This window comes from Salmo salar, chromosome 14, assembly GCF_965601325.2.
Source record: "Salmo salar chromosome 14, fSalSal1, whole genome shotgun sequence".
Taxonomy (NCBI): domain Eukaryota; kingdom Metazoa; phylum Chordata; class Actinopteri; order Salmoniformes; family Salmonidae; genus Salmo; species Salmo salar.
The window spans coordinates 35,674,399-35,746,487 of record NC_138304.1 but is presented as its reverse complement, the minus strand read 5'-3'; the positions used below and the strand labels follow the sequence as shown (position 1 = coordinate 35,746,487).

Here is a 72,089-nt window from a genome sequence, read left to right as displayed (position 1 = left end):
ACAGAAACATTTGTATGTCTTAGATGTAAGGCTTTTTGTCCTCACGCAAGGCAAGTTCACAGTATTGATGTCACTGTTCATATCACATTCTGATTACTCCTAATATTGTCCCTCTCTGCTCTCTGATCTGTCTCACCTGCTTTACTTCTGTGATTTACTGAATTCCAAGTGTGTATTAGATGTCTGATACTCTATCATACGGTATAGTTAGGAAATGAATACGCGGTTCAGTTTTGTTGACATAGGAAAAGTGTCTTCATAACTACTATGGAACAGAGAACATACAGTAATTGTATGCTATACTAGCAGTCATTTGACTGCCCCAGGTCTACAGCAGCCATCTTTGTGGATGACCTGACTGATGAGCCATATATACATGCAGAGTTCTGTGTATTTCTGTATCCTCTCCTTGATCCCTCCTGTCAGATCATCATTGGTGAGAGATAAAGTCATGTAATCTACAAAGATGGCCGCCGTAGACTCCGGGTCCATTAATGACCATTTCACTGCCACAGCGGCCATCTTGTACTGTCGATTACATGACCATATCCTCTCCTTGTTCCTTCCCCATCAGATCATCATTGGGGAGAGCTATAGGATTCACTACCTGAACGAGGGCTCCAAGTCCTTCATAGGGAACCCCTACATCTCCGCCCTCTACAAGCAGGTGGGCGTGTTCATCTTTGGCTGCGCAGTCAGCCAATCGTTCACGGACATCGCCAAGGTGTCGGTGGGCCGTATGCGACCCCACTTCCTGGACGTGTGCAAACCCGATTGGTCCACCATTAACTGTTCCCTGGGCTACATCACAGACTACCAGTGTCATGGGCCTGAGAGCAAAGTCCAGGAGGCCAGGTACATTATTCTGACATGACTCCATTGTGATTGTGAAACGTCTATGTAGTGCTTATGAAGACTTTATGAATGCTCTATAAAGAAACGTATAAGTTATGCTTAGTTTAAAGTGATACTGGTTATATTTCATGGAAAGTGAATGCTTAGTTCAACACCCAGGAGAAAGGCATACCTGGATAGCAACAACAACACTGTATTAACATGTTTATTCTCTCCTTTTCAGGAAGTCGTTTTTCTCTGGCCATGCATCCTTTTCCATGTACACCATGCTGTATCTGGTGGTGAGTTACTGTTATGTGTCTTAGCCAAATGCACAGACACACACGTGGTTAACGGACGTCACGCTGCTTCATTAGCGAGTACCGCTTCCTCGTAATTCGACTCACACTGAGACTCGAACCCAGGACCTCTGCTTTGCTAACATACATGGCGCCCTCCCGAAGCGTCTGACCAGTCGCGCTACACGAAAAGCTAGCTAGGCTGAGGAATACATTTCACACATCCCCATGTGCCACACGCGCGCGCGCGCGACACACACACACACACACACACACACACACACACACACACACACACACACACACACACACACACACACACACACACACACACACACACACACACACACACACACACACACACACACACACACACACACACACACACACACACACACACACACACACACACCTCTACTTGTCACCCTGTGTTGATTCATTTCCCCTCTGTCTGGTCCTCCCAGTTCTACCTGCAGTCCAGGTTCACCTGGCGTGGAGCCCGTCTCCTGCGCCCCCTGAGCCAGTTCACCCTCATCATGATGTCTTTCTACACCGGCCTGTCCCGCGTCTCCGACCACAAGCACCACCCCACAGACGTCCTGGCTGGCTTCGCACAGGGAGCCTTGGTGTCCTACTGCATAGTAAGTTCTATAACTATGACTTACTGCATAGGATGATATGGTACTGCATATACAAATTACTGTATACATAATGCAGTTATGCAGTCTGTATCAATAACACGCCTGACCTGTTTTTACTGTATCATTTATTATTGACAATATTCCAAAATAAATCTTGTTTTTTCCTATCCCCCAGGTGTTTTTCGTATCTGACCTGTTCAAGCCCAGAGGCAGGAATTCAGCTCTACCAGTGACCCCAGTAAAGAACCCCACCAACCCAATGACAGACATCAGAGAGAGGAGCAACCACCTCACCATGGCATAGTAAAGACCACTAGAGTACAGCTACCTACCGCTCTAGGTTTTAAAGATCACTTACTTCATCTACTGGTCTGTACTGGATACATTCAACAACCAGCCAAAGCAACAAGACTGAAAACTGACATGTCTGTAAGGCACAGAGAAATAATAAACTGGAAAACATTTGAAAAAAGAGGAGAGTTGTACACACACACACACACACACACGTTGTGCCTTTTGAACAGCCAGCAACACCCATGTTGCTCACCATCTCATCTGACATGTGAATGTGGAAGAACGTGGGGAGCACGGCTCTCAATTGTTATGCGGAGGACTCTGTTTCTCGATCGTGCTTTCATTAGTGAAGGTCTCCATGGAACCTGCTGCTCTACAGATTGACTTGGTCTGGTAACTTCAGGAAACATGGATTCAGGCTCATAATTCTGCCTATGACAGAAACACATGAACAGAAACAAATTCCTTGATTACAGGAAGGATGTTTATTTTATGAATAATCTTTGTTATATAGACGAGCTATAGCACTATATCCAAACTCGATATTTGATTTGATTGTCACCACTTGAATAAACTGAAGTGAAGCTTTTTTGTAAAGCTTTGTATTAAAATCAGCTTTTAGGTCTCCTGAAATGTAGTTTGTATAGAAGTGTAGTTATAGGTAATGGAGGTGTAGTAGTGTATACAGTAGATAGACAGGTGGGTCTCTTTCTGCTGGTTGGGACGAGCCTCCACTGAGCCCTGTAATGAAATAACTGTGTGTGCCAGATGGCTACTCACAAGTGTGAGGACAGAGTGACTGTGAGTGTGTGAGTGTGTGTGCGCGTGCACTGCCATGAGTGTGTGTATGTGCGTGTCTGTCATGTGCCAGTATCTGAATGTCATGTCTATATTTGAGTGAGTTGGTGTGTCTTGTCATAAATGCTTCAGGTTGAAGACCGGGAACATGAGGCTGCTTCAACAGACGTTTATATTAAAAACAGGAAAACTGTGGAATTATACTTTCTTATAGCTTTGTGATACATTGTGTAATGATTCACAGATACTGTGCCAACGGCACCAACAACAAAAAGAACCCCATCTCTGTGACTACGTAGTATATCCTGTCCTTTCATGTCATTTCAACCACACAGCAATATCTGTTTTATTTTTTTAGATAATTTATGTATCAGAGAATTATGTACAATATCATTTATCTACCTTTTCATGAAATATCCACTATGAATTTTGACGTGTCGATGCCTGTGTAATTGTGCTGCTTCAACAAGCAATGATTGCCAGAAGTAATTTAGTGAAATTACAACTTTTGTGAGTATTCAAACTTTGTAAAATAGCTTTTTTTTAAAGACAGCTTCAATACATGTATATTAAAATAACCTTTTAATATTTTTGCATTGTCCTTTTTGTATTTTCTTCAATAAAAATACAAGCCATATGTGTGAATGGAATATGTGCAGTGTAATAAAAAAAAAAAACATTATGTTAAGAGTTTTTGTGCTATCTTTTCATGTCTTTCTTCACTTTGACTGCGACAAAGGCATAAAAAAAACTTACAGGAGGGTTGATAGTGAAGCGGAGCAGCTCTCTCCAACTGCGTGCGAGGGTGAGATCTGGGCGTAGGTTCCAGAGTCTATGGTAGATTTCCGTTCTGTGCTTCACTTCCTGAAGGGGAAATAGTGTGCATTCCAGCTTTTAACCCATGTCCCCAGTGGTAAACTGTAATAATATAGACCATGCGGATGAGTATGCCACAGTGGTACACTGTAATAATATAGACCATGATGGTGAGTATGCCACAGTGATACACTGTAATAATATAGACCATGATGGTGAGTATGCCACAGTGTTACACTGTAATAATATAGACCATGCTGGTGAGTATGCCACAGTGATACACTGTAATAATATAGACCATGATGGTGAGTATGCCACAGTGATACACTGTAATAATATAGACCATGATGGTGAGTATGCCACAGTTATACACTGTAATAATATAGACCATGCGGATGAGTATGCCACAGTGGTACACTGTAATAATATAGACCATGATGGTGAGTATGCCACAGTGATACACTGTAATAATATAGACCATGATGGTGAGTATGCCACAGTTATACACTGTAATAATATAGACCATGCTGCTGAGTATGCCACAGTGATACACTGTAATAATATAGACCATGATGGTGAGTATGACAGTGTTACACTGTAATAATATAGACCATGATGGTGAGTATGCCACAGTGGTACACTGTAATAATATAGACCATGATGATGAGTATGCCACAGTTATATACTGTAATAATATAGACCATGATGGTGAGTATGCCACAGTTATACACTGTAATAATATAGACCATGATGATGAGTATGCCACAGTGATACACTGTAATAATATAGACCATGATGGTGAGTATGACAGTGATACACTGTAATAATATAGACCATGATGGTGAGTATGCCACAGTTATACACTGTAATAATATAGACCATGATGATGAGTATGCCACAGTGATACACTGTAATAATATAGACCATGATGGTGAGTATGCCAGTGTTACACTGTAATAATATAGACCATGATGGTGAGTATGCCACAGTGATACACTGTAATAAAATAGACCATGATGGTGAGAATTACACAGTTATACACTGTAATAGTATAAACCATGATGGTGAGTATGCCAGTGTTACACTGTAATAATATAGACCATGATGGTGAGTATGCCACAGTGTTACACTGTAATAATATAGACCATGCGGATGAGTATGTTGCAGTGATACACTGTAATGATATAGACCATGATGGTGAGTATGCCACAGTGATAAATTGTAATAAAATAGACCATGATGGTGAGAATTACACAGTTATACACTGTAATAGTATAGACCATGATGGTGAGTATGCCACAGTGTTACACTGTAATAAGATAGACCATGATGGTGAGTATGCCACAGTGATAAATTGTAATAAAATAGACCATGATGGTGAGAATTACACAGTGATACACTGTAATAATATAGACCATGCTGGTGAGTATGCCACAGTGATACACTGTAATAATATAGACCATGATGGACCATGATGGTGAGTATGCCAGTGTTACACTGTAATAATATAGACCATGATGGTGAGTATGCCACAGTGATACACTGTAATAAAATAGACCATGATGGTGAGAATTACACAGTTATACACTGTAATAGTATAAACCATGATGGTGAGTATGCCAGTGTTACACTGTAATAATATAGACCATGATGGTGAGTATGCCACAGTGTTACACTGTAATAATATAGACCATGCGGATGAGTATGTTGCAGTGATACACTGTAATGATATAGACCATGATGGTGAGTATGCCACAGTGATAAATTGTAATAAAATAGACCATGATGGTGAGAATTACACAGTTATACACTGTAATAGTATAGACCATGATGGTGAGTATGCCACAGTGTTACACTGTAATAAGATAGACCATGATGGTGAGTATGCCACAGTGATAAATTGTAATAAAATAGACCATGATGGTGAGAATTACACAGTGATACACTGTAATAATATAGACCATGATGGTGAGTATGCCACAGTTATACACTGTAATAATATAGACCATGCTGGTGAGTATGCCACAGTGATACACTGTAATAATATAGACCATGATGGTGAGTATGCCACAGTGGTAAACTGTAATAATATAGACCATGCGGATGAGTATGCCACAGTGATACACTGTAATAATATAGACCATGATGGTGAGTATGCCAAAGTGATACACTGTAATAATATAGACCATGCTGGTGAGTATGCCACAGTTATACACTGTAATAATATAGACCATGATGGTGAGTATGCCACAGTGATACACTGTAATAACATAGACCATGCTGGTGAGTATGCCACAGTTATACACTGTAATAATATAGACCATGATGGTGAGTATGCCACAGTGATACACTGTAATAATATAGACCATGATGGTGAGTATGCCACAGTTATACACTGTAATAATATAGACCATGATGATGAGTATGCCACAGTGATACACTGTAATAATATAGACCATGATGGTGAGTATGCCAGTGTTACACTGTAATAATATAGACCATGATGGTGAGTATGCCACAGTGTTACACTGTAATAATATAGACCATGCGGATGAGTATGTTGCAGTGATACACTGTAATGATATAGACCATGATGGTGAGTATGCCACAGTGGTACACTGTAATAATATAGACCATGCTGGTGAGTATGCCACAGTGATACACTGTAATAATATAGACCATGATGGTGAGTATGCCACAGTTATACACTGTAATAATATAGACCATGCTGGTGAGTATGCCACAGTGATACACTGTAATAATATAGACCATGATGGTGAGTATGCCACAGTTATACACTGTAATAATATAGACCATGCTGGTGAGTATGCCACAGTGATACACTGTAATAATATAGACCATGATGGTGAGTATGCCACAGTTATACACTGTAATAATATAGACCATGCTGGTGAGTATGCCACAGTGATACACTGTAATAATATAGACCATGATGGTGAGTATGCCAGTGTTACACTGTAATAATATAGACCATGATGGTGAGTATGCCACAGTGTTACACTGTAATAATATAGACCATGCGGATGAGTATGTTGCAGTGATACACTGTAATGATATAGACCATGATGGTGAGTATGCCACAGTGATACACTGTAATAATATAGACCATGATGGTGAGAATTACACAGTTATACACTGTAATAGTATAGACCATGATGGTGAGTATGCCACAGTGTTACACTGTAATAAGATAGACCATGATGGTGAGTATGCCACAGTGATAAATTGTAATAAAATAGACCATGATGGTGAGAATTACACAGTTATACACTGTAATAATATAAACCATGATGGTGAGTATGCAACAGTGTTACACTGTAATAAGATAGACCATGCGGATGAGAATGTCAAAACTATACAATGTAATAATATAGACCATGATGGAGAGTATGCCACAGTGACACACTGTATTAATAAAGACCATGATGGTGAGTACGACACAGTGATACACTCTAATAATATAGACCATGATGATGAGTATGCCACAGTGATACACTCTAATAATATAGACCATGCGGATGAGAATATCACAGGGATAAACTGTAATAATATACACCATGATGGTGAGTATGCCACAATGATACACTGTAATGATATAGACCATGATGGTGATATGCCACAGTGTTAAACTGTAATAATATAGACCATGATGATGAGAATGTAAAAAATATACAATGTAATAATATACACCATGACCGTGAGCATGCCACAGTGATACACTGTAATAATATAGACCAAGATGGTGAGTATGCCACAGTGATACACTGTAATAATATAGACCATGATGATGAGTATGCCACAGTGATACACTGTAATAATATAGACCATGATGGTGAGTATGCCACAGTGGTACACTGTAATAATATAGACAATGCGATAAGTATGTCACAGTGATACACTGTAATAATAAAGACCATGATGGTGAGATTGCCACAGTTATACACTGTAATAGTATAGACCATAATGGTGAGTATGCCACAGTGTAAGAATGTAATAATACAAACCATGCGGATGAGTATGCCACAGTGATACACTGTAATAATGTGGACCATGATGGTGAGTATGCCACAGTGGTACACTGTAATAATATAGACCATGCGGAAGAGAATGTCAAAATTCTGCAATGTAATAATATAGACTATGATGGTGAGTATGCCAAAGTGATACACTGTAATAGTATAGACCATGCATGGTGAGTATGCCACAGTGATACACTGTAATAGTATAGACCATGATGGTGAGTATGCCACAGTGATACACTGTAATAATATAGACCATGATGGTGAGTATGCCACAGTTATACACTGTAATAATATAGACCATGCTGGCGGATGAGTATGTTGCAGTGATACACTGTAATGATATAGACCATGATGGTGAGTATGCCACAGTGGTACACTGTAATAATATAGACCATGCTGGTGAGTATGCCACAGTGATACACTGTAATAATATAGACCATGATGGTGAGTATGCCACAGTGGTACACTGTAATAATATAGACAATGCGATAAGTATGTCACAGTGATACACTGTAATAATAAAGACCATGATGGTGAGATTGCCACAGTTATACACTGTAATAGTATAGACCATAATGGTGAGTATGCCACAGTGTAAGAATGTAATAATACAAACCATGCGGATGAGTATGCCACAGTGATACACTGTAATAATGTGGACCATGATGGTGAGTATGCCACAGTGGTACACTGTAATAATATAGACCATGCGGAAGAGAATGTCAAAATTCTGCAATGTAATAATATAGACTATGATGGTGAGTATGCCAAAGTGATACACTGTAATAGTATAGACCATGATGGTGAGTATGCCACAGTGGTACACTGTAATAGTATAGACCATGCTGGTGAGTATGCCACAGTGATACACTGTAATAATATAGACCATGATGGTGAGTATGCCACAGTTATACACTGTAATAATATAGACCATGATGATGAGTATGCCACAGTGATACACTGTAATAATATAGACCATGATGGTGAGTATGCCAGTGTTACACTGTAATAATATAGACCATGATGGTGAGTATGCCACAGTGTTACACTGTAATAATATAGACCATGCGGATGAGTATGTTGCAGTGATACACTGTAATGATATAGACCATGATGGTGAGTATGCCACAGTGATAAATTGTAATAAAATAGACCATGATGGTGAGAATTACACAGTTATACACTGTAATAGTATAGACCATGATGGTGAGTATGCCACAGTGTTACACTGTAATAAGATAGACCATGATGGTGAGTATGCCACAGTGATAAATTGTAATAAAATAGACCATGATGGTGAGAATTACACAGTTATACACTGTAATAATATAAACCATGATGGTGAGTATGCAACAGTGTTACACTGTAATAAGATAGACCATGCGGATGAGAATGTCAAAACTATACAATGTAATAATATAGACCATGATGGAGAGTATGCCACAGTGACACACTGTATTAATAAAGACCATGATGGTGAGTACGACACAGTGATACACTCTAATAATATAGACCATGATGATGAGTATGCCACAGTGATACACTCTAATAATATAGACCATGCGGATGAGAATATCACAGGGATAAACTGTAATAATATACACCATGATGGTGAGTATGCCACAATGATACACTGTAATGATATAGACCATGATGGTGATATGCCACAGTGTTAAACTGTAATAATATAGACCATGATGATGAGAATGTAAAAAATATACAATGTAATAATATACACCATGACCGTGAGCATGCCACAGTGATACACTGTAATAATATAGACCATGATGGTGAGTATGCCACAGTGATACACTGTAATAATATAGACCATGATGATGAGTATGCCACAGTGATACACTGTAATAATATAGACCATGATGGTGAGTATGCCACAGTGGTACACTGTAATAATATAGACAATGCGATAAGTATGTCACAGTGATACACTGTAATAATAAAGACCATGATGGTGAGATTGCCACAGTTATACACTGTAATAGTATAGACCATAATGGTGAGTATGCCACAGTGTAAGAATGTAATAATACAAACCATGCGGATGAGTATGCCACAGTGATACACTGTAATAATGTGGACCATGATGGTGAGTATGCCACAGTGGTACACTGTAATAATATAGACCATGCGGAAGAGAATGTCAAAATTCTGCAATGTAATAATATAGACTATGATGGTGAGTATGCCAAAGTGATACACTGTAATAGTATAGACCATGCAGGTAAGTATGCAACAGTGATACACTTTAATAACAGACCATGATGGTGAGTATGACACAGTGATACACTGTAATAGTATAGACCATGATGGTGAGTATGCCACAGTGATACACTGTAATAGTATAGACCATGATGGTGAGTATGCAACAGTGATACACTGTAATAATATAGACCATGCAGGGAAGTATGCCATAGTGATACACTGTAATAACATAGACCATGATGGTGAGTATGCAACAGGTGTACACTGTAATAATATAGACCATGCTGGTGAGTATTACACAGGGTTACACTGTAATAATATAGACCATGCTGGTGAGTATTACACAGGGTTACACTGTAATAATATAGACCATGATGGTGAGTATGCCACAGTATTACTGTAATAATATACACCATGCAGGTGAGTATGCCACAGTGGTACACTGTAATAATATACACCATGCAGGTGAGTATAACACAGTGGTACACTGTAATAATATACATTTACATTACATTTAAGTCATTTAGCAGACGCTCTTATCCAGAGCGACTTACAAATTGGTGCATTCACCTTATGATATCCAGTGGAACAACCACTTTACAATAGTGCATCTAAATCTTTTAAGGGGGGGGGGGTTAGAATGAGTTCCTTTATCCTATCCTAGGTATTCCTTAAAGAGGTGGGGTTTCAGGTGTCTCCGGAAGGTGGTGATTGACTCCGCTGTCCTGGCGTCGTGAGGGAGCTTGTTCCACCATTGGGGTGTCGGAGCAGCGAACAGTTTTGACTGGGCTGAGCGGGAACTGTGCTTCCTCAAAGGTAGGGGGGCCAGCAGGTCAGAGGTGGATGAACGCAGTGCCCTTGTTTGGGTGTAGGGCCTGATCAGAGCCTGAAGGTATGGAGGTGCCGTTCCCTTCACAGCTCCGTAGGCAATCACCATGGTCTTGTAGCGGATGCGAGCTTCAACTGGAAGCCAGTGGAGAGAGCGGAGAAGCGGGGTGACGTGAGAGAACTTGGGAAGGTTGAACACCAGACGGGCTGCGGCGTTCTGGATGAGTTGTAGGGGTTTAATGGCACAGGCAGGGAGCCCAGCCAACAGCGAGTTGCAGTAATCCAGACGGGAGATGACAAGTGCCTGGATTAGGACCTGCGCCGCTTCCTGTGTGAGGCAGAGTCGTACTCTGCAAATGTTGTAGAGCATGAACCTACAGGATCGGGTCACCGCCTTGATGTTAGTGGAGAACGACAGGGTGTTGTCCAGGATCACGCCAAGGTTCTTAGCACTCTGGGAGGAGGACACAAGGGAGTTGTCAACCGTGATGGCGAGATCATGGAACGGGCAGTCCTTCCCCGGGAGGAAGAGCAGCTCCGTCTTGCCACCATGATACACTGTAAAAATATAGACCATGATGGTGAGTATGCAACAGTGATACACTGTAATAATATAGACCATGATGGTGAGTATGCAACAGTGATACACTGTAATAATATAGACCATGATGGTGAGTATGCCACCATGATACACTGTAAAAATATAAACCATGATGGTGAGTATGCCACAGTGGTACACTGTAATAATATAGACCATGCAGATGACTATGTTACAGTGATACTCTCCAATAATATAGACCATGATGGTGAGTATGCCAAAGTGATACACTGTAATATTATAGACCATGATGGTGAGTATGCCACAGTGGTACACTGTAATAATATAGACCATGATGGTGAGTATGCCACAGTGTTACACTACAATAATATAGACCATGCGGATGAGAATGTCAAAATTCTGCAATGTAATAATATAGACTATGATGGTGAGTATGCCAAAGTGATACACTGTAATAGTATAGACCATGCAGGGAAGTATGCCATAGTAATACACTGTAATAACATAGACCATGATGGTGAGTATTACACAGGGTTACACTGTAATAATATAGACCATGCTGGTGAGTATTACACAGGGTTACACTGTAATAATATAGACCATGATGGTGAGTATTACACAGGGTTACACTGTAATAATATAGACCATGCTGGCGAGTATTACACAGGGTTACACTGTAATAATATAGACCATGCAAGTGAGTATGCTACAGTGTTACTGTAATAACATAGACCATGCATGTGAGTATAACACAGTGGTACACTGTAATAATATAGACCAAGATTGTGAGTATGCAACAGTGATACACTGTAATAATATAGACCATGATGGTGAGTATGCCACAGTGTTACACTGTAATAATATAGACCATGCGGATGAGTATGTTGCAGTGATACACTGTAATGATATAGACCATGATGGTGAGTATGCCACAGTGATAAATTGTAATAAAATAGACCATGATGGTGAGAATTACACAGTTATACACTGTAATAGTATAGACCATGATGGTGAGTATGCCACAGTGTTACACTGTAATAAGATAGACCATGATGGTGAGTATGCCACAGTGATAAATTGTAATAAAATAGACCATGATGGTGAGAATTACACAGTTATACACTGTAATAATATAAACCATGATGGTGAGTATGCAACAGTGTTACACTGTAATAAGATAGACCATGCGGATGAGAATGTCAAAACTATACAATGTAATAATATAGACCATGATGGTGAGTATGCCACAGTGACACACTGTATTAATAAAGACCATGATGGTGAGTACGACACAGTGATACACTCTAATAATATAGACCATGATGATGAGTATGCCACAGTGATACACTCTAATAATATAGACCATGCGGATGAGAATATCACAGGGATAAACTGTAATAATATACACCATGATGGTGAGTATGCCACAATGATACACTGTAATGATATAGACCATGATGGTGATATGCCACAGTGTTAAACTGTAATAATATAGACCATGATGATGAGAATGTAAAAAATATACAATGTAATAATATACACCATGACCGTGAGCATGCCACAGTGATACACTGTAATAATATAGACCATGATGGTGAGTATGCAACAGTGATACACTGTAATAATATAGACCATGATGGTGAGTATGCCACCATGATACACTGTAAAAATATAAACCATGATGGTGAGTATGCCACAGTGGTACACTGTAATAATATAGACCATGCAGATGACTATGTTACAGTGATACTCTCCAATAATATAGACCATGATGGTGAGTATGCCAAAGTGATACACTGTAATATTATAGACCATGATGGTGAGTATGCCACAGTGGTACACTGTAATAATATAGACAATGCGATAAGTATGTCACAGTGATACACTGTAATAATATAGACCATGATGGTGAGTATGACACAGTGGTACATTGTAATAATATAGACCATGATGGTGAGTATGCCACAGTGGTACACTGTAATAATATAGACCATGATGGTGAGTATGCCACAGTGTTACACTACAATAATATAGACCATGCGGATGAGAATGTCAAAATTCTGCAATGTAATAATATAGACTATGATGGTGAGTATGCCAAAGTGATACACTGTAATAGTATAGACCATGCAGGTAAGTATGCAACAGTGATACACTTTAATAACAGACCATGATGGTGAGTATGCCAAAGTGATACACTGTAATAGTATAGACCATGATGGTGAGTATGCCATAGTGATACACTGTAATAGTATAGACCATGCAGGGAAGTATGCCATAGTAATACACTGTAATAACATAGACCATGATGGTGAGTATTACACAGGGTTACACTGTAATAATATAGACCATGCTGGTGAGTATTACACAGGGTTACACTGTAATAATATAGACCATGATGGTGAGTATTACACAGGGTTACACTGTAATAATATAGACCATGCTGGCGAGTATTACACAGGGTTACACTGTAATAATATAGACCATGCAGGTGAGTATGCCACAGTGTTACTGTAATAACATAGACCATGCATGTGAGTATAACACAGTGGTACACTGTAATAATATAGACCAAGATTGTGAGTATGCAACAGTGATACACTGTAATAATATAGACCATGATGGTGAGTATGCCACAATGATACACTGTAATACTATCGACCAAGATTGTGAGTATGCAACAGTGATACACTGTAATAATATAGACCATGATGGTGAGTATGCCACAGTGGTACACTGTAATAATATAGACCATGCAGATGACTATGTTACAGTGATACTCTCCAATAATATAGACCATGATGGTGAGTATGCCAAAGTGATACACTGTAATATTATAGACCATGATGGTGAGTATGTCAGAGTGTTACACTGTAATAATATAGACCATGATGGTGAGTATGCCACCATGATACACTGTAATAATATAGACCATGATGGTGAGTATGCCACAATGATACACTGTAATACTATCGACCAAGATTGTGAGTATGCAACAGTGATACACTGTAATAATATAGACCATGATGGTGAGTATGCCACCATGATACACTGTAAAAATATAAACCATGATGGTGAGTATGCCACAGTGGTACACTGTAATAATATAGACCATGCAGATGACTATGTTACAGTGATACTCTCCAATAATATAGACCATGATGGTGAGTATGCCAAAGTGATACACTGTAATAATATAGACCATGATGGTGAGTATGCCAAAGTGATACACTGTAATATTATAGACCATGATGGTGAGTATGCCACAGTGGTACACTGTAATAATATAGACCATGATGGTGAGTATGTAACAGTGTTACACTGTAATAATATAGACCATGATGGTGAGTATGCCACCATGATACACTGTATTAGTATAGACCATGATGGTGAGTATGCCACAGTGGTACACTGTAATAATATAGACCATGATGGTGAGTATGTCACAGTGGTACACTGTAATAGTATAGACCATGATGGTGAGTATGTCACAGTGTTACACTGTAATAATATAGACCAGGATGGTGAGTATGCCACCATGATACACTGTAATAGTATAGACCATGATGGTGAGTATGTCACAGTGTTACACTGTAATAGTATAGACCATGATGGTGAGTATGCCACCATGATACACTGTAATAGTATAGACCATGATGGTGAGTATGTCACAGTGTTACACTGTAATAGTATAGACCATGATGGTGAGTATGCCACCATGATACACTGTAATAGTATAGACCATGATGGTGAGTATGTCACAGTGTTACACTGTAATAGTATAGACCATGATGGTGAGTATGCCACAGTGGAAAATGTGTACATTCCCATAAGAGAATGTGACTCTTGGAAGACGAGAGCTGAAAGAGATCCTAATAACGTACATTAATAGTATTGTTACGACTACAATCCCTATTGGAAAATGCATTCCCTTTAGGTCATTCCATAGGCTACTATTCAATTTCTGAAGAATCCATTCTCAAATGTATGAGCAACATAACTATACTGTAGATCTGGCAGTGTCAGCAAGGAGCTTATATGTGATTATGGCTATAAGTTGGAAAGCTTGCTTACTCTAGTTATGACTCAGTCACAACCATTTCCTGATGTCCCTAAAGAAGTGTGTTCTTCATAGTTATGGCTATTTATACTCTTGCCAGTTATGGTATTTGCCCACCATCGTTTTCCTGAGTAGATACTTGGCACAATTTAGGACTGAGAGGCCTGAGCAGTAACAGTGCCTTAAAACCTCAGTCAGTTTTGTCTCTTTCTGTTTCTATAAACAACGCTAGTGAAAGTTACATAAAGGGAACATGGAGCTTTTTTTCTGAGAGGTGAAACGCTATTGACGCACAACTTTTTATTGCTACCAAACATGGCTGTCTCTTTAATCTATATTTTTGAACTACTGCCATAGAAGTCATAATAGTTAGAGGAAGATTAAGAATGCATTTACAGTGTCTGAACTCTATTTCTCCATGAAATAAATGTCCTTGTCTGATGAAGACAGTGGCCAAGAGTCTAATAGATATTCAGAAATGTGATGTGAAGCCTTCTTGAACCCCTTGGTTATGCTCAGACGGTAAAGGTTTATCACTAGTCCGAGGGAACTACAGGTTCAATGAAGGCTTCATAAACCCTTCATAAGGCCTTTATAGATGCTTCAGAAATCACTCTGTGTGCCAGTTCGACCAATATGTGTTGCAATGATTTGGAGTGAAATGTTTTACTTCAAGTTTTTCCTCTTTGTTTTGACCAAACGTGTTTTATTGTTTCAGTTAGGGTCACTAAAAGGCTTTTTTGGTGGTTTTCTTATAAACATTTATGTGTTGCAATTATTGGGAATGAAATGTTTGGCTTGAGGTTGTATACACAGTACTTTTTAAACATTCATATGGCCACAACAGACAAGCCATTTCTGGGAATTCTCCTCATGTTTTTAGTTTTTTTCATCGAGAGAAAGAACAATTTCTTCATCAACAGTCCTAAGCATACTAATAATGGAATCTCTTAGATGTGGTCTTTAAACAAAGAGGCTAATTTGTTGTTCGCGTTTTCCCACAGTCAAACGCCTATTATGTGTGCAGTCGCATTTTTGTGTTGAGTGTTGCCCTGACTGCATTCCTCACATGCAGTTAGCTCTGTGGAACTGTTGTGGTCACCTCTGAAGTCACATTTGAAGATTTTATTTTTCTTGTTTGGTTATTCAAAAGGGCCCCCTTCTGCTCTTGAAATGCGAAACTTGAAGCGAAGCACAAATGTTATCAATTAAAACGACTGAAGCGGTTTGTTTCTATCACACAAACAAATTAGGAGATTTGCTGAGAGGGCTCTGCTACATTCTCTGAGCTGCGTTTTACAATGTGTGAGCTGTTATTTTGATGTGAGGTCTTATAAATGTGGAAAGTGGAACAACATACACCAACCATTAGAAGTAACATGTCATATTAAAGTCCACTGATAGCGAGCATAACAAACGAGCTAAAGGGATAAGAGAAGAAGAACAACAGCAGCCAGTGTACATCGTTTGAAGAGTGCAGACCTAAGTGAGGAAGATAATTTTCTCCATTCGAGATCTCTCATATGGTCTGTCAGTTGTTGATGTTGCTGAGATCCTCCCTCCCTCCATCCCTCTGACAGATTGGGGGTTGATAGGAAATAAAGCACACCCACAACGCGCCCATTGCCCCCCCCCCCACGTATGCACACAGCTGATAGGTGACCTCATTACGTGGGTCTCTACTCAACATGCTCTGCACAAATCATAGGCCTTCACCCATGAGACACCAACCAGCACCAGACTACGAGAGGATAGTCAGTGTGCGTCATCGCACACATAAACACACCCACGAGCAAGGACACACACACACACTTTATACCTCTTTCCATCACCCTACATAACCTTCCTGTTTAACCAGAGTATTTGTTGCCTATTAATGTTTTATGTGAAAGGTCTGGAATAAACGCTGGGCACTTGGGTGAGGAGAAAGAGTCAAGTATCAAAGACTTATGTACAAGGAGAGTTATCATTAACATGCATGTCAATCTCTCCTGGCTCAAAGTAGAGGAGAGATTGACTGCACCACTACTTGTCTTTGAGAGAGGTATTGACATGTTGAAAGCACCAAACTGTCTGTTCAAACAACTAGCACACAGCTCGAACACCCATGCATACCCCCACAAGTCATGATGTCTTTTCACAGACCCTGACGCCAGAACAGACTATGGGAAGCGCACAGTACTACATAGAGCCATGACTACATGAAACTCTATTCCTCATCAAGTAACTCAAGCAATCAGATAAAACGACAACTTACTGAACAACACGGACCGTGAAGAGACATAAACAGGCACACACACATGCTAACACACACATGCTAACACACACACACACACACACACACACACACACACACACACACACACACACGCTCTACACAGTATATTGTAATGTGATATTATTGTATTGGGATATTATACATTTTGTATTACAGATATCTAGTGGAAGAGTAATGGTGTAATAATGTGTTGTATGATGTACTGTTTCAGAAAAATAAATGGTGATGTAATTGTCTTAATCTTGTTTGGACCCCAGGAGGAGTAGCTGCTCCCTTGGCAAGAACTATTGGGGATCTAAAAACTAATACAAATACATGGGCAGTGAAGTGAAATATTCTGAATGTTGCAGATAGATATGTAATAAATAGAGTTGACACAATTCCCTATTCTACATGACAGACAATCACATCTGTTCTACACCATACACAACCGTTCAAAAATCTTTGGGGTCAATAAGAAATGTCCTTGTTTTTGAAAGATAAGCACATTTTTTGTCCATTAAAATAACATCAAATTGATCAGAAATAAAGTGTAGACATTGTTAATGTTGTAAATGAATGACTATTGTAGCTGGAAACGGCTGATTTTTAATGGAATATCTACATAGGCGTACAGAGGCACATTATCAGCAACCATCACTCCTGTGTTCCAATGGCATGTTGTGTTAGCAAATCCAAGTTTATCATTTTAAAAGGCCAATTGATCATTAGAAAACCCTTTTGCAATTATGTTAGCACAGCTGCAAACTCTGATAAAAGAAGCAATAAATCTGGCCTTCTTTAGACTAGTTGTGTATCTGGAGCATCAGCATTTGTGGGTTAAATTACAGGCTCAAAATGGCCAGAAACAAAGCACTTTCTTCTGAAAATCGTCAGTCTATTCTTGTTCTGAGAAATGAAGGCTATTCCATGCGAGAAATTGCCAAGAAACTGAAGATCTCGTACAACGCTGTGTACTACTCCCTTCACAGAACAGAGCAAACTGGCTCTAACAAGAATAGAAAGAGGAGTGGGAGGCCGCGGTGCACAACTGAGCAAGAAGACAAGTACATTAGTGTCTAGTTTGATAAACAGACGCCTCACAAGTCCTCAAATGGCAGCTTCATTAAATAGTACCCTGAAAACACCAGTCTCAAAGTCAACAGTGACGAGGCGACTTCGGGATGCTGGCATTCTAGGCAGAGTTGCAAAGACAAATCTCAGACTGGCCATTAAAAATAAGATTATGATGGGAAAAAGAACACAGACATTGGACAGAAGAACTCTGCCTCGAAGGCCAGCATCCCAGAGTCGCCTCTTCACTGTTGACGTTGAGACAGGTGTTTTGCGGATACTATTTAATGAATGTCTTCATGACTGTATATATACACATTACTATATGTGCTGCACTTTTCCCTTCATTGGATGACACAGTCTAGTCATATACAGTACCAGTCAAAAGTTTGGACACACTACTCATTCAAGGGTTTCTTTATTTTTACTGTTTTCTACATTGTAGAATAATTGTGAAGACATCAAAACTATGAAATAACACATATGGAATCATGTAGTAACCAAAAAAAGTGTTTAACAAATAGTTTAAACAAGTTGCCACCCTTTGCTTTGACAGATTTGCACACTCTTGGCATTCTCTCAACCAGCTTCACCTGGAATGCTTTTACAACAGTCTTGAAGGAGTTCCCACATATGCTGAGCACTTGTTGAATACGTTTCCTTCACTCCACGGTCCAACTCATCCCAAACCATCTCAATTGGGTTGAGGTTGAGTGATTGTGGAGGCCAGGTCATCTGATGCAGCACTCCATCACTCTCCTTCTTGGTCAAATAGCCTTTACACAGCCTGGAGATGTGTTGGGTCATTGCCCTTTTGAAAAACGAATGCGTCCCACTAAGCCCAAACCAGATGGGATGGCTTAATCACTGCAGAATGCTGTGGTAGCAATACTGCTTAATAAGTGTGCCTTGAATTCTAAATAAGTCACTGACAGTGTCACCAGCAAAGCACCCCCACACCATCAAACCTCCTCCTCCATGCTTCACCGTGGGAACTACACATGTGGAGTTCACCTAGTCTGCGTCTCACAAAGACACAGCGGTTGGAACCAAAAATTTCAAATTTGGACTCAGACCAAAGGACAGATTTCCACCGGTCTAATGTCCATTGTTCGTGTTTCTTAGGCCAAGAAAGTCTGTTCTTATTGGTGTCCTTTTGTAGTCGTTTCTTTGCAGCAATTTGACCATGAAAGCCTGACGATGGCTGACGTTTTATTGGCTCTTAACCAACGTGCTGTTTTGTTTGTTTTTCGCATTGTTTAACTTATTTTGTACATATTGTTGCTGCTACCGTCTCTTATGACCAAAAAGAGCTTCTGGACATCAGAACAACGATTACTCACCTTGAATTGGACAACGAGTTTTTCTTTAATGAGTCGGACGAGAGGGATTTACTCCAGACACCCTAACAGGCCTTCATCTCCGTCATTCGCAGGAGAAAGAGAGAGGTTTTGCGGAAGGAGATTGGGGTGCCTTGTGAGGATCAGGCGACGAGTGGCTAATCTGACTTTGCCATCCGTACTATTGGCAAACGTACAATTGCTGGATAATAAATTGGATTACCTAAAAGCATGTGTATCCTACCAACAGTACATTAAAATCTGAAATATCTTATGTTTCACAGAGTCGTGGCTGAACGACGACATGAATAACATACAGCTGGCGGGTTATACACTGTATCGGCAGGATAGAACAGCAGCCTCTGGTAAGACAAGGGGTGGCGGTCTATGTAAATAACAGCTGGTGCACGATATTTAATGAAGTCTCAAGGTTTCGCTCGCCTGAGGGAGAGTATCTCACGATAAGCTGTAGACCACACTATCTACCTAAAGAGTTTCTGTATTTTTCGTAGCTGTCTACATACCATCACAGACCGATGCTGGCACTGAGCTGTATACAGCCAAAAGAAAACAGGAAAATCCTCATCCAGCTCCTAGTGGCCGGGGACTTTAATGCAAAGAAAGTTAAATCAGTTTTACCTAATTTATATCAGCATGTTATATGTGCAAACAGACAGGGAATTTTTTAAATTTATTTATAAATAAAAACTCGACCACTTTTACTCCACACACAGAGACGCGTACAAAGTGCATCGATGACATCGTCCCCACAGTGACTGTACATACCCAAACCAAAAGCCATGGATTACAGGCAACATCTGCAATGAGCTATCGAATTGTACTACACCGGCTCTGACGCTCGTTGGCCATGGCAGGCCTTGCAAACCATTACAGAATACAAAGGACAGCACAGCCGAGAGCTGCCCAGTGACACTAGCCTAACAGACAAGCTATATTACTTCTATGCTCGCTTCGAGGCAAGTAACACTGAAACATGCATTAGGGCACCAGCTGTTCCGGACGACTATGTGATCACGCTCTCCGCAGCCGATGTGAGTAAGACCTTTAAACAGGTCAACATTCACAAGGCCGAAGGGCCAGACAGATTACCAGGACGTGTACTCAGAGCATGCGCTGACCAACTGGCAAGTGTCTTCACTGACATTTTCAACCTCTCCCTGTCTGAGTCTGTAATACCAACATGTTTCAAGGAGACCACCATAGTCCCTGTGCCCAAGAACACCAAGGTAACTTCTCTAAATGACTACCAACCCGTAGCACGCACACCTGTAGCCAGAAGTGCATTGAAAGGCTGGTCATGTCTCACATCAACACCATTCTCCCAGAAACCCTAGAACCACTCCAATTTGCATACCGCCCCAACAGATCCACAGACAATGCAATCTCTATTGCACTCCACACTAACCTTTCACACCTGGACAAAAGGAACACCTATGTGAGAATGCTATTCATTGACTATAGCTCAGCTTTCAACACCATAGTGCCCTCAAAGCTCATCACTAAGCTAAGGACCCTGGGACTAAACACCTCCCTCTACAACTGGATTCTGGACTTCCTGATGGGCCGCCCCCAGGTGGTAAGGGTAGGTAACAACACCATCCGCCATACTGATCCTCAACATGGGGGCCCCTCAGGGGTGCATACTCAGTCCCCTTCTGTACTCCCTGTTCACTCCTGACTGCACAGCCAGGCACGACTCCAACACCATCATTAAGTTTGTCGATGACACAACAGTGATAGGCCTGATCACCGACAACGACGAGACAGCCTATAGGGAGTAGGTCAGAGACCTGACAGTGTTGTGCAAGGAGAACAACCTCTTCCTCAATGTGATCAAGACAAAGGAGACGATTGTGGACCACAGTAAAAGGAGGACCGAGCACACCCCCATTCTCATTGACGGGGCTGTAGTGGAGCAGGTTGAGAGCTTCAAATTGCTTGGCATCCACATCAACAAAGTAACATTGTCCAAGCACACCAAGATAGTCGTGAAAAGGGCACGACAAGACCTATTCCCCCTCAGGAGACTGAAAATATTTGGCATGGGTCCTCAGATCCTCAAAAGGTTCTACAGCTGCACCATTGAGAGCATCCTGATGGGTTGCATCACTGCCTGGTATGGCAACTGCTCGGCCTCCGACCGCAAGGCACTACAGAGGGTAGTGCGTACAGCCCAGTATATCACTGGGGCCAAGCTTCCTGCCATCCAGGACCTCTATACCAGGCGGTGTCAGAGGAAGGCCCTAAAAATTGTCAAAGACTCCAGCCACCCTAGTCATAGACTGTTCTCTCTGGTACCGCAGGGCAAGCAGTATCAGAGTGCCAATTGTAGGTCCAAGAGGCTTCTAAACAGTTTCTACCTCCAAGCCATTAGACTCCTGAACATCTAACCAAATGGCTACTCAGACTATTTGCATGTAATGATGGACTGTCGTTACTCTTAGCTTATTTGACATGTTCTTGCCATAATATGGACTTGGTCTTTAACCAAACAGGGCCATCTTCTGTATACCACCCCTACCTTGTTACAACACAACTGATTGACACAAATGCATTAAGGAAAGAAATTCCACAAATTAACATAAGACACACCTGTTAATTGAAATGCATTCCAGGGGACTACCTCAAAAGTTGGTTGAGATAATGCGAAGAGTGTGCAAAGCTGTCATGAAGGAAAAGGGTGGGTGTTACGTACGCGTCTAAGAAGTGGAAACGCAACACACTGCTACATCAAATCCCCGTGGAGTGAAATAGGTATGGGACTGTAGGAACAGTAAGGAAGAGAATTTACCGTTTACTAGGAATTTATTGCTTCCTTCACACGGTAAATTTGGGGAAAAGGGGCTGGATGGAACCAAAGCAAAGAAAGTAAATGTCAAAGCCTCCTCTCCTACCTTACCTGCCTACCCACTACTTACCTAACTTACCACCACCTGGTGCTCCAACCAAAATACAGGGTGTGGGCCACCCAGGTCTTACCTAGTGTGTATAGCCACAAATGAAACAGAATTTAACAAACAATTTTACAACAAAAAAACCTGAGAAACACAGGACATAAAATAGGCTCTATCTGACTGAGCAACAAACTAACACAGAACATAACCATTAGCTCTCAGCAACAACCAACATAGTACATCCCAATTCTCTCTTAACAACCAACACAGGACACACTAATCATATCTCTCTCAGCAACAACCAACATAGGACATACCAATTCTCTCTTAACAACCAACACATGATATAACCCTCAGCTCTCTTCTGAGCAACAGAACACTGGCTTATATAGTTGGAAGAAGGAGTCTAATGGGATACAGCTGTATCCTGACGAGGGGGCGGGGTCAGCTCTCCAATCATCGATGTGGCCGACCAATCAGCTGCTTGGAGGGAATTTCAGGAAGCCCATCCTGAAATACACACATACAAAACCACAACACAGAAACTGGGGAACGTAACAATGGGTACTTTGAAGAATCTCAAATATAAAATATATTTTTTATTTGTTTAACACTTTTTTGGTTAGTACATGATTCCATATGTGTTATTTCATAGTTTTGATGTCTACACTATTATTGTACAATGTAGAAAATATAAACAACAAAGAAAAACCCTTGAATGAGTAGGTGTGTCCAAACTTTTTACTGGTTCTGTACAGTAACAGCTAATTACATTGTGACATTTCGATCTTTGACACTGTTTCACACAGTACCCCCCGCCCCAACCCACTTACCCCACCCCCTCCCAGCCCCTTTAGTCGACTTCCAACCCCAAATCCCAAGGCCTTTTCCCCACCTCATTTCTTTTTCTTGCCAAAGAACTTGAACAAATGACCTCCATGTGTGTGTGTGAAGGAGCCCCATGGGAAGGAGCCAAGAAGAATATATTGCTGACTGAACACAAACATTGACTTCATCAAAAAGCAAACTCTGATGTTCTCCATATGGTCACCTGGTACTGGCCCGCCATTCACTGCCACTGACAGAAAGGACTGCTACATACGTATGTCGCTTCACTGGTGGGTTTAACTAACCATCCCAATCACCCATCCCACATATGTAGCCTACATACAGCATCTGACATAGAAAGACTGGTGTGTGTTGTCAGTGACACCGGTTACACAACTCATGATATGTCTGTGTGGGTTTCTTTGGAACGTTACGGGGGAACTTCTTTAACAAAGGAGAAAACTAAAGGAGTCAAACAATAACAGATGTATAATTCCATACACAACAAGGTTCGAATGTTAGAAAAGTCTGAGCCATAGGTTGAGAAACTTCGAAACAACATCCTCGACTGTGTAATGATGACTGGTAGACGCTAAACATTTGGAGACCATGAGCCTTGGTTTGTCCCCTCGTGTTTTGAACCCGAAACCAGAACAGAGGGAGGGGTGAAGCAAGAGACAAGAGACAGACACATTGGAAAGGAAAAGGAAAAAATAGCAAAGAGAAAAAATCCCCAGTGTTTGGTTTACTTTTAGTTTCAGGTACCACTCTCATTCTCAACTGAAACATTGGTTTTTCTTGGCGAACGCCCAGAGGTATTTGACCTCATTCACCTTTCTCTGCAGGATCTTTCAGTGAGCGGTAACACCGCTCCCTAGGCGATGAACCCTTGGAGTATTATAAATTATTGAAAAACTCAAACACATCAACTTCCGAAGGCGTATGGGGAAAAACCAATAATTTACAGCCATATTTCATCTGATCATCATTCAGCTCCTCTATGAAACACGAGTGGTCCCATGACACTGATCTGCACCACCAGGAATGTGTGATTCACAGGAAGATGGGTGGATGTGGCTGCTGAAAGAAGAGAGATGTCCCCCTATCTAGATTGGACCAAGCTGGAGAACCAAGCTGGAGAACCAAGCTGGAGAACCAATCTGTAGTAGCAGATCTAGAAGAATTCTGCCAACACACTCATCTGCATGTCAAATGCAACATGGCAGAGTTTTGAGAACTTTTTGCAATAACAACATTTCTCCATCAAAAAAATTGAGAAACAAAGATCTCGAATTGCAGGGGTTTGCTAATGATATTATCTAACGGTCCAGAGAAAATAGGGATCTTCTTACCCTCTGTGTCCTGCTATATCATGGTGATTAGCTAACAATGTTTATCCAGAGTCCAAAATGCAAGAGAGAGAGAACCATCTGGCTGGTCCTGGCTGTGGCATGCAGCTCTGAGAGACATGGGGCCTGTTCAGGAGAGTGCAATGTTACAGAACATTCAGATGTGTTGTGTAGAACATAGAGTGCATTCGGAAAGTATTCAGACCCCTTGACTTTTTCCACATTTTGTTAAGTTTCCTCATCAATCTACACATAATACCCCATAATGACAAAGCAAAAACAGTTTTTTAGAAATGTTTGCAAACGTATAAAAAAAAATTAAAAAATGAAATATTACATTTACATAAGTATTCAAACCCTTTACTCAGTACTTTGTTGAAGCACCGTTGGGAGCGATGACAGACTCGAGTCTTCTTGGGTATGACGCTACAGGCTTGGCACACCTGTATTTGGGAAGTTTCTCCCATTGTTCTCTGCAGATCCACTCAAGCTCTGTCAGGTTGGATGGGGATTATTGCTGCACAGCTATTTTCAGGTCTCTCCAGAGATGTTTGATCGGGTTCAAGTCCGGGCTCTGGCTGGACCATTCAAGGACATTCAGAGACTAATCTCGAAACCACTCCTGTGCTGTCTTGGCTGTGTGCTTAGGGTTGTTGTCCTGTTGGAAGGTGAACCTTCAGACCATTCTGAGGTCCCAAGGGCTCTGGGAGCAGGTTTTCATCAAGGATCTCTCTGTACTTTGCTCCGTTCATCTTTCCCTCGAGCCTGACTAGTGTCCCAGTCCCTGCCGCTGAAAAATATCCACAAAGCATGATGCTGCCACCACCATGCTTCACCGTAAGGATGGTGCCAGGTTTCCTCCAGACGTGATGCTTGGCATTCAGGCCAAAGAGTTCAATCTTGGTTTCATCAGTCCACAATTGAATTTACCACAGATGGATTCCAATCAAGTTGTAGAAACATCTCAAGGATGATCAATGGAAACATGATTCACCTGTGCTCAATTTCGAGTCTCATAGCAAAGGGTCTGAATACTTATGTAAATAAGGTATTTCTGTTTTTTATTTTTAATACATTTACCAAAATTTCAAAAAACTATTTTCCCTTGTCATTATGGGTTAATGGTGTGTAGATTGATGAGGAAAAAAAGAATTTGACACATTTTAGAATAAGGCTGTAATGTAACAAAATGTGGATACTTTCCGAATGCACTGTATATGGTTGTCTGTGAAGAACAATAGGACATCATGAGTTGACTCTATTTGTTACATTTCTATCTGCAGTGTTGTGGACATTTTGCCTCATGGAATTCACCCCTGGTCCTAGCTCCTAATCTGGGGCTGTGGACTGGGCTGGTAGGTATCCCATCCTACTCATTATTCTCTTCTGGGCATTAAGAGGAAAATCCTGTTGAATGTCTCCAGAGTAACATTCCCTGGGGTTATTTATTCAGGAATGTTAATGTGCTTAGAATCTGCATGTATGGCCCTTAATGTGGCCCCTATCAGGCAGCCGATCAGACGTACCGTCTCTCTGGTTGCGGTCCTTCTAGTTAACCAACAACACTGATGCAAAAGAAATCCGTTGACGGTGTCATCTATCTGAATGATGGGTGCTTTACAGGAGCATGGTCATTATAGATGTATGTCTTTATGTCCATCAGATCGCATCAGAAGCTCTAGAATAGATGGAAGGCAAACATTAAAGTTGTAGGAAATAGCTGACGGTATGACAATTTTGGGGTAATTCTTGGCTTAATATCTTCCATGTTACACTTGCTCTCATGTCTTGTTTGAGATTCAGGAGGACATGAGTACTTCCTGTGTATGATCCACTGTAAATATTTACATGTGCATGTCTTCTTCTTCTTCAGTCTCCAGTGAAGAGGTCGTAGGGTCCTCGTTTGCTGATGTGGCGACTGAGGAGCACCTCAGTGAAGGTCGGTAAGTTGTAGGTACCAGGACACAGACCAGAGTCCTGAACACAGAGAAGGAAACATCAAACACCCATAAGCATCTGTCTGTGTTGTCTCTGTCTGTGTTGCTGCTGGTGAAAAACTAAATGTCCCCCTTATTCCCCCAATAAACCTTGTTCTTTCATTCATATATTCCGTTTCCCCTATACAGTTGAAGTCAGAAATGTACATACACTTTGGTTGGAGTCATTAAAACTCGTTTTTCAACCACTCCACAAATTTCTTGTTAACAAACTATAGTTTTGGCAAGTTGGTTAGGACATCTACTTTGTGCATGACACAAGTAATTTTTCCAACAATTGTTTACAGACAGATTATTTCACTTATAATTCACTGTATCACAATGTCTTCTTCTTCAGTCTCCATTCTCCTCTCAATTATCTTGTTTGTCTATCAACTGGCTCCACTGCTCTTTATGGCTCCACTGCTTGCTACATATTCGTCGCCAGACCCACTGGCTCCAGGTCATCTATAAGACTATGCTAGGTAAAGCTCCGCCTTATCTCAGCTCACTGGTCACAATAACAACACCCACCCGTAGCACACGTTCCAGCAGGTATATCTCACTGATCATCCCCAAAGCCAACACCTCATTTGGCCGTCTTTCCTTCCAGTTCTCTGCTGCCAGTGACTGGAACGAATTGCAAAAATCGCTGAAGTTGGAGACTTTTATTTTCCTCACCAACTTTAAACATCAGCTACCTGAGCTGCTAACCGATCGCTGCAGCTGTACATAGTCCATCTGTAAATTGCCCACCCAATCTACCTACCTCATTCCCATACTGTTTTTATTTTATTTACTTTTCTGCTCTTTCGCACAGCAGTATCTCTACTTGCACATCATCATATGCTCATTTATCACTCCAGTGTTAATCTGCTAAATTGTAATTATTCGCTCCTATGGCCTATTTATTGCCTACCTCCTCATGCCTTTTGCACACACTGTATATAGATTTTCCTTTTTTTCTACTGTGTCATTGACTTGTTTATTGTGTTATTGGCTTGTTTATTGTTTACTCCATGTGTAACTCTGTGTTGTTGTCTGTGTCACACTGCTTTGCTTTATCTTGGCCAGGTCGCAGTTGTAAATGAGAACTTGTTCTCAACTAGCCTACCTGGTTAAATAAAGGTGAAATAAAAAAAATAAAAAAATATGGTATTATAAAGCATAAACACCCAAAATGCAACACAATTACAAATCTGAGGTTCTCTCTACACATACGATCCATTAAGATTTACTATCACTTCATCTCTCTGTAGGCTCCTAACTGAAACCAGCTGTATGGTCCTGGCCTGGGCCATGGAAATAAATATGCATGAGGCTGAGCTATCTATTAACAATGCGTTTCCTTTTGCTGATTTCCCCCTCTTTTCCCATTCTCCGTCAGTTAAAGCTGTGTACCAAACTTCCCCTGAGGAGAATTTGAGCAATTCTCAAATTCCTTGTGGATAGTGTATTTTCTGACATGGATATGTTGAGACCTCAACACTTGAGTGTTTATATTTTCTTCAAGAAAAGTAAACTGCCTGTTGAGTTCGTTGAGTGTTTTCTTGCGTAATTGTGCAATAAAAGTCCATAAAGCTCCCCACCCAACCCAACTGGTTTTTGTTTGCTAGTCGAGGCACTTCCACAAATCATGTGACCCAGGAGTATTTCCTTCCTGGCCCAGTGGCTTCGTTTGTAACACAGTGTTTTTCTGATCCCCGACTCGCCGCATGCAAACCCATACGCCACGATTTGACATCAGCATCAACATGGACTCAACAGGACACAGACTGAAATATATGCTCCTCTTTCTATTTAAACAAACATAGATGTGTGTGTGTGTCCTGCTCTGGTCCAGTCAGGTCTAGGACAAACAGATCCTCTCCCTACTGGTGCGAGTCTCTCTGGTTGTGGTTTTATATCCACTTCTCAGCGCCCTTCAATTCTTCATGCCTCAACTGGTTTGGCAGAAAAACAGGATTACTCCACAAATAACCCACACACCCATTTTATGATTCATAAATAATAAATCACAGCTAATTTCACTGACAGCTGTAGTAAAACCTAATCTGCTTATAATGGTGGCCTTCAATGACATCCACATCTAGACCACATTTCTGCTGTTTGTTTAATTTAACGATTTCCCTGAAACTGGAAGGCAGAAGCCAGAGTTGTAAAAAATCAACATAACACTTTAAAAGCCAAATTTGAATGGACAGCCTACCTCATGTAATGCTGTCCCTCAGGTCATCAGACACCACCCTGAAAACACTCACCTGGAGACTAATATTTCACTATCCCCTGTGGCATTAGTAACCTCATTTTTATATTCGCTAACTCTACTCTTGACTAACCTCTCAATGTTTGAGGAAATGTTGTGTCAACGCGTTGCTGTGCAACTGCAAGTAGTGATCTAACTTATGTTTTCCTCATATCAAATCAGAGACTGCTATAAGCCAACTTTGACAGTGAAGGGCAAAACATGTTTCATATTTCAGGCTTGACATGGAATACAAACGTACAAACACTTCTATCTCTGATTGGACTGTGATTTCCTTGGTTTCCCTAGCAGGGAAGGTCATGAAGTAATACTGCCCTCTACAGACCTTCTTCACACATAAGAAGTACTTTGAATCAGGTCACAGGATCTTTCATTTTATTTTCTCAAAAGTGTGTGTGTGTGTGTGTGTGTTGGTGTTGTGTTCAAGATTGAGCTGGTGCTTAAGTCTTTTCTCAACCTGAGGAGTGTAGAGCTGCAACGGCCGAAACCTCATCTGGCGACTGATAGTAGGGCATCCTATGTGGGGGAATGTTGATGGGTTTCAGCCTCTCCCTGGAAAATCAAATTGGGATTTAACATGTGTCAGCATGGGTCTACTGGTCACAGATGATGTCGAGTGTGGTATGATCTGTGATCCAAAGGTCAACAAATAAGTATAAAAAGTTATAATACTTTGATGAGAGAGATCCATAACTATGTTACATTACATTGCCTATTTTGGTGTGTATAACTCCAATAAGACTATTCACAGAAAGTATTCATACCCCCTTATTCCACATTTTGTTGTGTTACAGCCTGAATTCAAAATGGATTAAATATATTTTTTTCTCACCAATCTACACACAATACCCCATCATGACAAAGTGAAAACACGTATTTAGATTTTTTTTAGCAAATTTATTGAAAATGAAATACAGAAATATATCATTTATTCACACCGCTGAGTCAATACATGTTAGAATCACATTTGGCAGTGATTACAGCTGTGAGTCTTTCTGCGTAAGTCTCTAAGAGCTTTTGCACACCTGGATTGTACAATATTTGCATATTATTTAGTCAATTTGGTTGTTGGTCATTGCTAGACAGCCATTTTCAAGTCTTGCCATAGATTTTCAAGCTGATTTAAGTCAAAACTGTAACTAGGCCATTCAGGAACATTGTCGTCTTGGTAAACAACTCCAATGTATATTTGGCCTTGTTTTTTAGGTTATTGTCCTGTAGAAAGGTGAATTTGTCTCCCACTGTCTGTTTGAAAGCTGACTGAAACAGGTTTTCCTCTAGGATTTTGCATATCCATAACATGATGCAGCCACCACCATGCTTGAAAATATGAAGAGTGGTACTCTGTGTTGTGTTGGATTTTCCCCAAACATAACGCTTTGTATTCAGGACATAAAATTCATTTATTTGCCACATTTGCAAAATGTTTTGGAATATTTTTATTCTGTACAGGCTTCCATATTTTCACTCTGTCATGTAGGTTAGTATTGTGGAGTAACTACAATGTTGTTGATCCATCCTCAGTTTTCTCTTATCACAGCCATTAAACTCTGTAACTGTTTTAAAGTCACCATTGGCCTCATGGTGAAATCCCTGAGCGGTTTTCTTCCTCTCCGGTAACTGAGTTAGGAAGGAACGCCTGTATCTTTGTAGTGACTAGATGTATTGATACACCATCCAAAGTGTAATTAATAACTTCACCATGCTCAAAGGGATCTTTTTTTTTCCCCATCTACCAATAGGTGCCCTTCTTTGCGAGGCATTGGAAAACCTACCTGGTCTTTGTGGTTCAATCTGTGTTTGAAATTCACTGCTCGACTGAGGAACCGTACAGATAATTGTATGTGTTGGGTACCGAGATGAGGTAGTCATTCAAAAATCATATTAACCACTATTATTGCACACAGAGTGAGTCCATGCAACTTATGTGACTTGTTAAGCCAAGTTACTCTTGAATTTAAGATTGCCATAAAAAAGGGCTTAAATATTTATTGACTCTAGACATTTCAGCTTTTCATTCCACTTTGACATTATGGGGTATTGCGTGTAGGCCAGTGACACAAAATGTTAATTTAAAATGTGGAAAAAGTCAAGGGGTGTGTATACTTTCTGAAGGCACTGTATTACTGTAGCTTTCCCATCACATTGTTACTAAGCTGATGTGAACTTAAGCTATAAATGATGTTGTGAATGTATCTGAGTTTCATAAATAATACACATCTGTATTAACTAACCTCTTGCCAGCCACAACGTAAAACTAAGCCCTCAGAAGAAAGGTTGATCTTACTGGTTGAAGATGTCCTTGTGCAGGTCATGTAGATATCTGGGCATACGGGACTTGAAGATGTAGCGATAGCCAGCGTTAACGTTTTTCTTCAGAGTTTTCCTCGTTTGCTTCTTAGCCAGGTTGTAACGTCCCACTCCCACTGTGGTCTGGTTGAGGTGAAGAGAAGTTGGGTGTCAAGATAAGATTTAAGGTATTTCCTCAACTTAAAACAGGTCTATTTGGTCCGTATAAGAAAAAGAAAAGTAAAAGCAAGATGAAGATGAAGATTGATGATGTTAACATCACTCACATAGTTCCCCTGCATCAGCCTCTCGGCCCTCAGGGTGATACGAGGAGAGGAGGAGAGGAAGGGAGGAGGGTTGCGGTTCTCCACTTTGGGCAGACAAACATCTTCATAGAATCCATGACCAGAGTGTCTCTGCTGTTTTTGTTTGATGTGAGTTTGAGGTATAAGACTGGAGGCGAACCAGCTAACTACATCTGATTACTACATCCATGCTGCTAAAAGAGCAGGAACATATTCTGAATATTACTCTAATTGCATGGATATGATCACTTGTTAGCTACTTGATATTTTAACTACGTTAGTCTACAATATGCTATATCAATGTGTTTACATTGTGGACTGAGTAGACTATGACAGGGCTGTACTGACCGCTGGCCGTGGGTACTGGGGCAGGGAACCCAGGTAGATGCGTTCTGTAGGGAGGGAAGGGTATTGGTCTAAGGTGCCAAACTTGCCGTGGTGTCTTTTCTCTGGTCGCAGAATATCCTCACATAAGACCTTTGCTGGCTTGGCGACCGTAGCCAGATTAAGATTGGCTTTTTTCTAGGGCAGGAAGGAGGCAAAATAACCTAATTATTCAGAAATAGCATGTGAAGGGATGTCCTCAAGGCAAGCAACATTCAAGCAGGGTTTTAGGTTGAAATACACATCAAACATGTAGTTTCCTTTTCAACTGCTTATCACAATGGAACGAAAATGATGAAACATAATGTAGTACGAAAAATGATAACTTAATGAGTTCACGATGGAATGGATCAATTATCAATCTTCACAGAGGATCATGATGACATACCATGAGATATCAATTCTCCAATTCCTCTACATGCACTTTAACAGCTCTCTTAACAACAATCAATGGCGCTCCCTTCACCCTTTTGAATACGTAATTCTTATAATTGTTCATAAATATATATTTTTTATTTAACCTTTTATGCAGGTTATTCTAATTGAGATCAAATCTAATTGAAGGGCCTAGTTACCGGGGCAGCAAAATATCCACAGGTGATTGGCTTGTCTCGTCGGCCAGTGAAGAGGTCGTAGGGTCCTCGTTTGCTGATGTGGCGACTGAGGAGCACCTCAGTGAAGGTCGGTAAGTTGTAGGTACCAGGACACAGACCAGAGTCCTGAACACAGAGAAGGAAACATCAAACACCCATAAGCATCTGTCTGTGTTGTCTCTGTCTGTGTTGCTGCTGGTGAAAAACTAAATGTCTCCCTTATTCCCCCAATAAACCTTGTTCTTTCATTCATATATTCCGTTTCCCCTATACAGTTCAAGTTGGAAGTTTACAAACACTTAGGTTGGAGTCATTAAAACTCGTTTTCAACCACTCCATAAATTTCTTGTTAACAAAATATAGTTTTGGCAAGTCGGTTAGGACATCTACTTTGTGCATGATACAAGTATTTTTTTCAACAATTGTTTACAGACAGATTATTTCACTGTATCACAATTCCAGTGGGTCAGAAGTTTACATACATTAAGTTGACTGTGCCTTTGAACAGCTTGGAAAATTCCAGAAAATGATATCATGGCTTTAGAAGCTTCTGATGGGCTAATTGACATCATTTGAGTCAATTGGAGGTGTACCAGTGGATGTATCTCAAGACCTACATTCAAACTCAGTGCCTTTGCTTGACATCATGGGAAAATCAAAAGAAATCAGCCAAGAACTCAGAAAAACAATTGTAGACCTCCACAAGTCTGGTTCATCCTTGGGAGCAATTTCCAAACGTCTGAAGGTACCACGTTCATCTGTACCAACAATAGTACGCAAGTATAAACACCATGGGAAAACGCAGCCCTCATACCGCTCAGGAAGGAGACACGTTTTGTCTCCTAGAGATGAACATACTTCGGTGCGAAAAGTGCAAATCAATCCCAGAACAACAGCAAAGGACCTTGTGAAGATGCTGCAACTACACAAAGGGACAAAGATTGTACTTTTTGGAGAAATGTCCTCTGGTCTGATGAAACACAAATAGAACTGTTTGGCCATAATGACCATCATTATGTTTGGAGGAAAAAGGGGGAGGCTTGCAAGCCGAAGAACACCATCCCAACCGTGAAGCACGGGGGTGGCAGCATCATGTTGTGGGGGTGCTTTGCTGTAGGAGGGACTGGTGCACTTCACAAAATAGATGGCATCATGAGGCAGGAAAATGATGTGGATATATTGAAGCAACATCTCAAGACATCAGTCAGGAAGTTAAAGCTTGGTCGCAAATGGGTCTTCCAAATGGACAATGCCCCAAGCATAATTACAAAGTTGTGGCAAAATGGCTTAAGGACAACAAAGTCAAGGTATTGGAGTAGGTATTAAAAAACAAAGCCATGACCTCAATCCTATAGAAAATTTGTGGGCAGAACTGAAAAAGCGTGTGCGAGTAAGGAGGCCTACAAAACTGACTCAGTTACACCAGCTCTGTCAGGAGGAATGGGCCAAAATTCACCCAACTTATTGTGGGAAGCTTGTGGAAGGCTACCCGAAAAGTTTGACCCAAGTTAAACAATTTAAAGGCAATGCTACCAAATACTAATTGAGTGTATGTAAACTTTTGACCCACTGGGAATGTGATGAAAGAAATAAAATCTGAAATAAATCATTCTCTCTACTATTATTATAACATTTCACATTCTTAAAATAAAGTGGTGATCCTAACTGACCTAAGACAGGGACTTTTTACTAGGATTAAATGTCAAGAATTGTGAAAAACTGAGTTTAAATGTATTTGGCTAAGGTGTATGTAAACTTCCGACTTCAACTGTATTGGCATATCTGATACATCTGATCTTTTCTCCAATATATACACAGCAAAAAATCACATTCACATTTAAGGACTACTAACTCACCACTATGAGCTCTGGGAAGCGTTCCACTCCAGCACTGAAGTCCATCATGGGACAGGAGCCAATCGGCTTCCTCCTCCTCTCATCCAGCAGCCCAGACGGGATGCCCCCCTTCCCATAAGCCCCTGGGCCTGGAGTACTTTGCTTCTGTCACATGACACGGAAAAATTACAATAATACCATTAATCAATTATCTTCTACTCAGTGGAGAAAAAGGAAACCGGTTCCTCTAAAGATTTCTTCCTTCTAGGGATTTTTTCCATGCCACTGTGCTGCTGCTCGCTCCTTAGTAGTCTAGGCTGGGTTACTGTAAAGCACTTGACCAATGTTTTACCACAGTGACTTACTTGTATGTGAGTATCGGTATGTGAGTATTTGTCTCCCTCTAGTGACGGGTTACTGCATTACCTTCATGAAGTCTTTAAACCTCTCCTCCCTGCTGTCACACACTCCTCTCACACTGTACGGCTTCTTCCAGAGCTCTGTGAAGTCCTGGATGTCATACCTCCCTGGGCCTACCCTGCTTGTCTAGGTTGTCGAACAGCTTAGCATTAGTTACACTGGAACCTTCCACCAATATAATTATTATGTTTCATCAGTTTAGATTACATTTCATAACACATTCCATTGATTGTTTGGTGGTAATATTAATTTCACACAGCTACATTTGTGTACAGAATCAAAATATAATTAGCCTTCATACTGGCTTGGACTGGAGCTGAAAAGTCCCTAAACTGTTGCCCTCATTACAGAAGCATCAATGCGTCTATATAGGACAACATGACAGACCAAACAAAAATAACAGGGTATATTTCAGTGTCGGTTCTGTGATGTTGTGAAGTGATAGATGCTGTATGAGACAGAAATAATTTCCTAATGGATACAAGTCATCATCATTATGATCGATGCTGCTCCCTCACCAGGAGGCGGTTGGTCAACCATGTGTCTCTATACAGCAGGTGGGGCATCTGGGCCATCTCCTGCCCCCTCTTCCACCCTGGTCCCCTGGCCCTGCTCTGGACTACCTGGGGGCTGAAGTCCCCTGTGTCCACCTCATACCGACCTGGACCCAGGTTACGCTCCTGACACAGACAGAGAGATACACAAACAGGAGTGGAATAAAATAGAATTGAATAGAAAATAAAATATAACTTTATTATTTCAGCTGTAGTTTATTAGTTCAGCTCAACACATGCATTGCACACACACACATTTAGGAGGAGAGTCATGCAAAGCCTTGACACATACTGTATCTAACAAGTAAATTGTTTTGAAAATCACATCAAATCGAATGAGATACTGTAATGTGCTTTTATTTACCAAGTCATTTATCAGTCTCTTGCAGTGGTTGATTTCTGTGAACGTGCCAATCTTCTTTTTGGATGGGTAGACTCCTGAAACATCAAACCTTATTGAGAAAAAGAAGATTGAAAGAGTTTATGATTGTTATTTATTTGATGCTGTAGACCTACAATGCTATGATCGATATTTACAAGAGATGTTTACAATCATTATTGATTGTCATGTTTCATAGGAGTCATTTCATGGACATATTAGAAACAAAGAACCTTGCAGACTGTGTTCCAAATGGAGCCCCTGTGAACTTTTTGTTGCTCATCTTTGATCATAACCTATTCCCAGGCATATCCCAATCAATTACAGCATATGTCAGATGGCTGGCTATTCTTTACCTGTCCCAGAAGTGACGTCAGTGCCAACTCTGACGTCATGTGACATGTAATTAAGTCGTTATCTGGATCCATAATGTAAGCCAGCATAAGCTTGTCAATTGTTTTATTATAGTTGGCTATACTAGACATGTAAATTAAATAAAATGTAATGTAAATAAGACATGTAAATAAGTAAATTAAATAAATAAATCTAACAATCGGAAGAAAAAAAATCGTATGAAATGGCTATTTAAGTATCAAAACGTATTTTACACATGCTCGCATATTCTGCAGGTGGCCACTATCTCTCAATTGAGCACGGATAGGCTACTTACCGACTGCAGTTCATATTCACTTAAATTACATTCCTGGGTGGACCCACGTCTAGCTGTCTACGAGTGGCATTACCTCGACACATATTAGGTTACCTGTTGTTGGCTCTCCACATCTGTCCGTCTCTGACAGTGATTGCGTAACAATATCGACGGCCTTTGAGAATAATTAATTAAGCTATCGACGCATCCAGTTATTTCTCAAGTTTTTGCAATGGCTCACGCTGTTTATGAAACCCGTCAGTGGAAAAGTTTGCTCCAGTCTCTCAATGGAATCCCAGTTCATTATGGAGCGTTCAGGAACACAATGCGCACGTGAGGTCTTTTTTTCAAGTTGACTATGCCTGCGGGCAAGCTAACATGTTTTGTGTCACAGGTAATTTGTCAGGGCTGATTTCCAATATACTGTTTGCTTGGATCGTTGCGCGTAAGCTACCCCTAAAGTTCTCTAACAATTCTATATTGAAATAGGATTTCATAATATTTGATTATGGAAGAAGAGAGTGTGTACGACTCATTTCCAGATTTGAAAGAGCTGGAAAATAAAATTGGGATGAAAACTCCGGAGAGCCTGTTGAGGTGGATGCAGGGGAATGCTTCGCTCGGTGCTGAGTGGAGTTCCAATCGTCCGGAGGGGACAGACAACCGCACCAGCGACAGTCTGACGGACAAGATCAGAAACTTGAAGCTGGAGATGGTAAGGATTCCTTTGCAGAATGCAATTTTGAATAGTTCTGTACGATTTGATTATACAAACTGTGTGTGTGCATTCATTTATTCTGTTCAGTTGTTCTATGACTGGGTTTATTTTTCAAAGCTATACAAATGCTGTATAGAACTCTCCCACCAGACCATGTTTGGCTGGCATTAGTGACAACCACTTCACCATTATTAATGACAGTACAACCACTTCACCATTATTAATGACAGTACAACCACTTCACCATTATTAATGACAGTACAACCACTTCACCATTATTAATGACAGTCATTGACAGGTCTATCACCACACCCAGCTGAGGCCCCTCATTCCATTCAAAACATTTTAAGTCTAAATTCCTCTGCTCACTACTGTCATCTCACATTCCCTCCCCACCCTCCTCCCACAGGGCTGTCTGCGTGCTGCAGATGTGCGGATCCTGCACCAGCTGGTGACGGTGCATGAGGCCATGGAGGCTGTGCGCTGGCTGCTGGAGGAGCGTGGCACGCTGGCCAGCAGCCTGACAAGCAGCCAGTGTAGCCTGGCTGAGGGGCCTGGGTCTGGCTTGTCCCCTTGCAGAGAGGGCCTGAGTCTGGCCCTAACTAGCTGGCGGAGTCCTCTAAATGATGCCAATGAAGAACCAGAAGAGCTGAAAGTACCAGATAGCATCTCTGGGTACAGCTACTTCCATATCCTCACCAATGCCTTTTCTTGTAATGACACAGGGTTGACACTAGAGGGCGTTGTTAGCCCTCCTGAGAGGACAGGAGAAACTGGGACACCGCACTGTGGTCTCCCAGAGGAGAGACAAGGGGCCTCGGATGGTGACATCGTGGGGGTGGAGGAACAGACCATTCCCAGTTGTGAGGTTCTGTTGGGGTATGACACTCAGTGGTGCTGGGTGGAGTCTCAAGACGATGTGACGTTTCTCTGACGTTATAAGCGCCATTCAAAAGATGCTTTATGACATGAAACCTTCCCTCTTCACCTACCAAACTTAGATGCAATGGTGCCAGTTGGACATGAAGTGACATTTAAATTGACATTAACGTGTCCATGGTGGACTGGATGATGAATGCTAGTAGCATTGTTCTCTAGAGGAGCAAAATGAAGCCGTACTCATTTTCATTTAGCTACTTTGGTTTGTCAGTTGTTGCCCTTGGCTTTTCAATGAGTCACCGTTGCCACTGTCAACAAGATGTAAATCAGATCGATGTCAATCATGTTCTCACTATCACTTGTTTTGCTAGAGAAAGCTTATGTAGAGGGCTCAGCAGAAAATGCATTGATTGTTATGACATGTCATAAATGGATGCAGACATTTGACTTCTAAAAGTGAAATCTCTTCCTTTTGAAATGCCATAAAGCCCATCACAACTCCAGTGTGATAGTATAATGAAGAATCTTTTGGATGCAAATGTGTTACTCAGATTATTCTGTTGAATAAAAAAGATAATGATGCTGCTCAATTTGACAATTTTTTTGCCCAACCATACTGTCTCCAGCTGCACTTTTAATGCATATCATTAGTTAACCTCAAGATAGTGCTCAGACCTTTGTGTGCCCTGTTCCTGTCCGTTGGAAGTTGGTGAGCCAGACATTGTCCAGCAGCTTGATGGGCTGATGATGTGTGAGAATGCCAGCTATGTCAGGAGATAGCAGTAACCTACTGCTGTTTAACAATTATAGGACTGCGACCAGAACCAGGAAGTAAATCCCAGATACGGTATATATATATATTTTTTAACTATTGTAAAATGCTGCCATCACAACAATAATGATAATAGGACCAAGGTATTTTAATGCCGTGTTAGAGGAACAATCCAACAGAGGACCACAAAAAATGTAAACTAAACACTTGTCAATAAGCATTTGTAGATTTGGTAGTCTATTCTGGTAGGAAACATGTAGGAAAAGGCACAATACATTGCTGATGCTCAGATGCTATGCACACTGCATATATTTATCTAATTAGTTCACTTACGACATTCAAAGGCTCAGACAACTTACTACATTTTGGGATTTTGCCAAACTGTAGCGTCATTTTAAGCTGTGTAACAGTTTGAGCGGCTTTACAAAAACAGATTCTCCATATTTACTTCATTTCAAACAATCAATGGTGAGTGGTTCAAACCAAGCATTTGGAACAAGAAGAAAAGTATGTTAGCTAGCTGCTAGTGCAACTATTAGTGTGAAGGATGCCGTTGGTTGTAGTGCCTAAAAGTTTGAGACTGGTCGCAGCACCCTCATCGGCCTAGTCGACAGTGGCTGGTCGTCCTCCTTCAGCCTAGGGCAGAAGGCTGGTCTGAGGTAAGTTTGGCTGGCTGAGTCCTGATCCAGCGTACATTAGAAAGTGTAGAGACACACCATCCTCACTGCATCGTAGAAGCTCAGGATTCCACTGTCCACACCCAGAAAGACCCCGCTCCGTCTGGGTGGGTTGGAGTCCGGTGCATGGAACGTAAATGCCAGCCAGTCATGCTGGGCAGAGAACTGCTGCTTGCTCTAACTCAGACTCCAAGACTGGTCATCAGTGCCGAGCTTGCAGGTCACCGCTATCTGGTATGGGCCAAGGAAGGCTACACCGAGGGCCCAAGAGAAGAGCCCCTCTACTCCCACCTCCCAATTGTGCACACCCTTGGAGGAGATAATGACTCCCATCACACAGTAAGGCCGATCCAGGTAACATGGTTCCTCATGTCGCTGGTCCTCCTCAGTCACCCACACAGAGCCAGAGTCCAACTTCAGTTTGGGGTGGGCACTTAATTCAGCAAAGAAAATGACATCTCCTACAGATACATAATATTAGAGATACGAGCCAAAACTTCACTTTAAAATGGCTGACAGGAACAATTAGCTGGCCAAAAACACAATAGGCTTCTAATGTACTATAGTTGTGTGAATGCTCAGATAGCTGAATATTGAACCAATCAGTCTAATAATTATATATATTTTAACTTGTGTTAACTGCTCTTCACCTTGAAATGTTTTCTGGAGAGTCTGGAATAGGGGGGGTGATTCTAGATGAAGCCACAAGTTTGGTTCCACTCCAATTACTGATCTTCATCTGACGGGAACAAACGTCCCTTTGAAGCAGGTCTGCCCTGCAACGGGGAAATTTAAGATCACTGAAGTTCAGAATTTAGCGAGATGAACATAATGTGTAGCATATGTACAGTCTCTTGCAGCAATTATTTACATACTTGTAAAGAAATGTGTCAAATAAATACTGTGGTGCTGGGTCATTTAAAAAAAGAAAAAGGCATGACATTTAATTATTCTACTTTGAGGGAATTGTGGGTGGTGTCTTCAGCTATAATGCAGTCATAAAAATAATTTAAACTTACCACTCATTCTTCAAGAGCCGTTTAATGAAATGAAATCGAACAGTTAAAATAAATCATTATGAAACGTAGCCATACGCTTAATGAATTGATTATTAGCATAAGCGGCACTGGGTGCGCTGCCTTCTGTTTTTGTTTTTTGTGGTGCCGAATTTCAACTCTCATTTAGACTTACGTCCCAGTACACTCCTAGCCTGGACAAACCAGACAATGCTGTGCTCACCATTGTTTCACGTCAGCGTTCAGTCTTTCTTTTAATATACATTTTTTATTATGCCCTAATCATGCTTTTGCTCTACCTGGAGCAGCACCAGGGGGTCTCTGATGGTCTGAGTCTTCAGCAGGGTGTTCTGTGCCTGTCAGCCTGTCCTGCAGCCTCATCAGCTCCCCTGTCCGCTGCTTCCCTTTCCTGCACCATGTCCACAGAGAATCTCTTCTGCCACGCCTGCTCCTCAAACTCCAGGAACAGCTTGATTCTGCACAGGAAGGCTGTGCACTCACTTTGCTGCCTCTCCAGACTGGCCTGTTATGAAAATGGGTGCCCGTCAGAAGTGTAGCCTGGTTAAACCAGACAAATGCTGCATTCACACCGGGGCGGAGTTATTGACTTGGAGGCCCCAGGCGGAGGCCCCAGGCAGAAGCCAGTCTTAGGCCCCCGCCCATGTCTATTTAACAATCATGGCTACTGAACAAAGCTGTTCGGAACCAGCTCTACTAGGTGAAAGAAGAATCATTCAAATGCCCCTCACTACTAAAAAGGTATTTGCGTTGCCACAGAACAAGGGTGAGCAATAATCTTGACTCGAGGGCTATGTCAGGATTTCAAAAGTTCAACAGAGTACAGCACAGATTGAAACATTTTCAGACTGATTTGTTCACCAAAAGCAATTTGCGAGCAGTTAAAAAATAAAACTAAATTGCCGTTCCCATGTTTCATGAGCGGAAATAAAAAGGTCACAGAAATGTTCCATATGCAAAAAAAGCTTATTTCGCAAAGATTGTAAACAATTGGTTCACATCCCTCTTAGTAAGCATTTCTCCTTTGCCAAGGTAATCCATACACCTGACAGGTGTGGCATATGAAGCGGATTCAACAGCCTGATCAGTACAGGTGCACCTTGCACTGAGGACAATCAAATGTGCAGTTCTGTCATAACACAATGCCACAGATGTTTCAAGTTGAGGGAGCGTGCAATGGTCTTTCTGACTGCAGGAATGACCACCAGAGCCGTTGCCAGAGAATTTAATGTTTGTTTCTCTACCAAAAACCACGTCCAACATTATCTTTTAGAGAACGTCAGTACGTCCAAATGGCCTCAACCACAGACCACATGTAACCACACCAGCCACCCACATCCAGCTTCTTAACCTAGGGGATCATCTGAGACCAGCCAGTTTATGAAACTGAACAACTGAAGCATTTCTGCACAAACTGTCAGAAACAGTCTCAGGGAAGCGCATCTGCATGCTTGTTGTACTCACCAGGGTCTTGACCTGACTGCAGTTCAGCGTCGTAACCGACTTCAGTGGGCAAACACTCACCTTCGATGGCCACTGGCACGCTGGAGAAGTGTGCTCTTCATGGATGAATCCCGATTTCAACTGACAGCATATATGGTGTCGTGCTGATGTCAGCGTTGTGAACAAAGTGCCCCATGGTGGTAGGGTTATTATGGGCAAGCATAAGCTATGGCCAACAAACACAATTGCATTTTATCGTATGATAATGCACAGCGCCATGTCGCAAGGATCTGTACAGAATTCCTGGATGCTGTGTCCATGTTCTTCCATGGCCGACATACTCACCTGTCACATCACCCATTGAAAATTAGTGGGACAACATGCCACAATCAACAGCCTGGTCAACTCGACGCAAAAGAGGTAAATGGTGGTCACACCAGATACGGACTGGTTTTCTGATCCACACCCCTACCTTTTATTTAAGGTATCTGTGACCAACAGATGCATATCTATTCCGTCATGTGAAATCCATAGATTAGGGCCTAATACAGGTCAATTGACAGATTTCCTCATATGAACTGTTTTTGCATTTATATATTTGTTCAGTGTACATAGTCTTTTTTACACTTTCAAGTTAGGGATTCATAAATTCTGGGCCAATACCTATCTGTTATTTTCCTATGCAATATCGACAATACTGATATATTTTATGGACTTTAACAATTCTAGCACAGATACAAACTGCAACCAAGTTATGTTCATGAGGCTAAAAAGGAAAACATGGTAAATGACTTGAATATGGGAAGGAGTAAAACAAATATTTGCACCACAACATGAGTGAAAAGCATCAGAGGCATTGTAAAGTTTGGGAAAACATCAGGGAAGAGCATAGTTAATAATTGTATGTAAAGGAGATACGGGTAGAAAAAAAAGATGTGACAAAACCACAATTGAAAATAATGCACAGTAACATGCTGACCAGACCGCTCACACACACACACACACACACACACGTTGATTTTGTCCACACACACCAGACACAATCAAGACACGCAGGTTGAAAAATCAGAACCACCTATATTAATTTGGGGACAGGTTAAAAAGCAAACAATTATGGCAATTTAGCTACCTTGCTATTGCAAGCTAATTTGTCCTGGTATATGAACATTGGGTTGTTATTTTACTTGAACTGCACAAGGTCTTCTACTTCGACAATTAATACACAGATAAAAGGGTAAACCGAGGTGGTTTCTAGTAATCTCTACCGCTTCTTTTTTGGACTTCATATGGCAGTTGGCAAAGAACTTTAAGGTTCATTACCACCTCCAACTGGACTGGAGTGTGGACCTCAGTTCATCTTTCAGTCACCCAATGAGGAGATTGGAGAGGCAGGACTTGCAGTGCGTCAAGCATCACAAATAGAACCAAGTTCTATTTTAGAGCCTGGCTATGCAGATGCTTTGAGCAGTGTGAGTGCAATAATTGAATAACATAGATTTCTAAAATCATTTTGCAACGCACATGACACGAGTGGCGTCGTCAGCCTCAGCTATTGCACCCACACTGATCGCGTGCTCCAACGAGAGTCTGCGTTGCCAAGGGCTAAAATAGAAGTCATTCCTATTTCTGACACAGATCACGCTGCAAGTCCTGCCTCTCCCATCTCCTCATTGGTTTATAGAAGTACCACGTGCCATCTCCTCATTGGTTTTACCCACGTGGGTGATTGAAAGAGAACTGTTGCCGGTTGTTGTGGAAATACTATGTGGAAATACTATGAAAGTTTAGATTCCAATCACCATATAACTTAAACGATGAAAAATAGCACAAACTCAAAGTATCTTCCATGAATGCACAAGTGACCAAAATGAAAATATGAGACACCACCTCACCCTTAAAGTATCCAGCGCATCTTCCAGTTTCACGACGTTGTGCCCATCCGTGTGCTTGGCCTCGGCAGGTAGCGTGCAGTAGGCACACAGGGGGGTCTGGTCTGTCTCGCAGTAAACTTCCCGTGCTCTTTGCAGAGTCTGCCAGTGTCGCCCATCGGGCTCACCAGAACGTGTTGGCGCAGTACAGCGTTCTAAGTGTGGTATGATGTGGACGGTGCAATATGACTCTTCGCAGCTGACAACTCTTTTCTGCGAACATCCTCTGCTCACCTTTGCAGACAGTGCAGTCGACACCGCTTGCACGTTTACTGTGGTACTTTTCAATTATGTTGTTAAGTACCACGTTATTTTTCAAATTTAACGTTGAATCGCAAGGCAAAGAGGACAGGTGTAACATACAGTCTCTCGAATCCACCCTCGGCATTGATGTTTTCGACTTTCACCTGTTAGGGCTGCGTCAATTCAATTCTGGTATCAGAACAAAATGTAACACTAGGCTACTGAATATATTTTCAGCTGTTTATTAATAGAATTAGTCAAGCAGAATAAATGGTAAATGCAATCTTCGTATATACGGGTTCACTGTAACACCTCGCAGGGCAAACAGAGAACTGAAAGTGACATAAATTCTTCATTAAATACTCTGACAGAGATAGTTCCTGTTCACTGCTGGCCTGTCAGAGTGAGGATGAGCGTGGTTTAAACTTACTCATCCTATCGTTGGCGTACAGGCTGGTCCCAGCCTCTAGACGCATCTTTGTTGCCAAGCATAGTTGTCTTCTAGCTTATCTTCATGTGTGTACCCGAGAGTCAGACACCCAAGGACAGTGCCTGTTCTTGTGCCACAGCCATTCTCCCCTCTCAGTTCCTCACATACACCTGTCCATGAGCGGCCCCACAACCAGGCATTGTGTGTGTGTCACGAGTCTACTCAGCCTACACTACTAGCCAGCAACCCTCCAGTTAGTCATGTCTATTATATGTTGCTCAATCTATGTTAATACAATATAAACCTATTAGTGCATTACAGTCCGTTCATACTTAGGCCTACATCTACTGTAAATGGTAATGCATCACATCTAATAAGTGAAATAAAACCCAACACACCGCAGATCTTTTCAACTGCTTCACACACCCTTCGCAATAATTATGACCGCAGGGCAAAGTCACAGGCTCGACAAATATGTCACGGCAGACGGCGCAAATAAGCTCCTCGTCAAGAGATATGACCTCCATGCCAAACAAATGTACGGTTACATATAACCAAAACGTGTGTGCTTTCTTCAATAACTAGGTAAGTTAGTTGTGGTGAAATCTAAAATTGAGAAGAGAAACTTAATAAAGTGCTTCATCCAATCAAAACGGTCCGTTCCAAACTTGGCTGTCACGTGACTTTACTGTCCAGTTTTTGAATCCCGTGGAGTTTCATTAACACATGTTCATTACTTTGTTGTTCCAGTTTAATTACTTTGTTGTTGATTTCGGTTTTACTCTAAATATTTTGTTTATGACATAATATTTATTTCATATAGAAAATGCATGTGGATGGGTTAAACCCCAAACAACCATTGTTTGGTTAATTTAGCTAACAACCACGCTCAAGTAGGGTTTGTTTACGTTACGTCTTTACGCCCAATGCCTCAGCCAATCACTTATCGCGAGTAAAAAGGCGGGACTCAAATCAACCAATGGATGCAACGAACGCCAAGCATCTTACAGTACAGTAGCACAAGACAAGGGTTTCCATCAAGACAAGAGGCACGAAAGTGAATGAAGGTAAAAACAGATTTAATTTGAAATCTCACCTTACCATTTTAGCTAGATTACGTCTTCGTCATAGATGTTTCTTACCTAATGCAAACTCGGTTTGATTTTGCGTTTCATCTTAGTAATTCTAACAAACTGGCCTTTGCTAGCTAAGTCAGCTAGCGTACTGTATCCAGATACCATAGCTTGTGTAGCTAGCTAACTACTGTTCCTTGGCTCTGAAGGTCAAAATGGATCAGCTCAGCTAATAGCTAATGGTGAAAAGAACAAGCACTAGTTGTAGCCTAATAATCAGTGACAGTACAGGGTTGTTTGTAGAGGAGATAGTAATTGATTGAGAAGTAGAACAGGTAAATGTTGCCTTGGACAATTTCCATGTATGACACCTGTTAGTTAGCTACAATTCTAGCTATACTTGCATTACATTGTACACTTGTCTGGTATTGTCTGTGTATATCTTCTCATATCATATTGTGTCAGTGCATCAATCATTTTCATAATTTACTTGTCATTACAGTTGTCTAGTGTCTTTTATTAGAAAATAGAAATGTGATTATGGGAAAACTGTAAGACTAACACCTATAGTCCTCTTTCACCCTCCCCCTGCAGAAATGAAAGCCATGTCTCCTGAGGATCCCTTCCAGGACTCTTTAGACGATGATCTAGATGGCTTCTCAGAGCCTGGGAGAGGGAGCAGGATACGCAGCAGCGTCTACACTAAAACCCTTGAGATGGAGAGCAACTAGTGAGATATATGGGACACAGTTTTATTTAGGGGATAGTTAGCTCTCAATCTCTAGGCGGCATTCTGCCTTCTCCCTACAGTTCTCAGCCATTAGCTTCGCCTACCACTGCCTTATCTGAACTTCAAATCAAACTTTATTTGTCACATGCTTAATCCTGTATTGACGCTTTGCTTGTTTGATGGTTCATCTGAGGGCATAGCGGGATTTCTTATAAAGGTCCGGATTCGTGTCCCGCTCCTTGAAAGCAGCAGTTCTAGCCTTTAGCTCGATGAGGATGTTGCCTGTAATCCATGGCTTCTTGTTGGGATATGTACGTATGGTCACTGTCGGGACGAGGTCGTTGATGTACTTATTGATGAAGCCGATGACTGAGGTGGTGTACTCCTCAATGCCATTGGATGAATCCCGGAACATATTCCAGTCTGTGCTAGCAAAACAGTCCTGTAGCTTAGAATCCGCGTCATTTGAACACGGTTTTTTTATTGACCGATACACTGGTGCTTCCTGCTTTAGTTTTTGCTTGTAAGCAGGAATCAGGAGGATAGAATTATGGTCAGATTTGCCAAATGGAGGGCGGTGGAGAGCTTTGTACAGGTCTCTGTATGTGGAGTAAAGGTGGTCTAGAGTTTTTTTTCCTCTGGTTGCACATGTGACATTCTGGTCGAAATTAGGTAAACGGATTTAAGTTTGCCTGCATTAAAGTCCCCGGCCTCTAGGAGCGCCGCTTCTGGATGATCATTTTCTTGTTTGCTTATGGCCTTATAGAGTTGGTTGAGTGGGGTCTTAGTGCCAGCATCGGTTTGTGGTGGTAAATAGACGGCTACGAATAATATAGATGAGAACTCTCTTGGTAGATAGCGTGGTCTACAGCTTATCATAAGGTACTCGACCTCAGGCGAGCAATACCTTGAGACTTCTTTAATATTAGACATCGCACACCAGCTGTTATTGACAAATACTCACACCCCCACCTAGGGTTGCCAACTTCCTTACTACCAAATAGGGGACAAAAGGTCGTGTGCAGTGCACGGTGCCACGGCGGTATGGGTATGGTTTTGTGTGAATGAATATACAGTGTATATTCTTATTCAATTGGAAAGGCAAAACAATTGTATAGTAATGAAACAGCAGGGAGCAGGTCTCGAACCCTCGACCTTCTAGCCCGAAGTCCAGCGCGCTATCGACTGTGCCGCAAATGCATGCTCGAGCGGCAGAGTCGACATCCGCGCTTATAAACCCAGGGTCGTTGCACTACTCCCTCCTTTCAAAGAGCGCGTCCCCAAAAAACGGTCCTGTTTCAGCTGAAGCATCTTCATTTTGAACTTTTGGACTTCCTCGTAAACATCTGTGATGCAGAGCGTTTTTTCCTCCAGCTTTTTTACGAGTTGGTCAAAAAGACACCCACGTTGTGGAAAAAGCACAGATAAATCTCAGCAGCTTCTGTTTTTTCTTCATACTCAAAAATACTCTTCAGTGCCACAGGACAGGTCTCCCCAAGGGACCTGAAGTATGATGTAAGAGCTGGCCAGCTTCGCAGGAGACAATCGACAGCTGGATGAAGAGAGAGCCATCGTGTGCAAACATGTCGCAGAATTTCACGCCACTCAATGTCAACAAAGGCAAAAAATGCAAGCAGTTCCTCTCTTCGGGAAGCAGATACTGATAGGTGGCTGTAGATCTGTAAAACAATTGTCTCAATATCCACTGACAGCTGATCGCAGGCATTATGAGCTATGTGATCTGGGCAATTAGCTTTCAGAATGCGATTGTTGGCACTGCTCAATAACTGGTAAACGGAGAGGTGTTTTCCAATTTTGTCAGTTTCCACAGTAGACGTCACGAAGAATGCACCGATATTGCTAGCACCTTTAGCTAGCGTGGCCTTGTGCATTTCTGTGGATGCATGCTGAGTTAGGTCATTCTCCCCTACATAGCCAATTGAGAATTCCCGACACATAAAGTACAGCAAGCTTTCGTCGAGTCACCACTGACAACCTTAACCCATGTCTTTTTTGCTTCACATTGTTTGTTGTAGCTGCAGTCTTTACTTTTTTGCAGGTTTATCCATATATCCTTACTATGCCAAACCGACCGAACAATAACAGAAATTACTTTGCAGGAATTGGCGAGTTTACGCTTTACTGTGATTGGATGATTTTACGGGACAAGGGAGGTCCCGTATGGGACAAACCAATTTAGCCCAATATAAGGGATTAATACGGGACAGTTGGAAACCCTACCCCCACCCCTTGTCTTACCGGATGTAGCTTCTCTGTTCTGCCAGTGCATGGAAAGTCCTGCCAGCTCTATATTATCCGTGTAGTCTTTTAGCCACGACTCTGTGAAACATAAGATATTACAGTTTTTAATGTCCCGTTGGTAGGATAGTCTTGATCAACTAACAAAAAAACGAACAAAATAGCACAGTTGGTTAGGAGCATGTAAAACGGCAGCCATCCTATCAGACACCATTCCTTCCATCCTGACGCTGTGGTTTAACGTTTAGAAACGTCAATAATCATTGCTTGCGATACGGCTTTCAAAACATATGGCCTCTATCTTTCATCATCAAGAACGAATCCTTTAAATAAAACAGATACACTTACTCTAGCAGTTTTGCACAGATCCATACAGCTGATAGCTAATTAGCACAGGAGGTTGCCTCCTGTCTTCCATCTGTTGTCCGTAAACAAGCGCTGTAACATGGAGATATGGCCGTGTGGGAACACTAACCCTATCAAGTTGTGTATTAATTTAACATTGTTATTTGAAAATTATTTCTAGCTGATATGAAAGATAAGGTCCTTATGCTTCCAAAACCACAAGTGATGCATGTTAATGTTCAGACCGAGCGTCGGGGATCACAAAAATACACTATACATCTACATTATAAAACGATTGCATTTGGGAGAAACACTGCACAGACACAGCTCTAAGTGTGGATCCAACTGATTTCTAACCCTCTCTCTGTATTTTCTTTATATGTAGTTATGGAGACTATGGTGCAACCATGAACAAAAGTCCCCTGTTGAAAACATTGATGGATGCCGAAGCAGCGGCCAATTCTGCAGCCATACAGCTCATGTCATTCAAGGAGACACTGGAGGACGATTTTGCCGTACGTGAAGTCCTTTGCAGTTGATGTGCAGACAGTGCACCTGTCTTTATTTTGAGAGGCATGACATGATATCAACATCTTTAATTCGTTTACAGTGTTTAAGGTGTCAAAAGCAGAATTGAATTAATCTTTCTATTATAAAGGACTCAAGACACTCTGCTTCTGATAACCGGCGGATGTCAAGGCAGAGAGGCCTTCTGCTGGAGAAGTTGGAGGTTTTTAAACAGATAAACAAGTCTGTTCGACAGCAACTCCAAGACCTGAAGGATGCAGAGGTTGACAGTTGTAATCTGATGGCTAATGATTACTACTTTGAAGAACTGTCAGCTAGCAATTTATAAGGGGGTCATGCTTATGACAAGTTTTAGACTGCATTATACCTGTGCACTAAAGTAAAGGGTTATTGCAACTTTGTCTTCTTAAATTAACATATGATTTGACTACCCTTTTTGTCTCCTGTATTAGGCGTCTCGAATGGAGACAGACAAACACATCGATCTCTTACTAAAGAAGCTAACACAAGCTGAGTGTGATAATCTGGTAAATTGCTTCTCCCTTGGTGAAAAAAAATAAAACTTCACACATTACTCCAGACCTGCATTGAAACGCTTTGAAATGTTGACATAGCGGTGCCAAGTCTTAAGATTTGATAAGGTCTGCCAGTTTGTTAAGCTCCCCTTGGCAGATAATAGGGTCCTTCAGTGCAGTATGGCTCAGTGGGTTGAAACATGATGCCAGCTACATTAAAGTTGGGGATTTGATTCAATCCCGCATGGGCCACATATACTGAACTTGTGTGCTAAATTTGTAAGACACTTTGGATAGAAAAGCATCTGCTGCTGTTCACTATACACATTTGTCATTTCAAATGAAAATTGTACTGTGAGAAAGATAACATATATTTGTTTTATTGTTATTTTGTTTCCACCAGTATTTGAAAGGAGATTTGAATGATAAAGAAAAAATTGTAGAAGAACTGATGGGTTTGCGGAAGAAAGAAATGGTTAGCATTGGCCTTTAATTTCACATGAAATACACAAGCGCTGACCACAATTTGTACATGATAAAACATTGACAAAGGTACAAATTAAATTAAGGCATTGTCCTCACACCATCTCTTTCTGCTTTGATGCTCCACAGGAGTACACAGAGAATGCGGTCCATGCTACCAAGTCTGTGGAGACCACACGTGCTCATCTGCAGGGCCAGCTACGCAGCAGGGAGGCCGACAACAACCGTCTCACTGTGCAGCTCCGGGTAACACACAAGTTCAGGCATCAGTCTATGAATATATCAATCACTTTATTGTCCCATTTGAGAACTTAGTAAGGACAAGCCATTCTATCTGTAGAATAAGACACAGAGAAAGCAAAATACACCATTTCCAGTAAATATGTATCTTCCAGCCTGTGTGTCTGGTGTCTGGGATGGTTGGGAAGAAAGTCAGCAAAAAATAAACGCATTTCTGTTTCACAAAGAATGGTGGACAATATTAATTTACGACCCATCCAAGATGGACGTCGTCCGTAAGTGAAATCTTATTTGTTTTAAATAGGCTAGAAATTAGTGTGTAGATCTGTTTAAAGCTTAAACACTGCGTGTTCCCTGTCTTTTTTCCAGGGTTTGGAGAGGCAGTTGATGGCACAGAAGATGGAGATAGATAGTCTGAGGGGGGAGATCTCTGGTGTTTCGGAGAAGGCAGCGCAGGAGAAAGAAGTCCTGAAGAAGGCCACCCGCGCCCAGAAACGGAGGGCCCAGAGGTTCGAAGCTGCTGTGGATAAATGCTACACGAAGCTGAGGGAGAAAGTACGTATGGGTAATGTTGGGAACCAATAAGAACACAGTTTTTACTTTAGCTACGGTGTCCCCTACTTTACACGACTTGGGTATCCCGTTCTTGGTGAGTTCATTGCCACTGCCAGTAAGGTGCTTTATGTTATGTTCTATGACATGTAGGATGTTCAGCTGGCTGATGTTCATTCAGAGAGGGACACATGGAGGAGACAACAGGAGCAGAAGACAGATGAGGGAGTGCAGCTTGATGCACAGATAGGACTGCTAAAAGGGTACGTCATTTCAAGCCTTAGTATTCATGTTTTGTCCTGGACAAAGTCTGGCATATCGTCAATCCAGGTCCTTGAGGCAATAAATAATGTTCTCTAATTTATTTTATCAGATTTTCTCCTCACAGAAAGTATTTGGGCAAGCGGCAATTGCTTATTTCTTAATTCCTTTCTTTTTATTTGGGGGATTTGTGTGTATTGTGGGGCAGCAGGTAGCCTAGTGGTTAGAGCATTGGACTTGAAACCGAAAGGTTGCAAGATTGAATCCCCGAGCTGACACGGTACAAATCTGTCGTTCTGCCCCTGAACAAGGCAGTTAACACCCTGTTCCCCGTCATTGTAAATAAGAAGTTGTTCTTTAAAATGTTTTAAATAATTCACCTTTATTTAACCAGGTAGGCTAGTTGAGAACAAGTTCTCATTTACAACTGCGACCTGGCCAAGATGAAGCTTAACTGACTTGCCTAGTTAAATAAATACAAATTGTTAGGTATTACTGCGTTGTTGGAGCTAGACACATCAGCATTTCGCTGCCCCTGCGATAACATCTGCAAAATGTGTACATGACCAATAAAATGTCATTTTATTTCGATTTGTTTCATTACAGCCAAATAGCAGACATTACTATGAAGCTGCAGAAAGAGAGGGATGAATTCGCTGCTGCAAATGAGGTCTTACTCCTAAAAGTGGAAAAACTCAACGCTGAAAACAGAAACATTGGCCTTGAGAACGCAACCCTCAAGGTAGGAAAATAAAACGGCAATGTATACCTTGAAGTTGTGCACCACCCAACAATTATTGATTTATTTAGTTTGACCAAAATTTTACCTTGAGCCATGGAGTAGCCCCTATATAGTCTAACTATCTAAGATAACAAACTTACTGTAGCTCTACTGCTTTCTAATTCGAATACCTTCTCTGTATATTCTAGCATGTAATTTATTCCCACCATAATATAATTATATATACAGTGGGGAGAACAAGTATTTGATAACCTGCAAAATCGGCAGTGTTTCCTACTTACAAAGCATGTAGAGGTCTGTAATTTTTAACATAGTGTGGCAAAGAAGGGGGTCGAGTGATAAATGGCAGATAGGAGGGCAGAACTAATAAACGGGCTCTGCCCGATCACTAAAATGGCCACCCCAATCAGAACTACAGATCACAAAATGGCCGACTGCCAAAACTCCAATTCCCAGAAGCAAGGGGAACCCTCAGAAGGTGGAGCCGACCCACAGATAAAAGGTCAAGAAAAACCAGGAAGAGAGAGAGAGGGCGGGAAGGATCTATGAACCATAGAGAAAGAGACAATTACATTGGCAGGATTTACCGTGTACGGGCTGGACTGTTTTGGACTTACCTGTTGGCGTTTAGACCTGGACCTACCGAGAACCAGATTTGTGTACCGAACCCTGCTATCCTTGACCTTACCTGCGGCCTGGGTGGACCAGGACAGCGAAACAAACACACAGGTACTGTCATGTTCGAAAGAACTTTCATTCTGGGCTGACTTTGGTGACAGTTTCCCACTTAATTTGTGACAAACGCTCCTAACTTTGAAGAGGTTTGCCACAATAGGTACACTTCAGTCCTCCATACAGACCTTCTCCAGATCCTTCAGGTTTCGGGGCTGTTGCTGGGCAATACGATCTTTCAGCTCCCTCCAAAGATTTTCTATTGGGTTCAGGTCTGGAGACTGGCTAGGCCACTCCAGGACCTTGAGATGCTTCCTACGGAGCCACTCCTTAGTTGCCCTGGCTGTGTGTTTCGGGTCGTTGTCATGCTGGAAGACCCAGCCACGACCCATCTTCAATGCTCTTACTGAGGGAAAGAGGTTGTTGGCCAAGATCTCGTGATACATGGCCCCATCCATCCTCCTCTCAATACGGTGCAGTCGTCCTGTCCCCTTTGCAGAAAAGCATCCCCAAAGAATGATGTTTTCACCTCCATGCTTCACGGTTGGGATGGTGTTCCTGGCGTTGTACTCATCCTTCTTCTTCCTCCAAACACAGCGAGTGGAGTTTAGACCAAAAAGCTCTATTTTTGTCTCATCAGACCACATGACCTTCTCCCATTCCTCCTCTGGATCATCCAGATGGTCATTGGCAAACTTCAGATGGGCCTGGACATGTGCTGGCTTGAGCAGGGGGACCTTGCGTGCGCTGCAGGATTTTAATCCATGACGGCGTAGTGTGTTACTAATGGTTTTCTTTGAGACTGTGGTCCCAGCTCTCTTCAGGTCATTGACCAGGTCCTGCCGTGTAGTTCTGGGCTGATCCCTCACCTTCCTCATGATCATTGATGCCCCACGAGGTGAGATCTTGCATGGAGCCCCAGACCGAGGGTGATTGACCGTCATCTTGAACTTCTTTCATTTTCTAATAATTGCGCCAACAGTTGTTGCCTTCTCACCAAGCTGCTTGCCTATTGTCCTGTAGCCCATCCCAGCCTTGTGCAGGTCTACAATTCTATCCCTGATGTTCTTACACAGCTCTCTGGTCTTGGCCATTGTGGAGAGGTTGGAGTCTGTTTGATTGAGTGTGTGGACAGGTGTCTTTTATGCAGGTAACGAGTTCAAACAGGTGCAGTTAATACAGGTAATGAGTGGAGAACAAGAGGGCTTCTTAAAGAAAAACTAACAGGTCTGTGAGAGCCGGAATTCTTACTGGTTGGTAGGTGATCAAATACTTATGTCATGCAATAAAATGCAAATTAATTACTCATACAGTGTGATTTTCTGGATTTTTGTTTTAGATTCCGTCTCTCACAATTGAAGGGTACCTATGATAAAAATTACAGACCTCTACATGCTTTGTAAGTAGGAAAACCTGCAAAATCGGCAGTGTATCAAATACTTGTTCTCCCCACTGTATATACAGTACCAGTCAAAGGTTTGGACACACCTACTCATTCCAGATAATTTTTTACTATTTTCTACATTGCAGAATAATAGTGAAGACATCAAACTATGAAATAACATATATGGAATCATGTATTAACCAAAAAAGTGTTAAACAAATAAATGTTTATATTTGAGATTCTTCAAAGTAGCCACCCTTTGCCTTGATGACAGCTTTTCACACTCTTGGCATTCTCTCAACCAGCTTCATGAGGTAGTCACCTGGAATCCATTTTAATTAACAGGTGTGCCTTGTTAAAAGTTTATTTCTGGAATTTCTTTCCTTCTTAATGCGTTTGAGCCAATCAGTTGTGTTGTGACAAGGTAGGGGTGGTATACAGAAGAAATCCCTATTCGGTAAAAGACCAAGTCCATATTATGGCAAGAAAAGCTCAAAAAGCAAAGAGAAACGACAGTCCATCATTACTTGAAGATATGAAGGTCAGTCAATTCGGAGATTTCAAGAACTTTGAAAGTTTCTTCAGGTGCAGTCGCAAAAACCATCAAGTGCTGTGATGAAACTGGCTCTCATGAGGACCACCACAGGAAAGGAAGACCCGGAGTTACCTCTGCTGCAGAGGATATGTTCATTAGAAATAACTGCACCTCAGATTGCTGCCCAAATAAATGCTTCACGGAGTTTAAGTAACAGACACATCTCAACATCGACTGTTCAGAGGATACTGCGTGAATCAAGCCTTCATGGTCAAATTTCTGCAAGGAAACCACTACTAAAGGACACTAATAAGAAGAAGAGATTTGCTTGGGCAAGGAAAACAGGACCAATGGACATTAGACCGGTGGAAATCTGTCCTTTAGTCTGATGAGTCCAAATTTGAAATTTTTGGTTCCAACCGCCATGTCTTTGTGAGACGAGGAGTAGGTGAACGGATGATCTCCGCATGTGTGGTTCCCACCGTGAAGCATGGAGGAGGAGGTGTGATGGTGTGGAGGTGCTTTTCTGGTGACACTGTGATTTATTTAGAATTCAAGGCACACTTATCCAGCATGGCTACCACAGCATTCTGCAGTGAAACACCATCCCATCTGGTTTGCGCTTAGAGGGACTATCATTTGTTTTTCAACAGGACAATGACCCAAAACATACTTCTAGGCTGTGTAAGGGCTATTTCACCAAGGAGATTGATAGAGTGCTGCATCAGATGACTTGGCCTCAACAATCACCCGACCTCAACCCAGTTGAAATGGTTTGGGATGAGTTGGACCGCAGGAAAAGAAAAACAGCCAACAAGTGCTCAGCATATGTGGGAACTCCTTCAAGACTGTTGGCCTTCCCTGTAGCTCAGTTGGTAGAGCATGGTGTTTGCAACGCATGGTGTTTGCAACGCCAGGGTTGTGGGTTCGATTCCCACGGGGGGCCAGTACAAAAAAATGTTTAAAAAAATGTATGAAATGAAAATGAAATGTATGCATTCACTACTGTAAGTCGCTCTGGATAAGAGCGTCTGCTAAATGACTAAAATGTAAAAGATGTTGGAAAAGCATTCCTCATTAAGCTGGTTGAGAGAATGCCAAGAGTGTGCAAAGCTGTCATCAAGGCAATATTTTTTTTGTTTGTTAAATATAACCTTTATTTAACTAGGTTAAGAACAAATTCTTATTTACAATGACGGCCTACTGGGGAACAGTGGGTTAACTGCCTTGTTCAGGGGCGGAACGACAGATTTGTACCTTGTCAGCTCGGGGATTTGATCCAGCAACCTTTCAGTTACTGGCCCAACGCTCTAACCACTAGGCTACCTGCCGCCCCAAAGGGTGGCTACTTTGAAGAATTTGATTTGTTTAACACTTTTTTTGGTTACTACATGATTCCATATGTGTTATTTCATAGTTTTTATGTATTCACTATTATTCTACAATTTAGAAAATTGTAAAAATAAAGAAACACCCTTGAATGAGTTGGTGTGTCCAAACTTTTAACTGGTACTGTATATTATTATTATTATTACGTGATTTGTTCCCGTTGTGTTCAAAATGATATTGGTTTATGTATGTTCCAGGCGTCCATCGCTGGGCTGGAACTGCAGCTGGTCCATTCTGAAGCAGCCCTGAAAGAGGAGAACACTATCTTACAGGAGAGGAAAGACCAAGCAGAACAGGATCAGAGTCAGGCAGGGATCCCCCTCCCCCCATATCCAAGTTTCAATACTTACTAATCTTATAAAAATGCATTGAGAGATTCATAGGTTGTCTGTTTTTATTGACCTGTTATTGCACACCTCTCAGGTGGCAGAGCTTCAAATGGAGGTGGATGATCTGAGAGTAAAGTTGGAGAGTGTTCTGAGGGAAACAGAGAACATCAGAGAAGGAAGAGAGGCAGAAGTGGAGAAGGTAAAGTCTTCTGTTGGCTACATTCAATGTAAAGAGCTTTGTCTTAAATTGGTTTTCATCCTTTGAAATTGAAGCAAAAAGATACCCCATTCAACATGTGTAAGAATAAAATCAAATTGCTTGAAATAGTTTGACACAAACAATATTTGGTTCAGTGAAATCAAAATGAATGTGACATCCTGTGTTTTTGATATTTGTTTGCCTCACAGTTTGCTGAAAGCCTTTAAAAGATTATCTCTGTGTAAATACACATCAGTAGTGAATGGGAGTGTCCAGCTCCCTATGCGTGTATTGTCAGTTGTGGTCCAGTCAGTGAGAGCTACTTAGAGAGGTGTCTGCAATCAGTCATTAACATTTCTCTGCGCCCCTGCCCTGCTGGCCGGTGCGCCCCTCCCCCCATGGACCCCAGGTAAGACTGGAACTGGAGGGGTCTGTAAGGGAGCTGGAAGAGTACCCAGAGTTACTGAGTGCCGCAGAGCAGAGTCTTGCGGAGTGCCAGGACAACCTGAAGCGCTCCGAGAAGACATGTGCAGACAAGGCAGAGGCCATTAGACAACTGCAGGTCAAGGTGTGCAATTTAGCAGTAAGACTATGGTAACCTGTAGATGGGCAAGTAAGTGCTGTTGGAGTACAGTACAGTATGTAGAATGTGGCTGTTTACCACTTCCAACCACCAGATGGCAGTCAAACCCGATATGTGGTTTCCTTTTATAGTGTTATAATCACAATGGTTATAATGGTGTATCCCCAACCAGGTCCTGCTTTGACTTGGTGTTAAGGTTTGTGACTGAATGTGCTCAGATTGCAGTGGGAAGAAAGTAAGGTCGCAACCCTATGTACCCCTGTTAGTTGTATATAGAGCCTTGATAGTCACCTTAAACTGATTTAAGATGTGTTTCTATTCATGTTTCAGCACTGTTCAATCAATGCTTGCCTTTGAATATTGCTCATGTTACCTTTGTGCAGTGATGAGGGTGCTGTGTTGATAAGTTGATAAACCAATGTAATTCCAGTCATTGCATGGTACAGATCTACTATCTTAATTTGTTCACTCTGTTGTCGCAGAGAATATTCCTGAGCAGCAGGACATTTACATTTTAGTGTATTCAAGGTTTAAAAAAGCTTCTAAAGTTTGTAATTTCCACTTTAAAATTTCTGACTTGATTTCCGCAATCCAAAAATGTATCAACCCCTACAAAAATGTCCATTCATTATAATCCCCATAATAATTCACATTTCCTGTTGCTGCAGGATTCTTTTCCTGCTGTGAGAAGCAGTGTCAAATTAAGTGCATCTGTACAACTCTTTGTGTTGTTGTACTGTATGTGCTTGAACCCCAATTCATGTCCCCATGTTCAATACTAATTGAAAATACATGCAGCATGTAAGATAATCAGTCAAAGAGTACATTTTTTGGCGAACCCCAATTCTGAAAATATGATTATTCTCCATCCAGGTGGAGAGCCAAGGGGAGAAGATGAGATCGTCATTGGACATGAAAGAGTCTATCCACGAGGCTAACTCACAGCTACAGCAGAAAGTGGATGCTCTTCAAAAGTAAGTTTATCTTTCTCTCATTAGAGATTACATTTTAGTAGACGCTCTTATCCAGAGCGACTTACAGTAGTGAATGCATACATTTCATTTCATGCACTTCTTTTTTTTCATTTTTTCATTTTTTTTTGTTGTACTGGCCCCCCGTGGGAATCAAACCCACAACCCTGGCGTTGCACACACCATGCTGGCATTGCAAACAACATGCTCTACCAACTGAGCCACAGGGAAGGCCATACTTCATGCATGCTCCCATTTTATTACGAGTGGTATTTTCAAGTGAGATTCTTCTATATTTCTCATGTCAAAGTACATTAGTGACATTGAAGATATATTGTATTGTTTAAAAAAATAAATAATCAAGCCTGACCAGGGTGAATTCTGAAATGTTCTGAAATGTGTATACAATGCTGATGGCTGTTATATGTGTAGGTTATGAAGTCCTTATGTAGCTAGATAGGTACCCTTCAAGTATCTTTGTGTATTCCTCAAGGCAGATGGAAGAGCTGCAAGGGGAGAACCAGGGGCTGGTCCGTAGGCTGGCAGGTCAGGAGGACGCTTTACGCTATAGCAGCAGGCACCTAGAACAGCGCTCAGCAGACTGCCAGGCTCTCAACAGAGAACTGGAGGCCGCTCTGGCCGACGTCAGGCAACAGGTACTGTATGTTAGCAGCTGCTGGGTTATATATATATATATATATATATATATATATATATATATATATATATATATATATATATATATACACACACACACAGTACCAATCAATAGTTTGGACACACCTACTCATTCAAGGGTTTTTCTTTATTTTTACTAGCTTCACCTGGAATGCTTTTCCAACAGTCTTAAAGGAGTTCCTACATATGCTGAGCACTTGTTGGCTGCTTTTCCTTCACTCTACGGTCCAAATCATCCCAACCATCTCAATTGGGTTGAGGTCAGGTGATTGTGGAGGCCAGGTCATCTGATGCAGCACTCCATCACAATCCTTCTTGGTCAAATAGCCCTTACACAGCCTGGAGGTGTGTTGGGTCATTGTCCTGTTGAAAACAAATGATAGTCTCACTAAGCGCAAACCAGATGGGATGGTAGCCATGCTGGTTAAGTGTGCTTTGAATTCTAAATAAATCACAGACCGTGTCACCAGCAAAGCACCCCCACACTATCACACCTCCTCCATGCTTCACAGTGGGAACCACACATGCGGAGATCATCTCTTCTCCTGCTCTGCGTCTCACAAAGACATGGCAGTTGGAACCAAAAATGTCAAATTTGGACTCATCAGACCAAAGGACAGATTTCCACCGGTCTAATGTCCATTGCTTGTGTTTCTTGGCCCAAGCAAGTCTCTTCTTCTTATTGGTGCCCTTTAGTAGTGGTTTCTTTGCAGCAATTCGACCATGAAGGCCTGATTCACGCAGTCTCCTCTGAACAGTTGATGTTGAGATGTGTCTGTTACTTGAACTCTGTGAAGCATTTATTTGGGCTGCAATTTCTGAGGCTGGTAACTAATGAACTTATCCTCTGCAGCAGAGGTAACTCTGGGTCTTCCTATCCTGTGGCGGTCGTCATGAGTGCCAATTTCATCATAGCACTTTATGGTTTTTGCGACTGCACTTGAAGAAACTTTCTGTCACGTCCTGGCCAGTATAAGGGTTAATTGTCATTTTAGTTTGGTCAGGACGTGGCAGAGGGTATTTGTTTTATGTGGTTGAGGGTGGTGTATTAGTTAGGAGGGCGTTTGATTTATTATTTCCGGGTTTTGAGTTATGGTCTATGTTGATGTATTTCTATGTGTAGTCTGGTTGATCTGTTTCTATGTTGAGTTAATTGGGGTGGACTTCCAATTGAAGGAAGCTGTGTGGTGTTGCCTTTGATTGGAAGTCCTATATTAGTTGGGTGTGTTTGTCTGTGTATTTGTGGGAGATTGTTCCGTGTTTAGTATGTGTAAACCTAACAGGACTGTCAGTGTATCGTGCGTTCGTTTTTTGTTATTTTGTATGTTCGTTTTGGAATTTATTAAAAGTTCAAAATGAACCATCTCAACTCTGCTGCATATTGGTCCTCGTTTTCCGATGATGATTTCGCCATATCGTCCTCCGACGAAGAAATCCCTGACACTTTCATAGTTCTTGAAATGTTCCAGATTGACTGACCTTCATGTCTTAAAGTAATGATGGACTGTCATTTCTTTTTGCTTATTTGAGCTTTTCTTGACATAATATGGACTTGGTCTTTTGCCAAATAGGGCTATCTTTTGTATACCAACCCTACCTTGTCACAACCCAACTGATTGGCTCAAACGCATTAAGAAGGAAAGAAATTCCACAAATGAACAAAGCACACCTGTTAATTGAAATGCATTCCAGGTGACTACCTCATGAAGCTGGTTGAGAGAATGCCAACAGTGTCATCAAGGCAAAAGGTGGCTACTTTGAAGAATCTTAAATATATAATATATATTTTTTGGTTACTACATGATTCCATATGTGTTATTTCATTGTTTTGATGTCTTCACTATTATTGTATAAAAATAAAGAAAAACCCTTGAATGAGTAGGTGTGTCCAAACCTTTCACTGGTTCCCAGAAGGAAATGGAAAGGCACAGAAACCATTTGAAGATAGTGTTTTTTAGGAGTTGAGTTTGTATCAAGAGGTCGAGGTTGACTTTTTGATACATCTCATCATCTCTATTTCTTTAATGCCAAGGTGTCCAAAGTGAAAGACAAAGCTGTTTCCAGAGAAAGTTCCTTTCAGACTAAAATCCAGGAACTGGAGGATGAGAAGAGCAGGAGAGCGAATGAGCTGAAACAGATTAAACAAAGCAATCAGTTGGTGAGTATCAGACACGATCACCTACGATAACCTACTGCATACCATAGGATGTTTCTCATATCTCTTAAAGCTAATGATAATACAGTACAGTACTTTTTGATGCCATAGCCAATCAGACCATTTTTTTTATTTTAAAGAATAGAAATACATTATTTGTCCGTTCAATGGATTGATTCCTTTGTGTAGGCTGAGAAGAAGTTTGAGGTGCGTCTGAAGGACCTGCAACTCAGCCTGGACCAATCAGAGAGCCACAAGCAGAGCATTCAGAACTACGTAGACTTTCTCAAGAACTCTTACGCCACCATGTTTGACGAAGGACTACCACCGGCAACGTCTAGCTTTGGATCATCCTACTTTTTAAAATGATAATTACTCAGATATGTGTGTTTGTGGTGTGTTATGTTTTTAATAATGTATGTGTTTTGGAAAACAAATGAATTTGCACATTGATTCATGTTCGATAAAGAGTCCATGTTTATTTTTATATCGATCAGTAACTACTTTTTTCCATTATAAATAGAATTTCAATAAAGTTGATAATGGATATTGTACATAGAGTTTTTACTCAGCGTACTGATCCAAATTGGTTTTCTTAAGTCTTAGAGATAGGTTGAGATTTTGGCATAGACTTCCGCTAGTTAGCAATCACATCATAAACAACCTTTAACTTCCATCAAACTGCACACGGAGACAAAAAATGCTATCCTTGAGTTCATCTGACTCTTGGTAAGTAGAAAAAATTGCTTAATTGACAAAATCTTGAACTATCCCTTTAAGGAAGGTACGTTTTTAAGCCTGTATATCACTCAGCGGTGCTGTGCAGGATATGGGAACCTCGGAGAGCCAGTTTCATGACCTGTTTGGGATCTCACTGTGTCCAGGGTGTTGCTCAGGAGTAGTCAGTCAACACTTTGCATAACATTTGGAGGGAAACAATCTGATTGAATGCTAACATCTGAAAACAAGGTACAGTTGCTTTAGCTGTCAGGCCTGGTTTCATCACAGGATCTCCAGATATCCAACGCAGAGCTAACACAGTCTCAGTTATGTAAAAGACAAAAACAAACAATTCAACTGATAGGTTGTGAACAAACAAGATGAACTCAGACGGACAACTAGAAAAAACTCAAACCAAGTTTATTCAACCCACTGGATGCTTCAGCTGCAAACACACTTGTACAATGATCAAACAGGCATATATATATACTGTATGTCAAGATGAGATTATGTGTGTGACTTCTCAGAACTGTCCATCTGTTTCCCAAACTGCCTAGATGTTGCGCGGTTAAGTGGTCTGGTAGCGGTTCCCCTTCAGGTCACTTCTCCGTGATGCTTACAAGGGACATTCTGTTCAACTTACTCAACATACTTTGGACACACTTGCTGTTCCCCTTTTCTCTCACAGTAACTTTCCATACAAAAAGTGAATCTTCTCCATTCATTGACATACCATATACATTTATTAATCAGGTAACATAATCAATAAGGTCTAATATAGTGACAGGAGTAAGTATATTTCAAGTTGGAACACAACAAACGAGCAGCAACGTGAACCACATGTCCACTGATACTTCCTTCCCCTCTTGTCCTCTTTGTGTTTCACTGTTGATGTGTTTATGTGAACTGGGATATTGGGTTTTAGAGGTTGTTTGGGTATACAGGCAGGCCTCCAGTCGAACTAAGGTACACTCCATAGCCTGGCCTCCCAACAGGAACCTTGGCACATCTCACAATGCTTTGTTACATAAGCTTGACTTGACACATCTGATGACATCCCTGTGACAGCCAGAGATGGACAGTGTTGTTTCCATTGGGCCTAATCAACACTAATTACTGTTGTACTGTGTTTCCCCTTCACTAACCATAAGATAACCATACATTCTATGTGAGGGTATATTAGCTGGCTGCCATGAGTTGGACCAAAGAGTGTGACGATGGGATGATGACTTCATTCTGTTCTTCTTTGCCATTTGTCTTTTCTTTGCCTCTACGTTACAGCCAAAGAGACTGAAGAGGCTGTAATTTAGAAGTTTCAAACCTCTGTTACAGTGTTCACAGAAGGGAAGGTTTGACCTCAATTGATTAGTTGTCCAGAATACCCAGTGTACTGGACCACCGTTGATTATGGTATGATTATGGGGCTATTGGTTGAGTCATAATCCTGCCTGCATTTGTCTGGTGGTGAGCTGCTATTATGTAAACTTATCAAACCCTAGGGCCCTCAAACTCAACTCTGGACCTCGAAGCCAGTTCCACTGCATTTTTGAAATTGTTTCCCTCTAATCAGGGACTGATTTAGACCTGAGACGTGTGCAATGAATTATTAGGTAGGACAGAAAACCAGCAGGCTCCGGCCTCGTAGGGTAAGCGTTGAATACCCCTGCCCTAGGGTATAGGGCATAGGCTACTAATGTCAGTCAAGTTCTCTGCCTCCCATGGTTAGCGACAGGGTCAGTTCCATTTCAATTTAGGAAGTAAACTGAATGAGGAATATAGGATTTTTTAAAGATCGTATCTGGACCTGTTTCACTCCTCTCAAGTGTTCAAAGACAAAAGTCCTTGGTACTCCTCAGACACACGATGGACGCATTTTACTTCTGTGTGCGTCAATGCCCTCATTTTCCCCCTGTCCAAGTCTGCTTATGTAATACTGTCAGTGATGCATCTGTCTCGCTCTCTTTCTCACTTTACTGGAAAGCATTCTTCTTTCATGCTGATGCCTGACATGTTAAGCAAATGAGAAGGTATTACACATTTTTTTTATTACATACACACATACACACAAACACACACAAACACACACACGTGCATGAGGGCCACTGCTGACCCAGGGGACTGGGTAATCTCACTCTCCAAGGCTGACGTGAGTAATGTTTTTAATCAGGTTAACACTCGTAAGGCCGCGGGGACGGTATTCCAGGGCGTGTTCTCAGAGCATGTGCAGAACACCTGGCAGGCATATTCATTTTCAACCTTGTCTCAGTCTGTAATCCCCACATCTCTCAAGCTGACCTCCATCATTCCTGTTCCCAAGAACTCTAAGGCTACCTGCAACAATAACTAGCAACCTATAGTACTCACATCTGTAGGCTTGTTATGGCACACATCAACTCTATCATCCCAGATGCCCTAGAGTCCCACTCCAATTTGCATACCGTCCCAACAGATCCATAGACGATGCAATTTCACTCCATACTGTGCTCATCCACTTACAGTACCAGTCAAAGGTTTGGACACACCTACTCATTCAAGGGTTTTTCTTTATTTTAACTATTTTCTACATTATAGAATAATAGTGAAGACATCAAAACTATGAAATAACACATATGGAATCATGTAGTAACCAAAAACGTGTTAAACAATTGAAAATAGATTCTTCAAAGTAGCCACCTTCGCCTTAATGACAGCTTTGCACACTCTTGGCATTCTCTCAACCAGCATCACCTGGAATGCTTTTCCAACAGTCTTGAAGGAGTTCCCACATATGCTAAGCACTTGTTGGCTGCTATTCCTTCACTCTGCGGTCCAACTCATCCCAACCATCTCAATTGGGTTGAGGTCGGGTGATTGTGGAGGCCAGGTCATCTGATGCAGCACTCCATCACAATCCTTATTGGTCAAATAGCCCTTACACAGCCTGGAGGTGTGTTGGGTCATTGTCCTGTTGAAAAACAATTGATAGTCCCACTAAGCGCAAACCAGATGGAATGGTGTATCGCTGCAGAATACTGTGGTAGCCATGCTGGTTAAATGTGCCTTGAATTCTAAATAAATCACTGACAGTGTCACCAGCAAAGTACCCCCACACCATCACACCACCTCCACCATGCTTCATGGTGGGAACCACACATGCGGAGATCATCTCACAAAGACACGGCGGTTGGAAACAAAAATCTCAAATTTGGACTCAGATCAAAGGACAGATTTCCACCGGGCTAATGTCCATTGCTCGTGTGTTTTGGCCCTAGCAAGTCTCTTCTTATTGGTGTCCTGTAGTAGTGGTATCTTTGCAGCAATTCAACCATAAAGGCTTGATTCACGCAGTCTCCTCTGAACAGTTGATGTTGAGATGTGTCTGTTACTTGAACTCTGTGAAGCATTTATTTGGGCTGCAATCTGAGGTGCAGTTAACTCTAATGACTTTATCCTCTGCAGCAGAGGTAACTCTGGGTCTTCCTTTCCTGTGGTGGTCCTCATGAGAGCCAGTTTCATCATAGCACTTGATGGTTTTTGCGACTGCACTTGAAGAAACTTTCAAAGTTCTTAATTTCCGAATTGACTGACCTTCATGTCTTCAAGTAATGACGGACTGTCATTTCTCTTTGCTTATTCTCTTCACTTATTGGCTCCCGAGTGGTGCAGTGGTCTAAGGCATTGCATTGCAGTGCTAGAGGCATCACTACAGACCCTGTTTTGATACCGGGCTGTATCACAACTGGCCGTGATCGGGAGTCCCATAGGGCGGTGCACAAATGGCGGCGCACAATTGGCCCAGCGTCGTCAGGGTTAGGGAAGGGTTTGGCCAGGGTAGGCCGTCATTGTAAATAAGAATTTGTTCTTAACTGACTTGCCTAGTTAAATATGGACTTGGTATTTTACCAAATGGGGCTATCTTCTGTATACCACCCCTACCTTGTCACAACACAACTGATTGGCTGAAACGTATTAAGAAGGAAAGAAATTCCACAAATGAACTTTTAACAAGACAAACCTGTTAATTTAAATGCATTCCAGGTGACTACCTCATGAAGCTGGTTGAGGGAATGCCAAGTGAGTGCAAAGCTGTCATCAAGGCAAAGGGTGGCTACTTTGAAGAATCTGAAATATAAAATACATGTTGATTTGTTTAACACTTTTTTGGTTACATGATTCCATACGTGTTATTTCATAGTTTGACGTCTTCACTATTATTCTACAATGTAAAAAATAGAACAAAGAAAAACCCTTGAATGAGTAGGTGTTCTAAAACTTTTGACTGGTACTGTAGGTAAGAGGAGTACCTATGTGAGAATGCTGTTCATTGACTACAGCTCAGCGTTCAACACCATAGGCCACTCCAAGCTCGTCACCAAGCTTAGGACCCTGGGACTGAACACCTCCCTTTGCAACTGGATCCTGGACTTCCTGATGGGCCAACCCCAGGTGGTGAGGGTAGGCAACATGCTTTGTATGGCAAATGCACCGCCCTCAATCGCATGGCACTACAGAGGGTAATGCGGATAGCCCAGTACATCACTGGGGCTGAGCTCCCTGCCATCCAGGACCTCTATATCAGGTGACAGGTGCGGAGATGCATCTTAAATGCAAACATTAGCTAGCCAAAACAGACAAGCCAACCCACCATCTGTCCTGCAACTAAGTGGGTAAAAACAACCAGACATATCCAATCAACACGTAAAAACCTCTAATATATGTACAACATTAACAGATCTCCACTACCATTGCAGATCATGGCCCACAGATCGGGTTATAGACACTTGGTGTATGAAAATAGACTTGGATGTATTTAGAGGTTTTATGATGAGTTGATGTTTGTGCAGACTGAATGAAATGTAGGAGCTGGATTAGATGACCCACAAACACAATGAACTACTAGATTATATATGTACACATTTGAGCCATCCATTCAAATCTAGATCCCCCCAGAAGTGGGTCAGCCAGAATCACAGCAGGTATCTCTTACTCTAAAATAACTATGGGCGGAGGATAGCTTAAACTAGAGAAAGCAATGCCACCAAAACTAGGTTAAATATCAACTGTCCATACTGTGATATCTAGTCATTCACGACAGAGCATCAGGTTCCATAAATACATACATTTATTAATAACATTTAAAAAACTAATGGTCGAAAATATTATTTTCCAATATGGCCTATTTTAGAAATAAATAATGTTGTGATATTAAAAACAATGGCACTTATTTGACACAAATCTTCTCATGATTAAATCATTCTAGTAGCTGCCACAAAGCAGATGTTTTCATATTTACAAATAAACACAAAGATCGACATGCATACAAAACTTGAGTGCATCTCATGCCTTGTTTGAATAAACAAAACATGTTGTCATTGAACAGAAATATTACAACATAATACGCTCCATATCGAAGCAGCCAATAACTCCAATATTACGAAGCAATTCATTCAAAAAAAAGAAATCCCCCCCAAAAATGTCTCCAGCATAGCAGTGCACATATGGAGTTATCCTTACTCCCTGTCATCTCACCCCTTTGTAATCCTAGTGTTCATACAGGGTGTGGAACCCTAAACCTTCCCCTCAGTCTCTGGATTTGCGGATACCATTGGAGAGCCCAGAGAGCTTCTCGTTGTTATGGGAACAGTTAAAGTCACATGAACAGGACTCTATGACCATGACGTCCTTGCTGAAAGTGTCTCCGTCCTCACAGCGGAAGCGAACGGCCACAGTCTGGGTCTGCTGAGGGGTGCAGCAGCGCCCGTCCAGGCAAGAACCACAGTACCTGGAGTGGAACTTCTTCACGCTGCTGCAGCCTGCATAGGTTAGCGTCACTGGACGGCTGGCCTTCGCAATGCGATTACACTTATGTTGGTGAGAGGAGAACAAGAACAATATGAGAACAAAATATTGATGTACTGGACATGCCTGCGTTTCATCACGGTGATATCAGCATTGCTCCTGCCGGTTCGATTCTCACATAATACTCAATATAACTGTAGAAGTAATTTTGGATAAAAGCATCTGAAAAATGACCATATAATGTATAGACGCATACCTTCAGGAATGAGTAGGATGACTGGGAGCATGGGCGGACCTCACAGAGACGAGTCACCTTCACCAGCTTGCACTGGCTGTTGTTGTTGCTGACCCTGGAGGAAACTCCTGAACCACAGGACTTAGAGCAGGGGGACCAGGCTGTGGTCTGAGCCACACACCTCCTGTTCCCCTTGGACATCAAGCGACTCTCAGGCTTACTCCTGAAAGCTGTGGGGAAAAGATGGCAAGACGATTAGTCAATGTGCATTGGATGGGTCTCACAAAACTTGGACATGAGTTTAAATCTACATACACTGTACATACAGATGGGGATAATAAATAGCTTTTCCATTTAAACTCCCTGTCTGGATGTATACCGAGGCTTTACATCAATTGGAGCTCAATAATTTCACAAACTGAACCATTGGAATAAACAGAGTTCCATTGACTCACCAGCTAAAGACTTGAGTCCTCCTCCGATGAAAGACACCAGCTCGTTTCTCTTTGTGAAGTCATCATCAGAATGTTTATCCTTGCGGCCATCTTTGCTGACCTTCTTGTCTACTGAGGCTTTCCCCTTCTCAGGGCAGACCAGCTCCTCACAGCAGCGACCGGGCACTTTGAACAGCTTGGATATGGCACAGCCCAGTTTTGGCAGGGAGAGCTGCTGGGGGCACAGGGACACACACCCCAAGGCACCATCCATGCATGAACACTGGTGCTTACAGTTGGCAGTGAAGCTCTCTCCATTCTGGTAGATCTTGCTGTTGTACTCACAGGGTCTTCCATCTGATTTGGCTGTTTGGAGAAGCAGACAGGGAGACTTACAATGCGAGTCAAGTGTAATATTCTAATTATATAGAATGAGCTGTAAATAAACCAAAAGCATAATTCCTCATTTGTAATAAACAAGTTCATAACGTACATTTCTACAGCCAAACCCATTGGAGTCTGTACTAATTTGTAGAAGTTACAGTGACCACAGCAGGGTATCAGTATTTCCAATACACTTGTATCATTTTTTTTTTATTTAACCAGGCAAGTCAGTTAAGAACAAATTCTTATTTACAATGAAGGCCTACCCTAGAACAGTGTGTTAACTGCCTGGTTCAGGGGTAGAACGACATAACCTTTCGGTTACTGGCCCAACGCTCTAAGCACTAGGCTACCTGCCGCCCCAATCATACCTCGACAGATGCCTTTAGCTGTGCCATAACCAGCCCCAAAGTTGCACTCCAGTCCCTTGACGTGGTCGCATGGCTCGGTCTTGCTGCAGTCCTCATTGAGCTGCCGCGTGCAAGCTTTGCAGCATCCACAGCCGTCTGGCACGAGGCTGATTCCTGGAGCGCACCTGGCTAACTCAAGAGGACACGAACATTCGGAGGGACAAGATGCAGATGCCTAAAATAACAAAAACATGTTATAAGATAATATTTTATTTAACTTCATTTATGTTATTTCTTCTACAAATATTCACTTCATTTATGTTATTTCTTCTGTGAGATGGAGTGGGGACAATCTGAATTAAATCACCGTCACCCACCCTCGGCATTGACAATCAAGCACGGATTTTATTGTAGGCTACGACTAATTAATATATATATATATATATATATATATATTATTTTTTTTTTCTTACCGAAGTAAAACTCCCATAAAGGAAAAAAACTAAGGAAAGCATCAACATATTCATGTCTAGTGAAATAGTCTTCTTATCTTCCTTAATAAAGAAAAAGGCTCCTTTAGATTGATTATTCCAGACACGGTGCACGCAGTGTAGGTTTAACTACAGAGTGAATTACAAGGTATATATAGTCCGCTGGTGTAGCCTCTCATTTTTTATACCCGAAAGAGGTCTGACGTAGCCTATGGGGTGAATTGTTCCAAAACTATGCGAGGAATGTCTCCCAATGTTCCATTCAAGCCAAGTACCACCCTGTCTACTTTCATTTTTACAGGGATTATTTTATTTTCTACTCCTTTCTTTTCAAGTCAAACACGTATTTAAAGTATTTATTTTAAGATATGTTTATATGTTGGCTGTTATGTTCCGTCCTAGAGTGCAGCTGAGAAAATCTGGACAAAGAAGTTTATTTTATTAAGTTATATTCTCTTCTATTGTAGTTACCCTTTTTAATCTCTATACCTGTATAATAATTGTTCTAGTATGTGTTACTTTGGGGTGGCAGGCAGCCTAGTGGTTAGGCAGGCCTGGGCAATTATAGTCCTCGGGGCCTGATTGGTGTCACACTTTCCCCCCATCCCTAGCAAACACACCTGATTTAAACTAATTGCGTTTTTAACTGAAGATCATGATTAGTTGATTATTGGAGACAGGTGTGTTAGCTGGGGCTGAGGCAAAAGTGGGACACCAATCAGGACCCAAAGACTGGAGTTGCCCAGACCTGGGTTAGAGCGTTGGCCCAGTAATCTGAAAGGTTTCTGGATCAAATCCCAGAGCTGACAAGGTAAAAAGCTGTTGTTCTGACCCTGAACAAGGCAGTTAACCCACTGTTCCCTGGTAGGCTGTCATTGTAAATAAGAATTTGTTCTTAACTGATTTGCCTAGTTAAATAAAGGTAAAAAAAAATATATACTTTGTTACTTTTCACGATGACAGAGATGACATTGTGACTATTTTGCCCAGCCCTGGGATGGACTGGGCTAAATGCGATGGCTCAGAACTAGAGTTGCAAAGGGTCGGAAACTTACCGGAAATTTTCCATGGGAAGTTAAGCCCAGGAATTTGGGGAATTTTGCTTAAATTCACCAAAAAAAGTTAGCATACAACAGTGACCCTTTTTTGTGTGATACACATAAGGCAATTCTAGGTCTTGTGGCATATTTTAGTAGAACTATCCCCAATTCAATGTAATTGCAACCCTCTGCATGCACAGTACATTCTTCTATCACATGTGCAGTGCACTCTTCCATCACATATACAGCTGATTCTCAAGATCTTGCACACTAATGAGATGCTATTGAGTCCACACTACTACATGGTCTGAGCCAAGGACTACTGTCACAATCGTCGTAATGGATGGACCAAGGCGCAACGGGTACGTGAACGCTCATTTTCATTCACCACCATAAACAAGAAGACAAACAGTCTTGCAGGCAACACACAACTATGCAAAGAACAACTACCCACAATACCCAAAAACAAACATACTCCTAATTATAGGACCTTCAATCAGAGGCAACGATAACCAGCTGCCTCCAATTGAAGGCCCCAATCACAATTACTAGACATAGAAATAAACACCATAGAAACAGACAAAGAACTATACAACATAGAACTAAACCAAAAACCCCGGAAACATAAATCAAACGCCCCTCTACATAAACACACATATAAAACCATATAAAACAAATGCCCCCTGCCACGTCCTGACCAAACTAATAATACCAAATAACCCCTTTACTGGTCAGGATGTGACAACTACATGCTTTCTGGTAAGTTTTGATTACAATACTGGGTGGGGTGAATATATTTTATATGACATACATGGTTTTTTGTTAACTAGTAAATAGTAGCCTACAGCAAATTTGTGTTTAAATAATTTCTAACTTGTTAACAATTTCTGCTAGTTAGTTTTTGCTACCATGTGGGTTTTAGCCTGCTTGAGTCTGCTAACTGAGGAGTGTTAATTCACCTGTTTCCATACATGTTTCATTTAAACAAAATATTTACATTTACATTTAAGTCATTTAGCAGACGCTCTTATCCAGAGCGACTTACAAAATGGTGCATTCACCTTATGATATCCAGTGGAACAACCACTTTACAATAGTGCATCTA

General features: G+C 41.5%; 5 protein-coding genes and 1 long non-coding RNA gene across 8 annotated transcripts in view; 3 read left to right on the top strand and 3 right to left on the bottom strand.

Moving 5' to 3' along the window:
• The window catches only part of LOC106569302 (phospholipid phosphatase 3), a 15,609-nt gene extending 12,153 nt beyond the window's left edge, over nt 1–3,456 (top strand). For both annotated transcript variants that reach the window (XM_045694232.2, XM_014140508.3), the window contains exons 3-6: nt 575–855; nt 1,079–1,136; nt 1,598–1,774; nt 1,950–3,456. In XM_045694232.2, the coding sequence (XP_045550188.1) occupies nt 575–855; nt 1,079–1,136; nt 1,598–1,774; nt 1,950–2,078 (645 nt within the window). In that variant the 3' untranslated portion in view covers nt 2,079–3,456. The remainder of the gene's footprint in view (nt 1–574; nt 856–1,078; nt 1,137–1,597; nt 1,775–1,949) is intronic.
• Nucleotides 3,457–29,750: 26,294 nt separating this feature from the next.
• LOC106569303 (ciliary microtubule-associated protein 2) lies at nt 29,751–36,914 on the bottom strand. Its single transcript, XM_014140513.3, has 10 exons — nt 36,827–36,914; nt 36,142–36,229; nt 35,742–35,903; nt 35,230–35,349; nt 34,825–34,968; nt 32,951–33,094; nt 32,340–32,513; nt 31,974–32,105; nt 31,685–31,830; nt 29,751–29,949 (listed from the first exon to the last, which is right to left on the bottom strand). The coding sequence occupies exons 1-10, from the start codon at nt 36,838–36,840 to the stop codon at nt 29,850–29,852; spliced, it is 1,224 nt and encodes a 407-aa protein (XP_013995988.2). The 5' UTR covers nt 36,841–36,914; the 3' UTR covers nt 29,751–29,849.
• A 388-nt stretch (nt 36,915–37,302) lies between these two features.
• On the top strand, nt 37,303–38,992 carry LOC106569304 (leucine rich adaptor protein 1). Its single transcript, XM_014140517.3, has 2 exons — nt 37,303–37,520; nt 37,933–38,992. The coding sequence occupies exons 1-2, from the start codon at nt 37,314–37,316 to the stop codon at nt 38,455–38,457; spliced, it is 732 nt and encodes a 243-aa protein (XP_013995992.1). The 5' UTR covers nt 37,303–37,313; the 3' UTR covers nt 38,458–38,992.
• Nucleotides 38,993–39,304: 312 nt separating this feature from the next.
• LOC106569354 (uncharacterized) lies at nt 39,305–45,578 on the bottom strand. Of its 2 annotated transcripts, XR_006758799.2 has the most exons (3): nt 41,167–45,578; nt 40,502–40,627; nt 39,305–40,312 (listed from the first exon to the last, which is right to left on the bottom strand). It is a non-coding gene; the product is annotated as an uncharacterized LOC106569354 (long non-coding RNA). The 2 variants fall into 2 exon arrangements; XR_006758798.2 differs by having other exon boundaries at nt 40,502–45,578.
• A 202-nt stretch (nt 45,579–45,780) lies between these two features.
• LOC106569305 (protein BCAP) lies at nt 45,781–62,106 on the top strand. The gene is made up of 16 exons (XM_014140520.2): nt 45,781–45,996; nt 46,597–46,732; nt 49,722–49,851; nt 49,995–50,126; nt 50,317–50,391; nt 50,783–50,854; nt 50,992–51,108; nt 51,472–51,657; nt 51,808–51,917; nt 52,522–52,657; nt 56,835–56,945; nt 57,061–57,165; nt 58,622–58,722; nt 59,213–59,375; nt 61,430–61,555; nt 61,742–62,106. Exons 2-16 carry the CDS (start codon nt 46,599–46,601, stop codon nt 61,919–61,921), a joined length of 1,878 nt encoding a protein of 625 aa, XP_013995995.1. The 5' UTR covers nt 45,781–45,996; nt 46,597–46,598; the 3' UTR covers nt 61,922–62,106.
• A 5,249-nt stretch (nt 62,107–67,355) lies between these two features.
• LOC106569355 (CCN family member 1) lies at nt 67,356–70,237 on the bottom strand. The gene is made up of 5 exons (XM_014140652.3): nt 69,927–70,237; nt 69,475–69,688; nt 68,741–69,085; nt 68,307–68,515; nt 67,356–68,113 (listed from the first exon to the last, which is right to left on the bottom strand). The coding sequence occupies exons 1-5, from the start codon at nt 69,978–69,980 to the stop codon at nt 67,832–67,834; spliced, it is 1,104 nt and encodes a 367-aa protein (XP_013996127.1). The 5' UTR covers nt 69,981–70,237; the 3' UTR covers nt 67,356–67,831.
• Between the last annotated feature and the right edge of the window lie 1,852 nt (nt 70,238–72,089).

Excerpts from the sequence above, each read along its gene's own strand:
- LOC106569303 (XM_014140513.3), bottom strand. Across the intron at positions 33,095-34,824 it reads GCTTCCCAGAGCTCATAGTG|GACTCTGGTCTGTGTCCTGG; the intron begins GTGAGTTAGTAG and ends CTCTGTGTTCAG. Across the intron at positions 32,514-32,950 it reads GTGGATATTTTGCTGCCCCG|AAAAAAGCCAATCTTAATCT; the intron begins GTAACTAGGCCC and ends TTCCTGCCCTAG.
- LOC106569304 (XM_014140517.3), top strand. The coding sequence starts at position 37,314 with ATGGAAGAAGAGAGTGTGTACGACTCATTTCCAGATTTGAAAGAGCTG. Across the intron at positions 37,521-37,932 it reads GAAACTTGAAGCTGGAGATG|GGCTGTCTGCGTGCTGCAGA; the intron begins GTAAGGATTCCT and ends CTCCTCCCACAG.
- LOC106569305 (XM_014140520.2), top strand. The coding sequence starts at position 46,599 with ATGAAAGCCATGTCTCCTGAGGATCCCTTCCAGGACTCTTTAGACGAT. Across the intron at positions 50,855-50,991 it reads GTTTGCGGAAGAAAGAAATG|GAGTACACAGAGAATGCGGT; the intron begins GTTAGCATTGGC and ends GATGCTCCACAG. Across the intron at positions 51,918-52,521 it reads CAGATAGGACTGCTAAAAGG|CCAAATAGCAGACATTACTA; the intron begins GTACGTCATTTC and ends GTTTCATTACAG.
- LOC106569355 (XM_014140652.3), bottom strand. The coding sequence starts at position 69,980 with ATGAATATGTTGATGCTTTCCTTAGTTTTTTTCCTTTATGGGAGTTTT. Across the intron at positions 69,086-69,474 it reads AGCTAAAGGCATCTGTCGAG|CCAAATCAGATGGAAGACCC; the intron begins GTATGATTGGGG and ends TTCTCCAAACAG. Across the intron at positions 68,516-68,740 it reads AGGACTCAAGTCTTTAGCTG|CTTTCAGGAGTAAGCCTGAG; the intron begins GTGAGTCAATGG and ends TTTTCCCCACAG.